The following is a 72,089-nucleotide window of genomic DNA, read 5'->3' on the forward strand; positions in this document are numbered from 1 at the left end:
TGTAGGATGGTTACATTTACCCTCTTGATTTTAGACTTCAATTTTGAGTGATTCGGGCTGTTACATTGGAGTGTAAGTTCCATAAATATGCCCTCACATGAAACAAGAAAAACACAAGGATTAGGCTGGAAGACATTCAGTGTGTCTCTTTAAAACATATCTCTTTAAAAATATTTTATTTTATGTGAGTGATGGAGGCATACACCTTTAATTACAGAACTTGTGAGGCAAAAGCAGGTGGATCTACAAGATTGAAGAAAACCTGGTCTACAGAGCAAGTTCCAAAACAGCCAGGGCTGCTCAGAGAAATCCTGTTTTGAAAACCAAACAAAAATTTTAGTTTTATTTATGTATAAATGTGTGTGTGAGTTTAGTTTTTCACATGAAAATGTAACATGTGAAATTTACCAATGAAGTGTACATTATATTTGACCCTCATGATGTTCATGTGTTGATATAGGGTTTTTATCTTTATTAAATTAATGTACAAACTTGAAGTGTATTTATTTAAGATATTTGTGCCAAATGACACCAAGAATGAGTTAAGTATGAAGGCTTGTTTTTAGAGCCTTATCATTTTTTTGGTTAACATGGCTATCTTATACTCAAATGCAATCTTTGCTTACATTTTGATTTTTTGTTTTCCTTGTTGGATGAAGGTTAACATTTTAATATTAAACTTGCACATTTCTTTCTGTCATAACATTTCTCACTCAAGGATTTTGGACACAGCTGTATGGAACATGGTATGACTTCCACTGTTGGCTGATTTGGAGCTGTGTAAAGCTATTAGTTGTGTATGCTCAAGCTATTCCCAGGGTGGGAGACAGTTTAATTCATGTTCTCTGCTGATCAGGATGATGAATTCTCAGCTTTTTATCCAGCACTATGTCTGACTACACACCTCCATGCTTCCCACCCTGATAAGAATGGACTAAACATCTGAAACTGTAAATGATTTCCTCCATAAAATTTGATATGGCTATGGTATCTCTTCACAGCAATAGAAACCATCACTAAGAGAGACGGTCTTTGGAAGTAATTTCAAGTATGTAAATGTAAGTTTTAAAGGTCTGAGGATGAGAATGCTTAAGTTGTGAGGGTCCAAAAAAGTGATTTAAGCAATGTGAAGGATAGTGAAAAATGAGAAATATTTTATATTTTTCTTTCTTTGTATGCTATTGTTTTACTAAGAGTTTAAATGTTAAGATGTTTAACATTAATTGATGGAGTTCTGATAAACTGTTAATCTCTCCCTGGTAAAGTACTGACTACTATCATCATAGTCACAAGCTCAAAATTTAAAATTCCTTTGGTTGTTTTCTAGGTATAGACTTAAAAATGCTTCTCATTGTGCTGAAAACATCTCATTCTAATCTTTATATATCTATCCCTCAGGACAGAAGAAAAAGTGTTCATGCTTTTAACCCAAAACCACAGCTTTGCTATGACTCTAAGGCATGAGTCTACTCTAGCTGTTTTACAGACACCTGTTAATTGCTTACTCAACAGTGAGAATTTCAGTACAGATTATAAGCAGTGGCAATGATAAAATATCAAAAACAACTTTTATCTCTTTTTGTAAACTTAAAAAATTCATGTAAGCTTCAATGAGTCATGACCTGGATCCTCCTCTCACAGGTCAAACAGACTCCAGGTTTGGACTCCTCTCAGTCAACAGCTTAAGTTTCCCCACTTGCCTACTGTCTATACTTAAGCATAGTCTCTCTCTCTGTCTTTCTTTCTCTCTGTCTCTCTGTCTCTCTGTCTCTCTGTCTCTCTCTCTCTCTCTCTCTCTCTCTCTCTCTCTCTCTCTCTCCCTGCTACTCCTACTCTTTGGACTATTTCCACATCTCAATACCAGGATCACAGGTCTAGAAGATTCAATGATACACCAAAGAAAAAGGTTTTTCCACTAAACTCCTTAACTTTATGTTATTTTGCTAGTCTATTCTTGTCCAATCAGATTTCTAATCACTTAAAGATTTCAAAGTGCTACAAACAAAAATCAGCTAGTCCTAGACTTACTGAAAACCAATGTAAACTAGATGTTTCTGATGGAATTTCAAACTGGGATGAGTCTCTGGCTTAATCAGAATTTTCAGACTTTTCCAAAGCTGCCTGTACTTTGCTAGCCCCAAATGGTCACATAGAACCTGGAATGCCTACATTCTCTCCTTCCTCCCAACCTTTGGTCAGCACTCCAAACTGTACAGGTCCGGACATTGTCCTAACTTTGGCTAAGAAGAAGTTACAAAATAGATTACATCATCATCAACAAACAGGCTGGAATGTCAGGCTGAAAAGAAACCCAGGACAAATGGCTAACTATGCTGCCTATTAGCATAATAAAGTGCATACTGTCCTCAAACTAGTCTGGGCAAGTATTTGTTACAGAATCCACTCAGATATCTGGAATCATGGCTCTTCTCAGCTCCTCTCACTCCATGCTCGACAATAATCTCCAGATCATGGGCTTGCCTTCCTCAGATTTTGATTCCTATATAACCCTGACATTTTGACTATGCATCTCTTGACTCTCTTGGTCTTCTCTCTCTCTCTCTCTCTCTCTCTCTCTCTCTCTCTCTCTCTCTCTCTCTCTCTCTCTCTCTCCTGGCTACTCTCTGTTGGTCTTCCTTTCTTGCTCCCTACCTCATGGCCTGGCCTATTCTGCTGGTCATGAACAGCCTACCTCTTTCTCTCCTTGCTCTGGAATATTCCAGATGCCCCTCTCTGTATTCTCCACCATGTCTATCAGAAGAACCTTCCCCTTAACCATAAAAGGAGAGAAAATAATGCATTCTTTTCACATCTGCACATCAGGATTTAAATATAAGTGTGTCTCTATGACACACAAGCAGAGTGGGCAATGTAGAAGCAGAACCTACTAACAGGAGCATAAGGACAGGACTGGGCAATAGAGGAGAAATACTGAATGAATTACAATGATATGCATGTCTGTATCAAAGTTTCATAATGTAACACAACATTTTAAACACCCATTAAAATTACAAAAAAAGAAAAAGTGAAATACAGATATAAAATTCTGAGCAGAAATATAAGTTATAAAGGTCTTATTACACCATAGACTGAATGAATTTTCAAAGTTTCTATAAACACATTTTTTTAATTTCTTTTGCACCAAAGTCACAGAGTAAAAATTACTTAAATTTTCTTGTAATTTTTTTTTATGTTTAAAATGTTACAAGGATTGTTTTAAGCTGGGATTCCCTGAAGCATATTGGAGTTAGCTGATAATGCATAACAAACTATAATAAAAGAAGCAAATATTTGATGACTCAAGACTCCAAGATTCAGAGTTGGAGAGATGATTGTGAGGTCAAGAGGACTGTACTGCCCTTGTAGAGGATCTGAGTTCAGTTCCAAGACACAAAGTAGTCCACTTATAGCAATATTTAACTGTAACTCCATGAGAACAAATGCACTCTTCTGACCTCTGAAAGAACTGTACACAGAAATACGGTAACACACACACACACACACACACACACACACACACACACGCATACACACTACAAATACCTCCACTACTATTGCCACTACTAATATTTCTATCAATTAATAATCTAAAAAGAAACCAACCCAAATCAGTATCAGGATTTATTCTGTGACAACATCCAGTTATTCACATATACAAGAACAGGAAAATAAACCCCAATCTCCATATATATATATATATATATATATATATATATATATATATATATATTCGGTTTTAAGAATTTATTCCCATGGAAACAGCCCTGGAGGGAAACCGGCCATTTTCTCCTGGAATACTTTATCAAAGGCTTCAGCTTGGGCTACTGTAAAGTAATTCTTCCAGTCCCCAGTCATGCCTAGAAAATGTGAAGCAGACACATAGATTATGTTAATGATGATCTCAACACTGCTCTCAGTCCCTCCTTCACATGCTCTTACCATCCATTTGACAAGGACCACATGGTTAATAAAGGGGAAGTACCAGTGACTTCCTAGAGAACACATCTTACACCTTGAAAAATTATACATCAGACTTCTACCTCTGTGGCAATAATGTCTTCCCTTCTCCTATCTCATCCTATCAGCTACACACTCTAATAGATTCCACACTAGCTCTACTTTTTAGATGTTCAGATTATTCCTGCTTCCCACTACACCTGCTTCCATCACACTGTCCAATCCAACAGAGTTTCTAATCTTAATTATCCAAAGAGGTTTCAATTCTTCTTTTTAAATTTTAGTGGTTACTTGTAAAAGTTCTGCAAAACATGCAAGCAACTTTTAAAAGATCTTTTAAAATTAAGTTTAATTATATGTGTGTCCACATGTAGGTCGACATGAATGCAGCTTCCTGCAGAGCTTTGAGGCATCAGATCCCCTTGAGCTAGAGATGCACACTGTTGTGAGGTGCAAGCCAACATCTTGATGCTTTCTTCAGGTGCATGAGATCCAGATATCTGCCAACTCAGAACATCCCAAGATTTCTCTTTTCAATCAACATGGTGTCTGGTGATGCATCAAGACCTACATGAACTTTTTAGCATATCTTTTTACCAGACTTTGGTTCTCATCACTCCATTCCTGTATGTCTTTAGGTTTGACATAAGAGATGGCAGAATGTGTAACTGCTTTTATTGAATTGTGTGTTCCTTCTTTCTAGATTGCTGATGTCTTCCATATACTCACTTTTTTCTTTTGTTTCCTAATTTATGCCCATGTGACCACCTTTTCCTATTTTCCTTCCATGTAGAACTCTGCACGCCACATCCTTGTTGTATTTTATTTCATAACAGTGACACATTGATGAATTTCCTTTTTGTAAAGATGCCTGAAATATGTATCTAATATATTTAAAAAGCAAAATGTTTCTTTCATCGGCAAAGGATTCCTTCATCAAATCATATCAGACACACAGAATATACTCAGTGTGGAATTTTTGAAAGCATTCATGAATGAGTGAGGAAAATACTGGCCTTGTTTCCATTTTGCTGATGAAAAAAAATTAGTCCTTGAGATGTTACCCAGCATGATAGTGATGTATGTACTCTTGATGCCAAAAAGACTGACTGTAGAAATCTTCTTTTCCTTATCACATTGTATACCTTATGTATCATATAAGTTAACCTTAAATTCCCTGTGGTATTACTAAATAAAATATATTCAGAATTAAGTTGTAATTATCAATACACCATATTCAAACAATAAGCCATTAATTGATACTACTATAATATTGTCATCTTTTAAGAAGGTAACTTGTAGGTATCCGTTGCTATTCTCAGCTTTCTTACATCTTCATTATTAGAACAAATTTCTCTATTGTTTCCCACAGTACATCTGTCTCTTGATAAGCCAGACTGGATGCTGAGCTAACAGAGTCTCAGTAAATTCAATATGGCTGCCCACTTGGGTTGAATCAGTCCAGATGAGAGAAGCATGACTTTGCAGGTACACACACATGAAGTTGTAAGTCAAATTCTGTCAAAATCCTGTGGCCCTTACAAGCATATATTTCTCTTCATTCATTCTTTCTAAAAATCTCCTCAAACTCTGGTGTATCAGAGGACAGGATAACTCTAAATCTTTGTGGCTTAACTCTTGTTGGAAAGGAACTTCCTAACAGTCCTGGAGGAGGCAGGTGTCACAAAAAGTTGTTGTCCAGACCTTACTTGGCTTTTTACTGGCCTGCAGATAGTGGGCTTCTCTCTAGGTCTTTTTCCCTCTTTGTTTCAGAGTAATGCCTTCTAAGTACTCCAGGGAAAATGATTCATGGCTCAAGCATTCTATTTAGGAAACATCCACTGTGAAGTACTTAGGTCCAAAACCTTTGAAGTTTGTCAGAAGACCTTTCCTTCCTCATGTCTTCATTGTGACAATGTCTTTATAAGAGTTCTGTCAACTAAACAGTGGATGCATGAGAATGACCATCTCTCTGATCTGTATTTCCTGCAGTATCTAAATATGGAATCATAATGATTAAAATTGTTTGTAAATAATTATTGCTTAAAGCTTAATACCAGATTCATTCCACCTTGCCAGATGATTGAGTCTCCCAGGTAAAAAGTAGCTCTTTACAGTAGTTCTCCAGAGGTAAAAAAAAAAAAAAAGGTATTTTTCTTGGGTCCTGAGAAGAGCAACTAAAGGCCAGTGAAAATAGTTCTAGAGAATTTTCCCTGCTTAAGACCAGTCTAACAGGTAGCAAAACTTTTCATGCATTATTAAGTTTAGTGTATTAAGTATCTACTGGTAAGTAATTAAATTTATTTTAGAATTAACCTTTGGTCTGCTTTTCCCTTCACGATTTTAAAGAAAAGGAACCAATATGATATAGGAATTGAAAAGACCAACATTATCCTCATGCATCAATTCTTTCAAAAGTGTTTCCCAGATATCTCTCCCAGCATCCTCTATGAAGAAGTCCTGAATCAGGGCTGGGCAGGTAATGACGTTGGTCTGCTCCTTCAAATGACCTGGTTTCCAGTGGACTCATCATTTATAATGAGTGTGATTAAAAGAGAAATAATACCCCAGAGTAAAAGTTATCTTTAAATGCAGAAGAAACAGATGTCATATATAATCACTATGATAAATTACAAAGGACTTATGGTGAAAGATCAAGTTTTATGACATATATATGATACAAGAAAAATACTATATTTCAGAGAAAATTAACTAAAATCCCACTGTGATCTCATCCTGGAAGGGTCTACATGGAAAAGAGGAAATGACAGTTGTTTTCATGGAATTTTCCTTAATTCTATTGCATCTGCTCTTTTGTGTTTCTGACAAAACTTTTACTTGTTAGTTTCCATAGCCTTCCCCTATTAAACAAGACATTTCATTCCTTTGGCATTTCATTGAAGCTACTTATGTATCCATACTGTTTTACCGCTACCAAATTCTGATTCATTACAGGAAATCCAAGAATGGGCCAATTCTCTTCTTATGTGGGACCATCACTTCTAGTGCAGACAACTTTGTCTGAGGTCATCTGTCAACAGCATTGGATTCTCTAGAGGTCTCAGTCCATAGTGTATAGACAATGATATTCTTGAAGTGACATGTATATGTGCTCAAATCTGAGCCCAAACTTCCACTTGTGAGGACACCAGGAGTATTGAATTAAATGCAATCTGCTAACCACTTTAACTTACATCTCTGTCTGTATACTCCTGATGTCTTTATGTTCTATGACCTGATTCTTACAATCTCAGGTGGAAGAGGGTTGGAGGTTATGTTTGAAGCATACAAATTATTGGAAGAAGAAAATTAAACCCATAACCAATAATTCTCCTTTGCTGAGTTTATATCCATTTTCTTTACTTATCCCCAAAGACCTGACATCTGATTCATTCCTTCTTCAATGCCAAGTCCCATCTCACCAATTATCTGCTAATAGGAAAAGGTGACATTCCAGGTCTGGTTCTTTTTGGTACAGTGGCTCCTCAACTTTACAGCTATGGAACCACACCCACAATCTGCTCCCAGCATAGAGAGGTAGCACAGACATAGAGAAGATGGATATTCCCATTCCTGGAGAGACATTCAGAACAAACTGAGTATCTCTGAGCCTGAAGCTATCCAAATTTAGGTTGGTAAATACCATCAGGTGTAACCCTGGTGAATAATTTGCTTAGTCTTTATGGGGTCTATTCTCAGCCTGGTGTGGGACAGCAATCTATGGCATGTTCAACATCTTTTTCAGCCATGAATGGAAGTGTTTTCTGTGATTATCATTGCGAATATATCTTTGGTCCCATGCACAATGTGTTTTATTTAGTTTTCTATGATATGGAGCCTTCCTAAGACTCATTGCAACACGTCTACCCTTTCATTTCCATTTAGGGTATTGGACACAAACATCTGCAATCCCAAGATCCTCTCCATGAAGAAATCACTTTTTTCAGAGCTACTGAAGCCCACATCATCACCATGGAATGACTCTTCTGTAAGGTCTGTGAGAAACTATGATATGATCAGCAATCACTTCTGAAACATTCCCAACTCTTTCTTAGACTCTCTCTGGAACAACATGCACTCCACATGTCCTGACATCATTTTAACTCAAAAGCTTCTTCACCTTTTCTCAAGAGAACCAAACCATTAGGAGCCACAACTTTTCTAATGAGACTCAAATTGGACATTTTATTTTCCTTCATGGCTTGGAAGGAACTGTACTTGAGGACCATATCCAGCTCATCTGGCTCTAATTTTTTTCCTAGGAAGTCACAAATCTTCTTTATGGTGCTCTTTGTGTCCTAAAAGAAGAAGAAACAAAAATGAAGGTTATCAAGAGAAAGCTCTGAGAGAGCAGTTGCAGAGATGGGAAATATGGATGGAGGATGAAAAGGGGATGTGAAGAAAGAAATGGGAACATGAAATGAGGAAGTAGTGAAAAGGGTTTAGGAAAGATACAGGAAATGTTGAGAGCACAGCATTTTTATCTTGGGTGGGCTTGCATTGTGACTGATCTATAGCCCTAAAAGTCACAGGCTGGAATTTCTTCTAAGGAAGAGGGGATATTAGAGACAAGGTCTCATATAAGCAATGCTGTTCTCAAACTTACTTCACAGTGGATGAATTCATTTAACAGCGGATCCTCTTGCTTCCATGTTTGCAGAGATGTGTTCACATGTGTGTGACAACCCACCTTCTAAATGTACTGGGATGTATTTCTTGAGAGGTGTTCAATATGGAGCCCTGTCTGGTGGGATGGGAGTTGCTCTGGAGACCAGACTGAGCTAAAGCTCAAAGAGGTCAGAGATTCACCTACATGCCTTTGCCACCAAAGTGCTGGCATTAAAGGTGTGCACCACCGTACCCAACATGCCCTGTGAAGTTCAAAGTGACTTAGAGAAGTAATTCTAGACAATTATCCACGGGAAAGAAGGGAATGTGCACAAAGAATTTAGAGAGGTTAAAATTTACACCATGTAAAACTGCACCCTATGGGTAAATGCGAATAATAGTTTTAAACTTTCATAAGACTGATCTCAATAATTATTACTTGGGGGTACTTCTGGGAGATACTAGTTTGTTTCGAGTTTTACCTCATGCTGTAACTCAGAAGGGCATCAAATTCACAGTCTTCCGGCTCCCGAAACCCATATTCTGGAATTAAAATTGTGAACTACCACAACTGTGTTAATACTAAGAAATAGTCACAAGAAGGCACAGTCTTGGATTTGGTTTGAATTCCAGCCCTTTTCTGCTGAGGACAATTGTAGGAGCCATGCCATATTGCCTGCCTGAGTTAACTTTCTGCTGTTCAGTATTGAGCCACTAACCAGAAACTTTTGACATGCTCAGACAAGTCCTGAGTTATTAGAAAATAACTTAACATTTCCTTATCTTTCTACTATAGTAAACATAAGTAACAAAGTTTTGTGGTTCGGTTGCTTGGTTGGGTGCTTGGCAACTCAACAGTCCCCTGAACTTTACCCAAAGAAAGTTTCCTGGTCTGCTTGCTATAAAGCCAACCTGAAAAAAATAAAATTTTGTTGCTTAATCAGAATACTGTCTTGCATGGAAACACATGATCTATGAATCAAAGACTGAGGGGCCCCCAACTGGATCAGGCCCTCGGAATAGGTGAGACAGTTGATTGGCTTGATCTGTTTTGGAGGCATGTAGTCAGTGGTACCAGGTCCTGTTCTCGCTGCATGAAATAGCTGTTTGAAACCTGGGACTTATACAGGGATACTTGGCTCAATCTGGGAGGAGGGGACTGGACCTGCCTGGACTGAGTCTATCAGGTCGATCCCGGTCCTCGGGGGTGGCCTTAATCTGGAGGTGGTGGGAATGGGTGGTGTACTGGGGGGGAAGATGAAGGGGTAGGAAGGGGGATAACAAGGGAATCTGTGGCTGTTATGTAGAACTGAATAGTATTGTAAAATAAAAGAAAAATAAAATAAAATAAAAAAGAATACTGTCTTGCTGTCAATTCTTTGTGTCTTTTTTCCCTTTCATTCGCCATTCAAACTTCTAGGGTCCCTGCCGAAGATCCAGCTGGCCAGGACTATTTTTCTGGGCTGGGACACGTTTACTGGGAGCCTAAGTGTATCACTGTCTCAAAACTTATATTATATATTTTATCACAGATTTAGTTAATATCTCATGGGAAGGTAAACAACCATGGCAATAACAAAAAAAAAGGTGTGGAATGGTTGGACAGAAAACTTATGGGAAACTGCACTGCCATTCAACAAAGACATCTTAGTAAGGAAACTTCCTGGGAAATATTGAATTTGACGAACAGAAAGTAAAAGATTTCACAAAAGACAAAAGAGTCTTTATATTGCTACTCATGTAGAAACTTTGTGTTCTTGGATGATACCATTAAGAGATCCAATTCCTTTTGAATAATCCAATTTCCTGTTTTTGATGCTCCTTAATATTGTACATTAAATATTATTTTTTTGACTCTTGCCAGGGAAGAATGTAGGCTGACTGCAGATTTTTACCTTTCACTGTGCTCCTCCAGATCCAATTCCCCATTCTCATGCCCAGTTATGCTACAGAAAATCACTAGCAACTCCCCACCCCAACATATAATGGATTCCACAGATCTTCTAACTTCCGTCCTGTAATTCATTGTACTATCCCAGCATCCATATCCAAGAGGACCTCATTGGGAAACCAAAGAACATTCTGGTCATGAAGAAATAAAGTAACTACACATCTTGACCTCCTCCTCATTCCTTTAAGTCCAACCACCCCAGGGTTACCCCTAGCTCTGTAGCAGAACACCTGCCTCAGCCAATCACATCTCTAGTGGATCTCCCCTCCTAACATCCCAACAACAATGCATTAATTTGCTCCACACTTCAACTCCATCATGCATTGCCCGGGAACCCATAGATCAAACTGGGCATGGAAGCAGTTAGGCTAAATACACATCTTCACATCTCTACTTGCTCCTTTAAGCCCAGGCTCCTAGTCTCCTTCCAAGCTCTGTGTAGGACATCTGCTACAGGCTCCCTCCACCAAATGCCATTGTTTCACATGGATAACACAAGTCTTATGCTCCAAAGTTTCCTCTCCATACTCTTTGTTTTGTCATAGCAAATCCTGACTTCCAGAAGACACTCCCTAAGCACTTACAGGCCACTCTAACCAGGAAAGCAAATAGGTTAACTGCAGAGCTTCATCTCTCCCTCCATTTTTTTAAATCTACTCCTTATTCTCATTCAAAGCTTTATATCGAACCTTCTCCTGTGGCCTAACCTCACTCAGTGGCCTCATTCTCGGGTAACTAACTAAGTAGCTCCTGTGGAAAATGTTTCTATCTTCCTTCCTGTGGACATTATTAGGACAACCTCCTAGACTATTCCCATTCCTAAGTTTCAGCTTTCTATATCTGGAAACATTTTACCTGGAACTCCCATTGGCCACGATTATCAGGATCCCAGAAGAATTTCCTACCAGACAACACACAGCCACTACACTCTCCTAAGTACCAGAAAGAGCAACAAAAATAAGGAAGGAAGCAGGAACCCAACAAAGGCAAGACCAGATATCAGCACGTAGAATTATAATTTTCCCAATCCTAGATGCCTAGATGCCAACCTGAAAGCATAGTCCATAACATCCAAGACAGGATGTTTTCACTAGAGCCCAGAAATCATACTAAAACAGGCCCTGAATATTCTATTATAGCTACAGAAGAAGAAAATGACCCTAAAATGGCATGTATGCAAATGATAGAGGAATAGAGTAAATCTCATAAAGAAATCTATGAAAACACAAACAGTGGAAAGAAATAAATAATCCATTCAAACCTGAAAGTAGAAATAAAATCAATCTAGGAAACTCATTTTAATGGAAATCTGCAAGAGAAAAACTTAGGAAATCAAACAGGAACCTCAGATGTGAGCTTCATGAAAACTGGAAACAAAGAGTTGATTCCTTAAGAAAATCAACAAGATATACAAGCCCTTATCCAAATTAACTAAAAGGCAGAAAGAGAGTATCCAAATTAACAAAACCAGAAATGAAAAGGGAGACCTAACAACAGACAATGAGGAAATCCAGAGAATCATCAGGTCATTCTTCAAAAACCTGTACTCCACCTGAAAGAAAATGGCAAATTTCTGGATAGGCAGCACATACCAAATTTAAATCAGGACCAGATAAACATTTTAAATAGACCAATAACCCCTAAGGAAATAGAACAGTCCTTCAATATTCTCTGCTTAACAGGAAAGTCTTTCAGATATGCTTAGCCTGTAGACCACCTTAGGATGCCCCAGTGTTACAGAGGAACTTTGGGTGACTGTCCAGGCAACCTGATGTCCCTGCCATTAGGTAACTTTTCACCCTTCTGGGGTTTTTGATGGAGTTGAAGACTAAATAATCATAATCATAGTTGTCCTTAGTTATAATAGAAAGTAAATTAGATTCAAAAATTTAGACAAACCAAGATAAGTTAGATAATTAAGTATTTTGTCCAATTTTGCCAAATGTAAATGGATCAGATACTATTACTGTAATTTTTATGTAATAACCATTTTAGTTGTATATGGTTGATTATATTAAGGTGAAAAACTTTCTTTTTTTTCTTTTATTTTACAATACTATTCAGTTCTACATAACAGCCACAGATTCCCTTGTTCTCCCCCTTCCTATCCCCTCTCCTACCCCCCAGTACACCACCCATTCCCACCACCTCCAGATCAAGGCCACCCCTGAGTACTGAGATCGACCTGATAGACTCAGTCCAGGCAGGTCCAGTCCCCTCCTCCCAGATTGAGCCAATCTTCCCTGTATAAATACCAGGTTTCATAGAGCTATCTCATGCAGCGAGACCAGGACCTGGTACCACTGCCTACATGCCTCCCAAACAGATCAAGCCAATCAACTGTCTCACCTATTTGGAGGGCCTGATCCAGTTGGGGACCCCTCAGCTTTTGGTTCATAGTTCATGTGTTTCCATTCGTTTGGCTATTTGTCCTTGTGCTTTATCCTACCTTGGTTTCAACAATTCTCTCTCATTTAAACCCTCCTCTTTCTCACTAATTAGACTCCCAGCTCTCCACCTGGAGCCTAGCCATGGATGTCTGCATCCAGATTCCTCAGTCTTTGAATGGGGTTTCTGGCACAACTACTAGGGTGTTTGGCTATCGCATCACCAGAGTAGGTGAGTCCCGGCTGTTTCTGGGCCATTGCCAGCAGTCTTTTGTGGGGGTATCTTTGTGGATTTCTGTAGGCCTCTTTAGCTCTTTGTTTCTTCCTTTTCTCATGTGGTCTTCATTTACCATGGTCTCCTATTCCTTGTTCTCCCTCTCTGTTCTTGATCCAGCTGGGATCTCCTGTTCTCTTTCCCTCGACCCTTGCCCTTCATTGCTCACACTCATGTCCAGGATGTTCATGTATATCTCATCCATTTCTCCATTATTGGGTGATCCCCGTGTCTTTCTTGGGGTCCTGTTTTACAGGTAGCCTCACTGGTAATGTGAGTAGCAGTCCAGTTATCCTTGTTCCACATCTAGTATCCTCCTATGAGTGAGTACATACCATATTTGTCTTTCTGAGTCTGGGTTACCTCACTCAGGATGATTTTTTTCTAGATCCATACATTTGCCTGCAAACCATATGATGTCATTGTTTTTCTCTGCTGAGTAGTATTCCATTGTGTATATGTGCCACAATTTATTTATCCATTCATCAGTTGAAGGGCATCTAGGTTGTTTCCAGGTTTTGGCTGTTACAAACAATGCTGATATGAGCATAGCTGAGCAAGTGCTCTTGTGGTATGACTGAGCATTTCTTGGGTATATGCCCAGGAGTGGTATAGCTGGATCTTGGGGGAGATTGATTCCCAATTTTCTAAGAAAGCGCCATATTGATTTCCAAAGTGGTTGTACAAGCTTGCATTCCCACCAGCAGAGGAGGAGAGTTCCACGAGTTCCACATCCTCTCCAGCATAAAGTGTCCTCAGTGTTTTTGATCTTAGCCATTCTGACAGGCATAAGGTATTATCTCAGAGTTGTTTTGATTTGCATTTCCCTGATGATTAGGGATGTTGAGCAATTCCTTAAATGTCTTTTAGCCATTTGAGTTTCCTCTTTTGAGAATTCTCTGTTTAGTTCTATAGCCCATTTCTTAATTGGACTGTTGGTCCTTTTGATGTCTAATTTCTTTTTTTTTTATTTTTTTTTATTTTTCGAGACAGGGTTTCTCTGTGTAGCTTTGTGCCTTTCCTGGAGCTCACTTGGTAGCCCAGGCTGGTCTCGAACTCACAGAGATCCGCCTGGCTCTGCCTCCCGAGTGCTGGGATTAAAGGCTTGCGCCACCAACGCCCGGCTATGGCTAATTTCTTGAGTTCCTTATATATTCTGGATATCAGTCCTCTGTAAGATGTGGGGTTGGGGAAGATCTTTTCCCATTCTGTAGGCTGTTGCTTTGCCTTGTTGACTGTATCCTTTGCTCTACAAAAGTTTCTCAGTTTCAAGAGGTCCCATTGATTGATTGTTTCTCTCAGTGCCTGTGCTACTGGTGTTATATTTAGGAAGTGATCTCCTATGCCAATGCATTCAAGACTTCTTCCTACTTTCTCTTCTAGCAGGTTCAGAGTAGCTGGATTTACGTTGAGGTCCTTGATCCACATGGACTTAAGTTTTGTGCATAGTGACAGATATGGATCTATTTGCAGGCTTCTACATGTTGATATCCAGTTATGCCAGCACCATTTGTTGAATATGCTTTCTTTTTTCCATTGTATACTTTTGGCTTCTTTGTCAAAAATTATGTTCATAGGTGTGCTGGTTAATATCAGGGTCTTCAATTCGATTCCATTGTTCCACATGTCGGTTTTTATGCCAATACCAAGCTGTTTTTATTACTGTAGCTCTATAGTAGAGCTTGAAGTCAGGGAATGTGATGCTTCCAGAGGTTGTTTTATTGTACAAAATTCTTTTGGCTATCCTGGGTTTTTTTTTTATTTTTCCATATGAAGTTGAGTATTATTCTTTTGAGGTCTGTGAAGAATTGTGTTGGGATTTTGATGGGGATTGCATTGAATCTGTAGATGCAAGTAAAACCAACAGAATGCAAGAAATGGAAGAGAGGATCTCTGGTGTTGAAGGTACAGTAGAAGAAATAGATTCATCAGTCAAAGAAAACACTAATGCCAACAAAGTCATGAACCAAAATGTCCAAGAAATTTGGGACAACATGAAAAGAGCAAACCTACAAATAATAGGGATAGAAGAAGGAGAAGAATACCAACTCAAAGGCACAGAAAATATATTCAAAAAATCATAGAAGGAAACTTTCCCAACTTAAAGAAAGAAATGCCTATGAAGATACAAGAAGTCTATAGAACAAGATAGAGACTAGACCCCCCCCCCAAATCCCCTCCCCACATAATAATTAAACAACTAAATGTACAGAATAAAGAAAGAATATTAAGAGCAGTAAGGAAAAAAAACAAGTGACCTATAAAGGTAAACCCATCAGAATAACACCCGATTTCTCAATGGAGACTTTGAAAGCCAGAAGGATCTGGACAGATGTAATGCAGACATTAAGAGACCATGGATGTCAGCCCAGGCTAATATACCTAGCAAAACTTTCAATCATTATAGATGGAATGAACAAGACATTCCAAGACAAAGCCAGATTCAAACAATACTTGTCCACAAACCCAGCCCTACAGAAAGCACTAGAAGGAAAATTCCAACCGAAAGGAAGACAGATACACACTGGAAAACACAGGCAATAGATAAAGCCACAACAGTAAACCCCAAAGAAGAAAAGTACACACATCCTACCACAAATATAACAGGGATGAACAATTACTGGTCATTAATATCCCTTAATATCAACGGACTTAATTCACCTATAAAAAGACATAGGCTTACAGAATGGATAGGAAAGCAGGACCAATCTTTCTGCTGCATAGAAGAAACACATCTCAAACTCAAAGACAGACACTACCTAAGAATGAAAGGCTGGGAAAAGACTTTCCAATCAAATCGTCTTAAGAAACAAGCGGGGGTAGCCATACTGATATCCAACAAAATAGACTTCAAACTAAAATCAATCAAAAGAGATCAAGAATGGCATTACATACTCATGACAGGAAAGATCCACCAATATGAAGTTTCAATTCTGAACATTTATGCCCCAAACACAAGGGCACCCACATATGTAAAAGAAACATTACTAAAGTTTAAACCACATATAAAACCACACACATTAATAGTGGGAGATCTCAACACCCCACTTTCACCACTGGACAGATCTCCCAAATCAAAACTTAACAGAGAAATAAAGGACTTAACCGATGTCATGACCCAAATGGATTTAATAGAAATCTACAGAACATTCCATCCTAACAAGCAAGAATATACCTTCTTCTCAGCACCCAATGGACCTTTCTCTAAATTTGACCACATACTTGGCCACAAAGCAAATCTCAACAGATACAAAACAATTGGAATAACCTCCTGTGTTCTATCAGACCACCATGATTTAAAGTTAGATTTCAACAACAACAAAAAACTAGAGAAAACCTACAATCTCATGAAAACTGAATAATGCTCAATTGAATAACCAATGGCTTAAGGAAGAAATAAAAAAAGAAATTAAAGACTTCCTAGAGATCAACGCAAATGAAGATACAACATACCCAAACTTATGGGACACTATGAAAGCAGTGCTAAGAGGGAAATTCATAGCACTAAATGCCCACATAAAGAAGTTGGAGAAATCTCACAGTAGTGACATAACAGCACACCTGAAAGCTCTAGAACAAGAAGAAGCAAAGTCTCCCAGGAAGAATAGACACCAGGAAATTATCAAGGTGAGAAGTGAAATTAATAAAATAGAAACTAAGAGAATAATACAAAAAATTAATGAAACAAAGAGTTGGTTCTTTGAGAAAATCAACAAGATAGACAAGCCCTCATCCAAACTAACCAAAAGACAGAGAAAGAATCCAAATCAACAAAATCAGAAATGAAATGGGGGACATAACAACAGACATTGTGGAAATCCAGAGAATTATTAGGTCATATTTCAAAAACCTCTACTCCACAAAACTGGAAAACCTAAAAGATATGGACAATTTTCTGGATAGGTACCACATACCTAAGTTAAATCAAGACCAGATGTACTGTTTAAATAGTCCTATAAGCCCTAAGGAAATAGAAATAGTCTTTAAAAGTCTCCCAACCAAAAAAAGCCGAGGACTAGATGGTTTCAGCACAGAATTCTACCAGATCTTCAAAGAAGAGTTAATACCAATATTCTGTAAATTGTTCCACATAATAGAAACTGAAGGGGCATTACCAAACTTCTTCTATGAGGCTATAATAACCCTGATTCCCAAACCAAACAAGGATACAACAAAGAAAGAGAACTACAGACCGATCTCCCTCATGAACATTGATGCAAAAATACTTAAAAAAATACTGGCAAACAGACTCCAAGAACACATCAGAACAACTATCCACCATGATCAAGTAGGCTTCATCCCAGGGATGCAAGGGTGGTTCAACATACGAAAGTCCATCAATGTAATACACCATATAAACAAACTCAAAGAAAAAAACCACATGATCATCTCACTAGATGCAGAAAAGGCATTTGACAAAATCCAACACCCCTTCATGATAAAAGTCTTGGAGCGATCAGGAATACAGGGAACATACCTAAACATAATAAAGGCAATTTCCAGCAAGCCAACAGCCAACATCAAATTAAATGGAGAGAAACTCAAAGCAATTCCACTAAAATCAGGAACGAGGCAAGGCTGTCCACTCTCCCCATACTTATTCAATATAGTACTTGAAGTTCTAGCCAGAGCAATAAGACATCATAAGGAAATTAAGGGGATACAAATTTGAAAGGAAGAAGTCAAGCTTTCCCTATTTGCAGATGACATGATAGTATACTTGAGTGACCCCAAAGATTCCACCCAGGAAGTGATAAAGCTTATAAACACCTTCAGCAACATAGTAGGATACAAGATCAACTCAAAAAAATCAGCAGCCCTCCTATGTACAATGGCCAAAAAGCTGAGAAGGAAATCAGAGATACATCACCCTTTACAATAGCCACAAATGACGTAAAATACCTTGGGGTAACACTAATTAAGCAAGTGAAGGATCTATATGACAAGAACTTTAAGTCCCTAAAAAAAGAAATTGAAGAAGATGTCAGAAAATTGGAAGATCTCCCATGCTCATGGATAGGCAGGGTTAACACAGTAAAAATGTAAATCTTACCAAAAGCAATCTACAGATTCAATGCAATCCCCATCAAAATACCAACACAATTCTTCACAGACCTGGAAAGGATAATACTCAACTTCATATGGAAAGACAAAAAACCCAGTATAGCCAAAAGAATCCTGTACAATAAAACAACCTCTGGAGGCATCACAATCCCTGACTTCAAGCTGTACTATAGAGCTACAGTAATAAAAACAGCTTGGTATTGGCATAATAACCAACATGTGGACCAATGGAATTGAATTGAAGACCCTGACGTTAACCCACACACTTATGAAAACCTTTCTTTTTAATTACACAAAAAGGTGAAAATTCTCGGTAACTATCCCTTCTACACTATCAATATGTATTACTCATATTGGTTAATAAAGAGCTGACAGACCAGTAGCTGTGCAGGAAGTTAGGCAGTAAAACCACATTGAGAATGATGGGAAGGAGAACAGATTCAGGAGTGCTACCAGCTGGCCGATTAGGAAGCAAGACATGTCAGACGACAGGCAAAGACATTAGACACTTGACAATACATAGATGAATAGAAATGGGTTAATTTAAAGGTAAGAATTATCTAGTAACAAGCCAGAGTTATCAGCTGTGAAATTATAGATCACATTCAGCCTCTGAGTTGGTTATATTTGACCAGGTAGTTGGGACAGGAAACTTCCAATTATATAGTCCTACCTGCAAGATATGCTAAGGCAATGATGCCACAAAGCCCAGGAGAGTAGCCAAGAAATGCTTGATTTTACTTAAGGCCTATTCTATGAGATGGAACACATAGCTGACACTGCTTTGTTGACCAGAGACTAGATAGCCTGGGGACCTAGGGTAAAACCAAATAATCTTGGTCTGAAACATTAGTGAAAAAGTGACTCCATGGTATTCTGCTGTGCTCAGATTAGTGCCTTGTACAGCCGTCATCAGAGAAGATTTCTCCCAAAGCATTTGGGAAGAAAAATAGAGAACCACAGACAAGAAATACATAGAGTTTGAGATACTTTTGAGCAATCAGCCCTAAGTGGTATGTCTCCACGAAATCTCTCACTTTGGAGCATAGACAACTCTTCAGAAGAAGAAGGAAAGGGGGATTAGAGCCAGAGAAGTGGGAGGAAACTAAGAAAACATGACCATCCACATCAACATAAGAAAAGCTCATATGGACCCACAGACAGGAGCAGCCTGGGAAGTGCCACACCAGTCTGCACCAATCTTCTCCTTATATGTTAGGGTCTACCATTGGGTGATTTTGTGGTCTTCCTTGATATTTGAGCATGTGGGTCTCTCCTTGTGCCTTCTCTTGTGCTGTTTTCATTCTGTTGGTTTATCTTGTCCAATTTTGAGGTAATAACATTATTTCATCAGATTGTACTTTATTTTGTAATATTTTTAAAAAGTGAATGAATGAAAATCTAGCCACTAGGTTAAAAGATAACAATGGAGCTGTCATTTATACCTGCTCCCAGAGGGAAAATCCACTGTCTCCTATGAAATGACACTGGATATATCAACCACTCCAGGAAAGTCTTCATGTGCAGGAGTAGTTGACCAACATGTAATGGACTCCACAGTTTTATTTCTCTGTGTGCGTGTGCGTGTGCATGTCCGTGTGCATGTGCGTGCATGCGTGCGTGCGTGCCTGTGTGTGTGTGTGTGTGTGTGTGTGTGTTTGTGTGTGTTTGTGTGTGTGCATGCATGTGTGCTTTTATTTGGTTGTATTTCGTTGCAGTTCAGTGTTTTTTTTCTTTCTGCTTATTGTTTTATTTTGTTTTCTTTGGGGGGAATTTTCTTTTATTTGGATTTTGTTTGTTTTTTTTTTTTCAGAAGGAATTTAAGGTTGTGTGGGTAAGGAGGAGGAGAAAACTTGGAAGAAATTTTGGGACAGAAGAATATGATTAAAATATGTTTAAATTTAAAACTTGTTTTAAATTATAAAAAATTTATGAGAAATAAAAATGAAAACAATGAAGTTAGAGTTTTCAGTGACATTCATCATCACCAGATTCTACTTCTGAAAGCCCAACAGAGGCTGTAAGACTGCTTCTTTTTCTCCTTAACTAAAATTTTTGAACTATTCAAAGGATGGGTAAGTGTTTTCTCTGACAGACTGCATTTATTTTTTCTTGTTCTTAAAAAGTACGATTGATATTTTTATTTATGATATATAAATGATGGTTATCTTTCACTGTTAGCTTCCAAACTACTAAAGCTTTTGAGTTGCTGAACAAATGTCAATATTTTTGGTCTTATATGCTTGGTGTCGTTATTATGTGTCCACCAGTAGAGGGAGAATTTTTTTAACTAAATGAAAATAAAATACACAAATGAACTTAAAATTATTTAAATTAATGATCTTTTGAATCAATGTGTCTTTTAGTCAAGGTTGACCTCAAACACACCATACAAACAAGGATAACCTAGAAACCCTGACTCTGACTCTCTCTCTCTCCCAGTGCTAGTTTTAGAGTCCTGTGATGCCTTGACAAGATATATTTTTTTATTTTCAAAATAATAGATATTTTAGACACATACACAGTACTTGAATATATTGCTACCTGTCTGTGGGGCCTTTCAATGAAATGAAACCTGCAATGATCTAATAAGGATATGGCCTATCAGTCTGTTTAGACATATCCCGTTACTTAATGTTGACACATTTTAGATATTCTCTACTAAGAGTTTTGAAATCTCCAGTGTATTCTAGCCCACCATGCAGAACCCCCTGTACTGCAGAGCACAGGACACAATCATCCCTGACTGGCTTCATCTTGTACATTCCTGGTCAGATGTGTGTATCACTCAGTTCATGTGACTTCAGCTCCTGTGCTCTCCCAGGATTCACAGATGGATTTCCTGCCTTTGTCCCTCCTCTTGTCATCAAGGGGGATGACATACATTTGGGCACAACAGGTGAATGGAATTGCTTTACCTATTTCCCAACAGACTACTGGGTTATAAGGTTATTAAATGTATTGCATAGACAGAATTACAAAACCTATAGCACAAGTATGAGATACCCCAACCTACTCCAGGGTTGATAAGGTAAAGATGTGGGTGATGGATAAGGTAACTACAGAGAAAATTCAGGTGCATGTCAATAAGGGACCGAGGACATAATTTCAATTTTATTGACTCTTTATGAATCTAAAACTGACATGGTGATACTGAGAAATATGGGGTGCTACATTGTATGAGTTTATGAGAGGCTCTGTGATTGCTGTAAGAATGACAATTACCTTTTTTATGTCTTCATAGCTCAATAGCAGGAAGTTGTCTCTTTTTCTCATGGATAGCCAGGCACGGGTGTGCTCAAACCATGATCCAAATGCCACTGTGGGAACGAAAGTGGAAAGCATTGCTTATAAAGAATGAAAGTCATATCTTCCTGATATTCTTCACCTTTTTGCAAATGGCAGACTGCTTTATTAAGAAAAATGAAACTAGTATTTGAAATATACTATGTAACATTGGACACATACACACAGATAATGAGCTGATTAAATCAAGTTTATTAGTAAACTCATTATGTTACAAATTTACCCCTGATTCCTCATGGAGACATCCTTCTGTTGGGCTTTAGCGATGGAGGCATATTTTGGGGAGAAGCCATCATACCAATACAGTAAGGCAGAGAGGTCTTTCCATGGCTACAGTTGGACTTTATATTGCTATCATGTCTAAAGAACTATCTTGGTCCTTTCTAAGGGAGATCTCCTCACCCTGGCATTGACCTCTAAGCTTCTACCACATCTCAATAGTGACTATTCAGTACCCTGACATCCTAAACACAGTCTACTAGAGACCTTCCAGGCATAGAATTCCACCTTCTCCCCTGTGGGATGACTCATCCCTAACAGGCTTGAGGGAAAAATGGGCCCAAATCAGTAAAAAAAAGATACTTTCTAAACGCCAACCTGGTCTGCTTAAGGGCCTTATCAAAAGCAACTGAGACATGATCTGGAGATCACCTGGACCAATGAGAGGCAGCCAAGTCACACCAGCAGATTCAAATTACTGTGACCTTCTCCCAGGCTGGGGTGGAACGTATGTAAGACTTGCCTCTTTATGAATAAACTGGGCTTGTTTTTTTCCCATTCTCCCAGAGGTATATCATTGACTCTGTGCCTACTTGCCCACATCCCCCAAGGGAGCAGCAGCATAGGACCCTGATACACACCCAAAAAATTCATTTACATTCCTAGGGCTATTGTGATGTTTTCTCAACAGTCACAGTGTCTTCATTGTTCTTGGTTTAGGAATTTGTTCCTTCATTGTTTCTCTCTCTGCATTTCTCAGCTGCCATTGCATATCTGCATTGTTCATGATTATCTGAAGAAGTATCTAAATCAAGTGAGGAGTGAAGTAAAGAGGTAAGCAGGGATCAGAGCAGTAGGATGCATGAATTCAAGGAATCTAAGATTTGATTGAAAGCTGGGGGTAAATGATCTACAGAGAAGTAGTAGAGAGAAATAAACTTCATAATACAACACAGAATTAGGCCACTTAAAGAGATGGAAAGCTGGGTTCAGGTGATGACTCAGAGGAAAGCATTTGCTGTGCATGTGTGAGGACCTGAGTTTGAATCCACAGGAACCATTCAAAGATGATAATTCAGTTTCTTTTTGTTACCCTAGTGCTCCTTCAATGACATGGAAGTTGGAGACAGGAGAATGTCCAGAAGATTGGGACCAGCTAAGCTGGCAAACACAGTGATGAACAAGAAGGAAGAGATTTTTTCTCAAACAGGGTAGAAATTAAGGCTCAACACCTGATGTTGGTGCTTGCCTGCCACATTCAAGTTTTGGCACAAAACTGCCACACTCACACATTTATAACCACTCTATTGTAAACACACATACCTATTCACATTCAAAGAAAACCTAAAAGCCAAGTCAATTATGGCATACACCTGCAATACTAAAACTCGGGATGTCAAGACAAGAGAAGACCAGAGGTTCAATGTCATATTCCAGTACATAAAGAATTTGTGACCAATCTGGCATACAACAGATCCTGTCTGAAACCAAGCAAAAAAGCCAAAACCATTTTAGGGAGAGCACTAAAAATAAACTAATGACTAGAAATTAACAATGATTCTGTCTTGGAAGTCATTTTAAAAGATAAGTGTTTAATTGGAAGCAGGTATTAAAAAGAATATCTCAACAAGGCTGACTCTGTCTTGGTATGTAGACAAGGATGGTCTTGAACTATTCACTTGAATCTGTCCCATGAATATTGTGATTGCAGGCTTGCACCATACTAATCAGCCTGGATATTTACCATTTTGTTTCATATCAATTGATATGTATCAAGAGATGTGACCTAGTGGCTGTATCCAAAACCAATCACAAGATCTGAGTGTTAGTGATGAGTAATATTCAATTAGTAGGCAAGTAAGTAACTGTCTCCTGGTCCTAGAAAGAGAGAAAGATTCAAAGACAGAGATGGGAATAATGGCATTTTGTATTACATGGCGGAGAATAATTCTCATCAATACAACAAGCAGTTGAGTGAAACCAAGTGAGTGAATCAAGGGTGTATGCCATCATTAATAACCACAATTAAAAGAATGAAGGGAATAAGTCATCAAGTAGAGAGAGAGGGGTGGGGAAAGGGTAGAGGGAGTAGAAAGGGGGAGGGAGAGGGAGGGAGTGAGGGAGGGAGAGAGAGACAGAGACATAGCGATAGATAGATAGATAGGTAGAGATAGAGATAGAGATAGATAGAGAGAGAGAGAGAGAGAGAGAGAGAGAGAGATATGAACATTCAGAGAATATGCAAGGCCCTAGAATCTTGTAGTTAATGATACAATTTTTGAAAGATTTATTTTATTTTTCTTTTTGTATATTAGTGTGTGTTTTTATATGAGTATGAGTCTGTGTGTTTGTGTGTCTGCAGAGATGAGAAGAGTTTCAGTTCCTCTGAAGTTGCAGTTATGGAAATCTGTGAGTCACTTGATGTGGATACTGGCGAACAAACTCCCCTCCCCTAAAAAGCATGAAGTTCTTTTGAGCACTAAAGCTCTCTTCATCCCCTAATGACATGATTTTGAAAAGTAAGTTATGAAAAAAACTTTATTGCAGAAGGAAGAGTAGAAATTAGCACAAGTGATCTACACAACAAATCAATAGTAATTGAAGGAAATAGAGATACAAAAGGGAATGGTGGTATTGTGAAATAATAATGGGTAAAAAAAGTGCTTATCATATAAACCTGATGATCAAACCGTTGCTGTGAGCCACATAAATTACAACTAGACAACTGACTCCACAAATTTGTTCTCAGGTTCTCACAAATGCTCTGTGAGATGTGTGTAACCACACAAATTCTCACAAATACATATATACCAGTTCACTATGAAGAAGGTATTTTAAAGGAAAAAAATATTAGTGTGAAGGTAAGATAGAGGACTGAGACAATCCAACAAGAGCAAAGATAATATAATAAGAAGGTAGGAGTGGGAATTCCAATATATCTTTCACTCTATTAAAACAGGAAATCTAAAGTTTATAGGTGTAGAAAACATTTATTAAGATCATTCCCTGTAGTTAGGAATACAGATGTTGTATTTAGAGGCTTTTATTGTTAACACAACCTATAACCACCTTGTAGGAGAATTTTAATGAGGAATAGTCTAGATTACATTGGCCTATGGGCATGTCTTTCAAAGGTTGTGCTGTTAATTCATTGATAATGTGGAAGGATAAAACACATTATGGGGAGCATCATTCACTACTGGAGGGACGCAGAAAAGCATAAGGAAATAGAAAGCTAGCTGTGGGCAAGAAAGCAAGGGTAAACATCTTTATTGTCTTTCTGCTCTTGACTATGAACATAGTGCTTTAACTTCCTGCCAAGTCTTCTCAATCAATCATAAACTGTAATATAGTGCTATAAGCAAAATAAATGCTTTTCTCTCTAATTTGCTTTTTGTTAGAACAGATGCTAATTCAGATACAGGCAGAATTTCGAATACCACAGAGACAAGAACAGAAAAGAACCTACCCTCATAATATTATAATTAAACAAACAAAGTACATTGAAATTCACAAGAGAGAAACACCAAGTCCAATGTAAAGGAAAGTCTGTCAGAATAACAGAATTTTTTAATGCTGATTTTTAAAATCCAAAAGGGACTGGAAAGCTATTCTTCAAATTTTAAAAGAAAATCAATAATAACTCTTGTACCCATCCAAGCTGCTTGTCATAACTCAAGGAGAAATAAAATTATACATGCTAAAATTATGCGAAATGAATTTATACCCATCAACACAGCTTTACAAAATAAATTTATAGGAGCCTTTTAGAACAAAGAGAAAAACAGATTCATCCATAAGACAGCAAAAGCATACGATTGCTTTACCAGTCAACTTGACACAAACCAGAATTATCTGAGAAAGTCTCAGTTAAGGTATTGTCCCTATCAGATTGGTCTGTGACCAAGGGTTTGAATTGTTGTCTTCATTGATGATTGATGTGTTAGGGCCCACAGCATAGGTAGCTGGTCCTGGGATGTATAAAGACTCTCACCTAGTCTGAAACATTGAATGAGTTAGCAGATTAGTAAAATAGTTTCTGCTTCAGTTCCTTCTGGAGATACCGCCCTGATGTCTCCCAGAGATAGATTGTGATGTGAAAGTAGAAATCAGATAAATACTTTCTTTCCCTACATTTTTCTGGCAAGAGCATTTTGTCACTGAAACTATAAAGCAAACTAGAACAACAGTCATACAAAAAAACAACTTGAGACCCTTGGAAAAACCATCAAAAGAACAGTAATCAATAGGCACCTTTCACTAGTAACTGAATATTAATGTCAATTCCCAATTAAAAAACACAGGCTAGGGGATTGGAGTAAAAAGTTTGAAGTATATGTTTGTTGCACGCCATTATAAAAGAGAGATATATTTTACAATGAAGTGATGAAAAAAGGTGTTCAAGGAAAATGTAGCTTGAAAAAACCAAGTGTTACTGACCTCATATGACAAAATAGACTTAAAGTAAATCTAGTGAGAATTGATAATTAATATTCCCTACTGATTGAGGCAACAGTTCATGAGAAATGAGAAGATCTTTACAATTCCATACACACGTGCACACAGTTCTGTACAGAAAATACTATTAGATATAAAACCACAGACTATCACCAGGTGTCATAGAGGTTTCACATCCAACAATTAATGCTTCATCCTAATATAGAGTAAACAGAATTAAATGACATCACAGGTAAAATTGCCTTAAAATATCTATACAATATTGTATCCAAATACTGCAGAATACTCCTTGTTCTGAGCAGTCCATGGAACTTTCTCTAAAATAGATCATATATTAGGATACAAAGAATGTCTGAGCAAATTTGGGGAAACTGAAATATTTCCTTACATTCTACCTGACAAAAATGAGATAACTACATACAAACAGGAGAGACGCCAGAAGGTAAACAAACTCATGGACATCGAACAACTCACAATGTAATTATGAATTATTTCTTGAAAAAAAAATCAAGAGCAGAAAGACTCCTTCAATAAAATTAAAATTAAAACGCAACATCGTTTAATCTGTGAGATGTGATGTAAACAGTCCTAAAAGAGATGTTTAAATGTCAGTGTTCCTATATTAAGAAATCAAAGAGATGCCCAATAATTTAGTTAATGATTCACCTTAGGGCTGTAGAAAAGGAACAGATCAAACACCAAAATCATTAGCTGGAAAGAAAATACAGACAGTAATGAAATTAGTGAAACAAAAGCAGCTCAACAACAAAAAATGAAACAGATTTGGTTCTTTCATAACATAAACAATATTGACAAACTTTAGATAAACTAACCAAAAGGAAGAGTGAATGCCAAAGCTCATACAGTAAGATGTGAAAATGGAGTCATTATGACAAGCTCCAATAAAATTCAGAAAATTATTAAGGTTTATCTTAAGAGCATTCTACTAAACTGGAAAATCTAAAACATATAGATGAATTTCTACATAGATTAAAAACTACCAAAATTAAACTAAGATGACATTTTGAACAAATAAACAAGTAGAAATGGGGAGAAGCACGTGCAGTTAAAAGCAGTCACTGTTCTTTTAGAGAAATAGGACTCAATTTCTTCTACCCATGGATATCACTGTGTATGCTGTGAATGTGTTTAAGCAAACTCTGATTGCTTAATAAATAAAGTGCTGATTGGCCAGTAGGCAGGCTGGAAGTATAGGTGGGACAAGTAGAGAACAGAATTCTGGGAAGAGTCAGGAGTTGCCAGCCACACACAGAGGAAGCAAGATGTGAAGGTAGAACTGAGAAAAGGTACCAAGCCAAACATAAATAAGAATTATGGGTTAATTTAAATGTAAGAGCTAGTCAATAATAAGCCTTAGCTAATGGATGAGTAATTTTAATTAATATAAGCTTCTGAGTGATTATTTTATAAGTGTGCTGTGGGACTGCAGGGGTTTGGCGGGACCCAGAGAGGAACTTTCCAGCTACATCCCACATGATAATCCCCAATGCCTTCTTCCAACCCCTCTGGGCACCAGATTCATATACAACAAACACAAACATATAAGAAAAATACTTCTACACATGAAATGAAGTGAACCTTAAAAATAGTCAGGACTAGTTGAGCAAATATCTATATTGTAGGATGGAACATTCTTTGGATATGTGCCCAGGAGTGGTATAGTTGGGTCTTGGGGTAGGTTGATTCCCAGTTTTCTGAGAAACCTCCACACTGTATTCAAAAGTGGCTGTACAAGTTTGCACTCCCACCAGGAATGGAGGAGTGTTCCCGTTACACTACCTCCTCTCCAGCATGAACTGTTACTTGTGTTTTTTATCATAGCCATTTTGACAGAATGAGGTGGAATCTGAGAGTCATTTTAATTTGCATTTCCCTAATGGCTAAGGATGTTGAACATTTTGCTAAGTGTTTCTTACCCATTTTGGTTTCCTCTGTGGGAAATTCTCTATTTAAATCTATTTTTAAATTGGATTGTTTAGTTTGATGGTGTCTAGTTTTTTGAGTTCTTTATATATTTTGAATATTGACCCTAAGCGAGATGTGGCATTTTTGAAAAACTTTTTCCAGTCTATAAGGTTGCAATTTTTATCCATATTGATGGTGTCCTTTGATTTACAGAAGATTTTCTATACAGCAAATATCTAGTTTATTAATTGTTTATCTTAGTGCCGGTGCTATCATTGTTCTCTTTAGGAAGAGTTGTCTCCTGTGCCAATGCATTCAAGACCATTCCCCATTTTGTCTTCTATCAGATTCAGTGCATCTGGATTTATTTCATGGTCTATGGATCCACTTGAACTTGAGTTTTGTTTGGGATGTTAGCTATGGTTCAATTTGCATTCTTCTACTTGCTGACTTCCAGTTAGGTCAGTACCATTTGTTAAAGATGCTTTCCTTTTTCCTTTGTATAATTTTTGGCCTCTTTGTTGAAGACTGGCTGTCCATCAGTGTGTGAAGTTCTGTCTAGGTATTTGGTTCAATTGCTCTGATCTGTCTTTCTGTTTTTAAGCAAATATATTTTTTACAACTAAAGCTGTGTAGTAGATCTTGAACTCAGGAGTGGTTATATCTCTGGGCATTCTTTTATTATACAGGATTGTTTTAGCTATCCTGGATTTTTTGTTTTTCCATATGAAATTGAGTATTGTTCTTTTAATTTTGTAAACAATTGTTTTGGGATTTTGATGGGAATTATGTTGAATCTGTAGCTTGCTTTTGGTAAGATGACCATTTTTACTATGTTTATCCTACAGATCCATGAGCATCCATCTTTCCTTTTTCTGATATCTTATTCAGTAAAGAACAATGCTCAACTTTTCTTTTCTTTAAAAAAATTGTTGGTTTTCTTTTGGGGGGAAGTTACAGGGGTAGATAACAGGTATGGAAGACCTAGAAAATGAGTGGGAATGGGACACATGATGGTAAATTCCCAAAGAATGAATGAAAATTTTGTTATACAAATACTCAGGCCTGTAACAAGCAATGAAGATGGAGAAGTACTTAAAACAATCTCTAAATTAAAAAAATCAGGTCCAGATACATTTTCTCAGACGTTCAGCCTTCAGGGAACTTGACCAAAATTTGTTGAACTGTTCCATAAATGAAGGAAAAGAGAGCACACTACCGAAAGTACTTTTATATCATCTTGATACTAAAAGCAGACAAATATTCAACAAAAAGAAAGGTACAGACCAAGATCCATGGTGAACATTGATGCAAAACTTCTCAAGAAGATATTTTATTTCTTTTTTTTTTTTGGCTTTTTCGAGGCAAGGTTTCTCTGTGTAGCTTTGTGCTTTTCCTGGAACTCACTATAGACCAGGCTGGCCTCAAACTCAGAGAGATCCACCTGGCTCTGCCTTCCAAGTGCTGGGATTAAAGGTGTGCGCCACCACTGCCCAGCTAAGATATTTTCTAACTAATATCAGGAATATATTTAAGAGTAGTTAACTGGCTCAACAGGTAAGGTCATTTTCCTCCAAACCTCATGACCTAAATCCACATGATGAAAAGAAAGAACACATTCCTGTAAGTTGTTCTTTACTCTCCAATTACACACTTGGTTTTACATGTACCCACACAATATGTGTGTGTGTGTGTGTATGTGTATGTGTGTGTGTGTGTGTGTGTGTGTGTGTGTGTGTGTGTGTGTGTTTAAACAAACATTTACCATAATCAAGTTGAATTTATTCCAGAGAGGCAGTTTAGGTCTGGTTAAATATACAGATATCAATAAATGTAAATTAAATAGCATAAATGGACTCAAGAACAGGAAACACACTGGAATCTGTGTGGACACAGAATTTTTTGTATAAATTTCATAATCTTCAGGACTAAAGTCCTGAAGAATTTGGAATAGAAGAAATATATTTCAAAATAATATTTGCCTTATGTTAGAAAATATAGCTAATGTTCCACTAAGAAGGGGGAAATTCAATGCATTTCATATAAAACCTGAAAGAATACAAGCATATATACTTCCTCCATTCTTTTTCAATGTAACACTAAAGTCTATGTTAGAAGAAAAAGACCAAAGTCACAAACAAAAGGTATAAAAATAAGAAAAGAAGAAGTCAAAGTACCTATATTTTCAGATGATCCAATTCTATAAATAAGAGAGCTTAAAGTGTTTACCATGAAACATTTAGATATCATAAAGGCTTTTATAAAAGTGACTGGGTACAAAATTGTCATACAAACATCAAAACTTTTCCTATATACCAATGACAAATAAACTGAGAACTAAATCATAGGAATAAGTCTGTTTACTATTGCCTCAAGAAAATACACCAGAATAAATCTAATCACGAGTGCTGGCTTGAAAAGTATGTCCCCTCTAACTTTTAGGCATTTGAATACTTATTTCCCTTTGCTTGATATTTTGGGAGGACTAGGAGGTATGAACTTGCTGGAGGAAATAAATTTTCAAAAGAGTGGCACCATTTCAAGTGTTCTATGCTTCCTTTTTGTGGATTGAGGTGTGGGATCTCAGGTGCTACTGCACTGCCATGCCTTTCCTTCTGATGCCATGCTTCCTGTCATAGTGATGATGGACTCTTACCTCTCTAGAACATTAAGTTCCAAAGAAGCCATTCATTCAATAAGTTTCCTAGTTAATGATATTTTATCACAGCAATAGAAAAGTAATGAATGCACCAAGTATTTATAGTTCTCTTTAAGGGAAACCTCTTCACACTAAAGACAGAAACTGATGTAGATATTAGGACATGGAAAATGTACCTAGAAGTATTAATGGTATCTAAATGACCAACCTACCAATTGCAATGTCCAGATTCAACCCAAGTTCAATCATGAATTTAGAGTCAATATACACAAAAATAGGAAAAAATTTAAAATTCATATGAATGTTTGGATGCTCACTCCTAAATGGAACATTATGCAATTACCTCTAAGGCTTAGGGACCTCTGCAGAAGAGGGAGCAGAAAGAACTTAGTAGGTGGAAAGAGAAACAGAAGAGCTGTAAAATGTTGACTTGTGGGCATGACACAGCAAGCATAGCAAGAACTCCATGGTACTGAGGCTGCTTGCAATGGGCCTGCACAAGACTGGCCTATCGATGATGCATGATTGGTGGGGAGGACACTCATGGGACACTACTGCTCTCTGCTGAAGTCCTGGATACTGAAGGATTGTGGGTGATGGGAAGTCAGTGTCTTCAGTTGTGTCCCAGTGCTGTACCAACTAGGTTTCAAATGGTAGTCCCACAGATGATCCTCAGCATGACCAAACTTATTGAGTCACAAATAAAAAGACATAAACTTTTCAAAGAGAACTGTAAGGAATGAGGATTTGTACAGATGAGAGGGTGATTAGAAAGGGTGAAGTGTTTCAATAATCAGGAAATATTTTATACAAGGTATGAAATTTCCGAAGAACAAATTCAATTACAAATTCATATGAAAGCACAACCTCCCCCAGATAATCAAACCAATCTTTGAAAAACAGTACCCTGTTGCAAGTTATACTATAGCGATACAGTATTAAAGAACACTGTGCTGATATAAAACAGACATGTAGATTAATGGAATACAAAACCAAGACATAAGTTCACATAACTACAGGCAACTGATTTTTTTTTTAAATTTTATTTTACAATACTATTCAGTTCTACATAATAGCCACAGATTCCCTTGCTCTCCCCCTTCCTGCCCCCTCCCCTTCCCCCCAGCCCACCCCCCATTCCTACCTCCTCCAGATCAAGGTCTCCCCCAAGGACCGGGATCGACCTGATAGACTCAGTCCAGGCAGGTCCAGTCCCCTCCTCCCAGATTGAGCCAAGCGTCCCTGCATAAGTCCCAGGTTTCAAACAGCTAACTCATGCAACCAGCCCAGGACCTGGTACCACTGCCTAGATGCCTCCCAAACAGATCAAGTCAATCAACTGTCTCACCTATTCAGAAGGCCTGATCCAGTTGGGGGCCCCTCAGCCTTTGGTTCATAGTTCATGTGTTTCCATTTGTTTGGTTATTTGTCCCTGTGCTTTTATCCAACCTTGGTTTCAACAATTCTTGCTCATATAAACCCTCCTCTTTCTCACTAATTAGTCTCCCAGCGCTCCACCCGGGACTTGCCATGGATGTCTGCATCCAGATTCCTCAGTCCTTGGATGGAGTTTCTGGCCCAACTATTAGGGTGTTTAGGAGACCATTGTAAATGAAGACCACATGAGAAAAGGGAGAAACAAAGAGCTAAAGAGACCCACAAAAATCCACAAAGATACCCCCACAAAAGACTGCTGGAAATGGTCGAGAGACAGCCGGGACTAAACTACTCTGGTGATGGGATGGCCAGGCAACTGATTTTTGACAAAATATCAAAGTATTCATTGGAATAAAGACATGATCTTTAGTAAACAGTGCTTTGAAGACTGTATTTGTTGGCAAAAGAAGCTGGCTAAAGAAATCCAAACCTAACCCTGATTGATTCTACCCCCAAGAAATTCTGTGTAAACAACCCTTTCTAGTCATTTAGGAAAAAGACTTTTCTCTCATCCCTGGAAGAAATAGCTATTCTCCTGTACTCCTCCTTCCAAAATAAATCTCTTTCTCAAAAAGTTTTGGGAGTAAAGATCTTCATTCATTGGCACAGAGAAGATCCTTGCTGAGACATCCCCACAGTGGACACAACAAGGGAGAGCTGAAAGAGTAGAGAAAGGAGGAGCTGAACCAAAGATCTTTGCTGAGAAGTCCCTCAGTGTACAGAGCAAGAGAGAGAGAGCTGAAAAGTAACAGTTTTCTCTAGAGCTGGAGGAGATTGCTACATTTCTGCAGGGGTTTCCTTTTTTTGCAGAGTGAAACAAAAGAAGCAACATCTTAGGCTGGAAATGCAGGGCTCTGCTAGGAAGCTCCCTTAAGTGGGGGCTGAGCAAAGCTCAGCTGTAGTGGCTCTTCAGGAGAGGAGAAGGATCGATATATCCTGTGGGGAGTCCATCCCACATCACACCAGGTATACCTTGACTTTCCCAAACAGTCAGAATATGTATCCCTGCTGAATTGGTTCCAGGTTTGGCTTTCCCAAGAAGTCAGAAAAATTTCCATTGTAGGGTTTGGCTGCTCCTTTGCAGTTCCTGCTGTCAGAGCTGTGCTAGACAGCTCCAGGTGTCCTGGACACCTTGAGGACAGAGCTGTTTTCTGAGCAGCTTTGAGGTGTCTGGGTAACTTTTCCTCCAGGGCTAAACTGTCTCCTTGCAGTTTCAGCTATCAGAGCTATGCTAAACAGGCCAGGTATCTGGGATACCTTTAGGACAGAGCTGTTGTTCTGAGTACCTTGATGTATCCAGATACCTTGCCTTCCAGTGTTGAACTGTCTTCTTGAAGCTTCAGCCATCATAGCTGTCCTAAGCAGCTCAAGGTGTTGCCTGGCCCTAAGGTAGTCAGGACACGTTTCCCCAGAGTTGTTGCAACAAATTTACTCACAACATTGGAGCTGAAACCAATGCCCAAATGCACAGATTTGCAACCAATTTGCTTACAGGAATACTATGTGCAGAAGAGTTTATTTATATCTTAATCTTTCTTAACACACACACACACACACACACACACACACACACACACACACGTGCATTCACCACAATTCCAAATGGATCAAGAACCTCAACAGCAGATCCTTAACTCTGAAGCTGGTAGAGAAAAAGATTGGAAGTACTCTTTGAAATGGAACCACAGTCAAGGACTTTCTAAATATTACTCATCTCACTCAGAAAATATGGCAGATAAACAAATGCGACCTCATGAAATTAAAAATCTTCTATCTACCAAGGAAATCATTAATCACGTGAATATACAACCTACAAAATTGAAGAAAATCTTTGTCAGCTACTTGCTCTCAGACAATGTATATATAGTATCTATGAAGAAATCAAAACTAAACAAAAACAAACCCTCAACATTATGGAAATATACCTGGAGCAAAACTTGGGCCCTGGAACTCAACAGTGTTATCAAAAGAGAAAAACCATGCCCTGTGTGCATTTTTAACATGTTAAATATTCAACATCATTAGCCGGCAGGAATATGCAAATAAAACTAATTAGAGAGTTTATCTTACCCCAGTCAGAATGGCTATTGTCAAGAAAAGAAATGATGCTACAAAGTTACACAGAGAAACACTATTTTGAAAACAGAAAGAAAAGAAAAGAAGGTAGAGAAAGAGGTCAGATGACAACAAATGTTTGGAATGTGGGGCAAAGAGAAGAAAATCCAAATATAAGGAGGTGAGAAAGGAGTAGCTGCAGATAAAGGATGAGAGTGTTGAAAGAGAATACAAGGCTACTGTGTTCTAGTTATAAATTTGTCATGGATTTTTGGTTTTGATGATGGAAAATTGAATGCAATATAAGTGATATTGAAAGTGAAACATTTAATCTGACTCTTAGTAGCTTCTCTTTTGAGTATCAAAACTAACTGTATTTTATATACAATTTATATTCATTAAGTTTATAGGCTTAGAGTCTCATTAATTCAGATTTATCTTGTTTTTACTTATTTACAAGTTTCCTTATAATAAAATGTAGGTTTTTTTAAAAAAATTTAAAGAAGAAAATGTGGGGAAAGAGAAATACTGGTGGGAGTACAAACTGACCCAACCCTTACTGAAAATACTGTTTTCAGTTTACTATAAAGTTGAAAAGAGAACATCCATATGACCCAGCTATCAATTCTTAGGAATATACTCAAACTATTTAGGTATAATCTACTATATACTATAAACTATATATAAATATACTATATAAAATTTAGGTACAACTATACAGGTATTTGAACATCTGTGTTCATTGCAACTCCACTCACAATAGCTAGGAAACAGGTTCACCCTACATGCCATCAACTGAAAAGTAGATAATGAAATTATAATGTGTATACACAATTAAGTTTCACTCACCTATACATATGAAATTAGGTAATTTTCAGTAAAATACACGGAACTGGAAAATATACCTAATGAGGTAACTCCAGCACAGATAGACAACCATTGCATGTGCTGTCTCATATAAAGACCCTAGACAAATTCTTAGTGTGTTTAACTTGAAGTGTATATTAAGTACAAGAAACTGGAAATGGGGCATTAGGAGTGGAACATGAAAAAAAGAGACCTTAAAGAGAGAGAACTTCCAGAATAACTCTGGTATGAATGTGAATGGAGGGAACATGAGACTGAGTAGGTTAATGTGAAGATGGCATGAGAGGATGAGGGGTAAAATTAACCAAAACCACTGGGCAGTGGTGGTGCACTCCTTTTATCCCAGCACTTGGGAGGCAGAGGCAGGTGGATCTCTGTGAGTTCAAGGCCAGTCTGGGCTACAAAGTGAGTTCCAGGAATGGTGCACATCTACACAGAGAAACCCCGCCTCAAAAAACCAAAACCAACCAACAAACCAACCAACCAACAATCGAAACCCCCCAAAACCAAGAATATATGACAATTCCTTATGGAAACTCATTAGTTTTAAGCTCATTAAAACATGAAAGTCAAGGTACAATACCGCTTCCAGGAGTCATAGGTTATTAAGTGAAAACTCCATTGCTAGTGTTGGGATACCTCCCTTGGATTTGTTGCCTAGTAAGGAATGAGGACACAAATAAAATAGGCAATTGTCACTGTTGTCAGTGCTCCCTAAAACTAGCTAGTAAGACCCTATTTATAAACACATCCTCATATTCTTATCACAGTATATAAAGAAAGCAAGCTGGGAATGCGCTGAAATATGCCTTCCTGTGTAATAGCTCCCATAGTATTGTGCAGTCTGATAGTAGGAGACCCTTGTCAACAGTCATATTCAGCTGTGTACACTGTGATCTATACTTCAAACAGCCTTACAAGATATGTCCACTAACTTGTGTAATAATGGGAATTGTGGTTTCAGGGTAACCAATCATTTTCTGATTGAGAAGAGTTCAAATGTGGTATAGTAAATGTGGTTGAATATCTATGCTGGGGAGGGCATAGGTCCCCATCCTTTTATGGTGTAAGGCAGTTAGTGGTTGCTGGTGGAGGGAGAGGTATTTTTTTCAGTATAGGAGCTACTGGTGAGAAACCCATGTTCCTATAAATGACTTCTTCCCTGTGCTCCAGTAATAGTGTTGAAGATATCACTGTTGTTCTGCTAAATGTACTTGATATGCACATTAAATTCTCTTCTAAATAGCTATGTTTCTCCTTATATATCACTACTGTTAGCTGGGTTTAAAAAAGATTCTTCTCGTAGTGCATTGTTAGTTTTGGAGACTCAAATTTGGTCAAAATGCTGAAGTGTCTTTTTCAGTGCTCACCAAATGATATGATCTAGATGCCCTCCCATGTAGCCTTTAGAAAAACAGAGGAAGAAGGTATGGAAATGATGCAAAAGCTTAAATATGAAGTAGAATGCTGTGGAATATTGTCTTCTAGACATGATTTGGCCATATGACATTTTAACTCTTAGCATCTGGGATTACTGCACAAGACCTGCATAAGACTGGGCCCTAAAATACTCTATCAAGGGAAGAGAAAGTACTCCAAAGTATCCACTACTTTCCTGTGGATTTATGAGCATTCAAGTGTAATTATGGGACAGGGCTCATGACATCCTTTTCCTTCCACAGTCTATAGGCAGTTAGTGGTAGCTGGTGGAGGGAGAGGTATTTTTTTCAGTATAGGAGCTACTAGTGAGATACCCATGTTCCTATAAATGACTCATTCCCTGTGTTCCATTAAGCAACCCCAATGGACTTCACTAGGTCACAAACAGAATCATGAAGAAAAAGGACATGGAAGTAGGGCCTCTACACATGTGCGACATTTGTTTAGCTTGATCTGCTTGTAGAACTCCTAGTGATGAAAGCAGGGTCCATCCCTGTTTCTTTGGCTGACTTTTATGAACCTATTCCTCATAGTGGTTTACCTTGTCCAGCCTAAATACAAGGAGTTTAGCTCTACCTGAACTTGATATGCCATGCTTTGTTAACACCCATGCTGAGGCTTGCCCCTTTCTAAACAGAAACAGAGGAGGAGTGGATTGGGATGTGGGGTGGGGAAAGTGGTTCGTGGAGGGGATTGGAGGAAAGGAGGGAGGAGAAACTGGTCAGGATACAGAATACATGAATAAATGTAATTAAAAAAAGAATTTACAACCTCTCAAAGCCCACACTCAGGGATGTACCTCCTGCAAGGTTGTGCCTCATGAATCTTCTGAAACAGTGCCATCAAGTGGGAAACAGGTGTTTATATGTCAAGGTCTATTTGAGGCATTTCTTATTCAATACCACAAATTATAACAACTACCTTAATACTGGAAAGATCAGATACTGCAAAAGTTGTTGGGATGATGTGTTATGGGCAAGCTGTGGCTGTGTCCTGTTGTGTAGTGGCATGTGAAAACAGGAATACTTCACAATTAGGTTCAAAATGGTGATGAGACTTGGAAGCACATATTGGTTGAATACAGACAGATAAGAGGTAGCCAAGTGAAGACTACAGAATATACTAAAGGCTCGGGATGTAACCAAGTTAAATAATATACATGATCATGAGAGTGAGTGCCAGCATTAAATTGATGGAACATGGTAGTAGGTGCTTTAGTCTTAGAACTCAAGAAGTGGATGCCTGAGGTACAGAGCTTCAACATTGTCCCTGGCTATATAGAATTCAAGACAAACCTGAGCTATATATCACCTTATCATTAAAATGTCTCTGAGCCTCCCCCAAGTCCTATATTTAACAGGACACTCACCATTTCCTTTGATGAACCATTCAAAATAAGTTGTCAATGACTCTGGAATCTTAACCAATGTTGTCTTACTCCAGAAAAAATAACCAGACACAAGAACATCTCTGGGATTTCTGATGACATAGATTATCTTAAATAGAAAAACATGTACACGATGGTCAACATAGCCATTCCAAACCTTTTAACTTGCACAATTTATATGAAATGTCAGTCAAATCTCCATGAGGTTTCTCAAAACTTTATTTTTATTTGGACAAAATTTTACATAAGTGCAAATATCTACAGTGAGAATCCTCTTTTATAAATTTATTTCATTTACAAACATGTAACTGCACAATTACTCAGGTCACTAAGACATTAAAAAATAAAACAACTATAACAAAAATCCAAGGCTGATCCTATGTTTATAAAGATCAATGTCTTACAGTGTGAAAAACCATCCATCCATTGTGAAAGAACATCTTATATACACAGAGATGAGTACTGTGCTAAATACATCTGCAATATGCAAACCTAATTGTTGTCCACAACCATAACTGCCAAATAAAACTTTCCAAAGAACCATGGTGCAAATCTCAAGGCCAGTGTGTCATTGCACAATAGTGAACACAAAGACTTACAGGCAACTCAGAAATGCAGAGAGTCGGAGAAACAGACTTTCCCTGGGAAAAGCATAACAATTCGTTATGCAATTCCAAATGCTCAGCCCTGAAAACATACAAAGAAGTAACATTTTATAGACTGAGCAGGTTGCCTTTAAATATTGAGAAAAAAGTAGATACATATATAGATATAACAACAATTAATGAAAAAAGACTTCAAATTTGAAAGAGAGAATGGAGTAAACCTTGGAGAGAGGAAGAAGGGGGATGATGTATGTATTTATGTTATGATCACAAACAATAAAAGAAACTAATTAAAAATAAACAATAATTTTAGTAAAAGGAAATTCATATTTTGTACCAATGATCTGTGTAACATTATTCTAGAATTCAACTTTTTAGACTTCAATTTATCCAGCCAAGAGTTTGCCAAAACCACATAAACACACACACACACACACACACACACACACACACACACACACACACACACACACATATAGATAAAATGTCACAACTTCATCGTGATATTGTCAAGAGAGATAATAGTTCTACATTTGTCTTTGTATTTTAAGTAGAAAATATTTTTAAGTTCATGGTGCAGAAACTTCCATAAAGCTTTCTTACAAACTAGAAACTATGATAGGTCAGAACCTGCATATCTCTGTTCCCCTCTGAAAATCCTCTATCAGTGGTGTGGGGGATTCCTGTGGCTACTGATCTCAATGGACAGCTAGATACAACAACACACAGTGGGTACAACTGAGCCATGACTGCTGAACAATCTCCATGATTAGAGCACTGATACCTAGTCAGGCTGCTTCACCTATGAGTAACTCTGTCTGGAGTGGTTGACACACTGCTCATGGGATTTATGTACAATCAAGATTAGCTAATTGACTTTGATGATGACAAAACAGTAATGTCCACTGTTCACTAGAGTTTGAACTCTGCTTGACCTGTATGTGTAGTTCCTGAATGCTCTAGTTGATATTTCATGTTCTTTCATATATCTCCCAAGGATCACTGTGTGGTACTTGACATTCTGGTACTCTGATGTAGTCTGAGGAGGAGACACATCTGCATCACTTAGTGCATGTGAATCTCATGTTCTCACCCACAGCCTACACAATCTGAGTGCATTTCATCAAGAGCTCCAGGGCCCACCAAGGTTGATAAAGTTCAAAGAACATTTGGTCAAAGATTTTTCAACCACTGGATACTGACCTTGGCCTTGGAACTGAAGAAAGACTTGGGGAAAAAATGGAAGGGAAGGTGCGAGTTGATGAGGCGTGGTCCTTCCTTACTGATTAATTTTTGATATCCTCTTTTACTCTCTATCCAGAGTGAGCGCTCCCAGATAGGCACAGATTGGATCCAAGTGGGATCCCCCTTGCTCTGAATCAAGCAGACAATCTCAATCAGCCAGTTAGTTCCTGAAGAAGGAAAATATAATGGTCACTCATTTCAACAGTACTTGTTAAAAAGCCTCAAGTAGAACATTGTACACCTGCACAATTTACAGTGAAGCTGTTTCCAAGCACACAGACCTGTGGTGTTCACAATGTCCACATGCTCTAAGTATAAATTATATTCATCTAGCACATTGCCAGTGCTTAACATGGAGAAACTGAGACTCTACTCAATTAACTCCACCTGAAAGTTCCCTCAAGTCCTGGGCCATCATTATTCTACATTCTGGTGCTGTGAGTTCGACTTTCCCAGATACTTCACAGGGATGTAATTGTGGACTCTGTCCTTGAGACTAGCTCCTTTCCTTTAATGCAAAGCAATTGATATGCTTCCATGCTGCAGTATATCTATCAGTACTGCTTCTCATTAGGTGAATAAATCCCCTTCTGTCAGTTTTCCACACACACTTTTATTTAAGTTTACTTGTCCCTGGGTATTTCTCTAGCTTTCTTCTCTGGGTCATTGTATGAATCTTCTTCATGCATTCTACCGCCCATGGCTTTTCCATGTTCTTTCACTGTCAATGTCAACAACCCAAAACTTACATATGTTCAGTGCTTCTGCCACCCAGCAAACAACCCTTCCCCAAAGCCCACACTGTTTCTTTTTGGTTCCTTGAGTTTTGAGACTGTTTTCACTCATTGGACAAGCTCCACGATAATTCTTCTGCCTGACATTGTCCTCTCCTCCACATATCCTTACATCCATGACTTTTACCTTGGTGCTGTTTCTTCAGTTTATTTCCCTCATTTCCCCCTCACATTTTCTTCCACACAGAGACAGAACAATGCCAGAGTCTGCCTTAGGACCCACTGGCATTGCTCTGAATGGCCTAGATGAGCCTCTCCCCACACAGACCAGGCTGGAGTTCTTTCTCTGAGTAAAATGCACTCACAAACAGCAATCCATGCCACAAAACTTTTTCAACATCAGATATATAGAGAACGCCACTCATCACACAAATGAATGAGGATAAAAGCCTTATCCTTCCTCATACACTTTAAGAGCACTCTCACTAACAGTTCTTACCTGATTTAGGGTAAGTCAGTATGACTGTGTCTTCATCTCTGATCACAAACACATTGCGAATTTCTTCAATTCTTTCTTCTTCATTCACTGAAGGGAAAGGTATCCCTTCAAACCAAAGGTAGTCTGACATGGCAAAGAGTTCTTTGTGGGTGCTGTTATGATACAGCTCTAGCCACCTTTTCAGCTTCTGGCATATGTTGAGAGATAATATTTATAGTGTAGGTAAAGAAATTATTAACACTCCACAGTTCCTTGTAAATCCAGCTACTTGCAGGAAGAAATGATGTAGTAACCAGTCAAAGGTTGTTGTGTTAAGCAATTGTAAACACATTCAGAGATGATTCTGCAATATTTATGAACCCAAACCAGAAACTCAATAACAAGTACTAGGACATAAAAATGGGGTTTAATTTGAAATGTTTTCTAATACAATTCAGCTTTCAGAATGGTTTCAAATGTGCATAAAAGTTACAGAGGTCATACAAAATGTAACCACATCAAAGTCTTTTTTTTAAAGTAGTGGTTATTTTTGAGAAACTCAAGCCCTTAGTTGTGCTATATGGCTCCCACCTTCTCTCTCCCCCTCCAATGCCTCATTCCCTTCCCGTATTTATGATTTCTTCTTTACTTTTCACTTTATGTATATGTATATTTATATTGTTTATATGTATATGATCACATGTACATATAACCTACTGAGTCCTGTTATTTCTGTTTGTATGTGAATGTACTCTGAGTGGAGCACTTGTGATTGGAAAACCAATATGGGATTTCCCTACTGAGGCAGATCATTCTCTCTCAGCAGCCATTGACCTCACCTATAGGTAAGACCATGTAGAATTTTTCCTGCCTTTATTTCTATACCAACTGTTGTGATTATGATAGCATATTTGACTACATATACTATTGAGAGTTCATAGGTGGGTGTATTTTCCTGTCATGTCTAGGGTATATGTACCATCATTTAGGATCCTTAGCTGCAGGGGTATTTCTGTTCCCTCTTCTGTGTTTTTTCCAACCTTTCAGTTAAATGAACTCAGATTCATCAGTTGTGGTTGGGCACCTTGCAGTCAATTATTCTTTGCATTTTGACCAGTTGTGGGAATTGTAATAGTCTCCATATGTTGCAAAAAGAAGCTTCTTTGATGAGGTTGGGAATTATATTTATCTGTGTGTAAGAGATAGGTATTAAGAAAACACATAGAGCTGGGCAGTGGTGGTGCACACCTTTAATCCCAGCACTTGGGAGGCAGAGGCAGGCGGATCTCTGAGTTGGAGGCCAGCCTGAGCTACCAAGTGAGTTCCAGGAAAGGCGCAAAGCTACACAGATAAACCCTGTCTCGAAAAAAAAAAAAAAAAACAAAACAAAACAAAAAAGAAAAAGAAAACAGATAGAAAGTATACTGGATTCTGATACTTGTAGTAGCAGGTTCACCTCTTAGATCTATGTGATTCCAGGCACAAGTGGTTGTCTATGTGTACAGTGCCAGACATGGCTTCCCACTTGTTGAGTGTGCCTTAAGTTCAATTAGACAACCCTTGAAACCCCAAAGATGAAAGCTCCACTATTGCATCATCATGGATATCTTGCCAGTCAAGTTATTGTTGTGGTTCACAGATATCACACCTGGATAAGCCAAGTGATTGCTCTTCTCCCTCTGCAGCTTTTCACTTTATGAAAGCCACTTGACATATAAGAGGTTCCAGGTCAATTTCAGTTAAATTCTTCCGAATTCTGTGTCTAAAGAGTATTGTGACTTTGACAACAGAGTTGTAATCTAAGTTCTGTGTGCCAATCAATCAAGGGCAAAAATATTTGGTATTGTTTTGAAGGTCACTTGGAGTACCCTGAACAACTAGAGAGGGAGTTTCTCATGCATGGTGCTGGAGTTTTCCCTTACAGTCCATGGCACTTGGAGGGAGTATTATCATTATAAATTTCATAACATCTTTAAAATACATGTTAATACATGCACATTGTATATGACTTTAGATAAATATGAGATAATAAACTTCCCTGGGTCTCTCCAAACATCCTTGGTAGTATTTATCTCTCCTTCCTTTCTGTCACTATGTATTCTCTCTGTACCCATATCAGTTCAATTCCCTGAATTTCTTCTATTTCTCCCTTTGTAGCACCTGCATGCTATTCCAGTATCTGGAGCTTTTTCATTAATTGCTCCAGTTTTTCTTTCTTAGTTCTATAGTTATTCCAGGTTATGAATGCATAACCACACCTGTTTAGACAGGAAGCACAAAGAAGGAGGAACATTTAGCATTTGTTTTTCATGTATGGTTTGCCTCTCTCATTATAATACTACTTTTTAGTTTCACCCAGTTATCTGAAAATTTTCATGGCTTCATTTTTCTCCACAGCTGAGTAGAATTGTATGTATGTATCACATTTGCTTTTGTCATTCTTTTGTTGAAGGATTGACCTCACTATCAGTGTTAGTTATGGGTTTGATCTGATGATTTTGGATTTAAATTCAATAAAAGTTGTTGACTTCTCCCACAAAGTTTGTGCCATTATTGCACCAGTATATCTTGAAGATAGCTCACTTTTGTAGATGTGTCATACTGGTGATTGATTTTCTTGTCCTGCAGTGTGCACAGTATCTTCCAGGACTATTAATCATAATTATCCTCGATGATGCTTCCTGATGTATACCAGATCCTTTTCTCCATAATCAATGATAGAAGTTAAGTTCTGTCTTCAGGAATAAGTCCTAACTATCAAGTTGTGGAAGGTAATAATTAACACTGACAATAGCCTATGCTGTTGGGGGGTTGGACTGTAGGAACCCTTTGATCAAGTACTGAAAAGATGTAACTAATTCCTGTTACTTGACATTTTACTTGGTAGCATATGATTTCTGTAGGGAAAAAGGGCTGGCTAAAGAAAACCACCCTGATCATGGAGCCCAGAAGTAGGGAATGATGTCTCAGATCAGGGCAGAAAGCAACAGTTTGGATCAGGCAGATCAAAGTCATTTCTGCCCCTGGCCAAGTGACTTGTGAAACCAAGCAATCACAGGGCAGGACAGTAGAACCTTGGGCTCCAAGTCAACCCCTAGTTGACTACACCCCCAATATATCCTGTGTAAACCACTCTGTCTAGTCCATTAAAAAATGCTGTTCTCTTCACCCTGTAAGAGGTAGCTACTCTCCTGGACTCCTCCTTCCCAAATAAATCTCTTTCTCAAAAGATTTTTGGGTGTGAATATCTTCATTCACTGGCATGGAGAAGATCTTTGCTGAGAAGTCCCTCAGTGGACAAAACAAGGGAGAGTTGAAAGAGCAGAGCAAGGTGGAACTTAATAGAAGATCTTTCCTGAGAGGTCCCTCAATGATGAGGGCAAGAGAGAGCCGAAAAGGTACCACTTTTCCCCAGAGACGGAAAGGATTGCTACATTTCTGCAGGGGTTTTTCCCTTTTGCAGAGTGAAGCAAAAGAAGCAACATCTTAGGCTGGAGAAGCAAAGCTCTGATAGGAAGCCCCCTTAGGTGGGGGTTGAGCAAAACTCAGCTATAGTGGCTCCTCAGGAGCTGAACAGGATTAATATATCCTGTGGGGAGACCATCCTGTATCACACCAGGTAGGTATACCTTGACTTTCCCGAACAGTCACTATACCTTTCCCTGTTGAAGCAGTTCTAGGCCTGACTTTCCCGAAAAGTCAGAAAAATTTCCCTTCCAGGGTTGGGCTTCTTCATTGCAGTTCCAGCCATCAGAGCTGCACTAAACAGCTCCAGGTGTCCAGGACACCTTCAGGGCAGAGCTATTTTTCTGAGCAGCTTGAGGTGTCTGTTTATGGCTGAACTGTCCCCTGGCAGTTCCAGCTGTCAGAGCTGTCTTAAGCAGCTCAAGGTGTTGCCTGCCTCTCCTCATAGTGAGGACACCTTTCCCCAGTGTTGTTGCAACAAATTTACTTACATTGTTGGTGCTGAAACCCAGGACCAAACCCAGAGTTGTTGCAACCAATTTACTTAAAATTTCTAGTTGGAGCATTATCTCCTCTATATAGCATAATGAAATTTAAATTATCTTATTTACTTTAGGGAGTTTCTACAATAGTAATTTTCCATATGACTTTCCAAAAGGTCTTTATTATTAATTATATTAATCACTATATATATATATATATATATATTTCATATAAAATTATATATCTATGTAAGATTATATATATATATATATATAGTTTTAATTGTTTGTGGATAAAAATTTGATCTAGCCTATTATTTTGATATTGCACAAGATTGTGGAAATAATGGAAACTATCAGTACAGAATAATTCCAGTAAAAATAGAATATTATATTTTTTTGTATCATGCTTTCTTTTGGTCCACCCTTCAGCTACCAAATCATGACACAGAGACTCATTATTATTTATGAATGCTTGGCTTTACCTATGAGTGTCTCACTAGCTCTTATAATTTAAATTAAACTGTTTCTCTTATTTAAATTTTTTCTCAGTATTTTTACCTTTCTTTCTTTCTGTATGTCCTGCTTGACCTGCTTGTCTCTCTGTCTTGTCCTGGGTACCTGTCTCTCTTTCTTCCTCATTCTCTCACTCTACTTTTCCTTTTAGATTCCTCCTCCTATTTATTCTATCTTCCCACCATCCCACCTATACCTCTCCTGCATAGCTACTGGCTGTTTGGCTTTTTTTTGGACCAATGAGGTGCCTTAGGGAGGCAAGGAACAACAAATAAACACATCTCTAGATATTTAAACAAATGCAGCATAAACAAATGTAACACACATTTACATAGATAAAGTAATATTCTGCAACATAAACAAATGTAACACATCTTCACATAGTTAAAGTAATATTTCACAAAACATTTTGAATTCATCTGATAAACCAAATTTTGGTCATTAGAATGAAAATGGCCCCCCAAAGGAAGTGGCAATATTAGCAGATGTGGCTTTGTTTGAGTATTTGTGACCTCATTGGAGGAAGTATTTCATTGTGGGTGGGCTCTGAGTTCTCCTATATGCTTAAGCCATTTCCAGTGACTCAGCCCATTCCCTATTACCTTTGGATCAAGATACAAAGACTCTTAGCTTCAGCTCCACATCTGCCTGTTTGTTGCCTTGTTTCCCACCATGAAAATAATTACTCAACCTCTGAAATGTAAGTGAGCTACCCCATTAAATGTTTTCTAAGAGTTGCCATGGCCATGGTATCTCTTCAAAGGAATAGAAAAACTAAGACACAAATCTTGTTTGTGATGGGACATAAGAGATTAGATCTGTGAGATGTCAGGATTCCATAGATTTTGTGGAAAACCATATTCCTTATTTATAATCAGACCATAAAATGGGAGCGGCACAATATAGTTCTGTGATTTTACGAACACTTGTTGTTGCTCTTCCAGAGGACCCAGATCCCTTTCTTGTCACCCGTATATTATTTTCATCTATCTGTAAGTGTAGTTCCAAGGAATCCAGTGATCTCTCCTGGCTTCAACAGACACAAGGGATACATGAGTTGCACAGATATTCATGGAAGTAAAACACTCAAATTTTACATTAAAATAAACTTAAAACATATCCAAAAAGGGAATTCAATTAAATTTGGACACAATTGCAGTGCAAATTTCCTGTGGTAATTTAGCCATTTTCATATCATTAAATTTGCCCATTTGTGAAGAGAGCATTGTGGGGTGGGAGGAGTGTGGCTCATCCCAGTTTGTGTTGTCCTTTTCAGGTGCTTTCTTTGGTTTCTCATTCTTTGCTGTGATTGACTTTCACTTTCTTTTTAAGAATTAGTCTAACAAGAGCTATTGGGGTCCAGACCCAAATAACTCTCTCCCAGGGTCAGTGAAAGAATCGAACAACCAGCTGGGAATTCAATCTGAGTGAAATGAAAACAATCTATGCACACTGAGCTCTTCCAGTCCATTCTGTTCATTGTCCTAAGACTGCTCTACCTGTACAGACTCTTTTCAGTGCTCATACTTCGCTTCTGTCTTGCCTGATTCTCTGTATCCCTTTCTACAGTTCTCTCTTTGTTCTACTTTAGTTCTCTTTAAGTTTTCAGTTTTATACACACAAAACCAGCAATCAGTATCTCTTTATGACTCAAAGGGGGGATGGCTTGTAAACTCAGTGAACTCTTAAAGGAAATGGGGTCAAATGAGAGGTAGAGAGATCTTAAATCAATTATGGGAATATAAGAAGGGAAAAAGAGGAATCTGTGTGTAATACTGCATTCCTAATTGTGATTAGATAACAAGCTGTTTTGTAAACCAAGGTGAAAGTAATAGGAGTTAAGAATTTGTTAATTCGAGGTTAGCATGGGGCAGCACTTTCCTATCTGCAGATTGGGTGAGCCCAGGGCACAGTTGCTCCCTCTCTATCTAAAGGCTGTGAGTCAACAAATTCAAACATGATGGAATGCTCTGTCCTTGGGTTTCTGCAAATGTCTCAAATGAGATACTTTTGCCTGGACACTTAACACTGCCCAAATGTCTGCCAATGACGAAAACTGCAAGAAGGCAGATGTCTAAGTTTATATTGGAGAAAGGAGCAAAGACATGCTTGTGGGAAACATATATTTACTGTGTGACTTGTAGGGAAAAGAGGCTGGCCAAAGAAACCCACCCTGACCCTGGAGCCCACAACTAGGGAAGGATGGCTCAGATAATTCCAGTGAGAGAAACATAGTTTAGCTCAGTTCAGAGCCATCCATCTCTGCCCTGTCCAACTGACTTGTGAAATCAACCAATCACAGGTCAGAATATTAGAACCCTGGGCTAGGGGTTGACTCCACCCCCTGGGCTTCCTGTAAAAAGACCTCCCTGTCTAGTCAGTCAGAAAAGGAAGACTGTTCTTTCCACCCTGGTAGAGGCAGCTATAGATGTAACCAACCGTCTTATTAAATAAGAAACACAGAAATAATGCAAAAGTGAAAGCTGAGAGGTCAGAGCACAGAGCTAAAATCTCACCCTTCCGCCTGCGGTGTCCCAGCTTCCCGAAGGAGACTCTATTTCCTGTCAGTTCGTCTATTTAAAGTATTTTGTTCTGCCTTCTCATTGGTTGCAAACCCAAACACGTGACTGCCTCGTCACTGTCTGAATGTACAGCCCCCTAGGTCTTAAAGGCATATGTCTCCAATGCTGGCTATATCCCTGAACACACAGATATCTATGGGATTAAAGGCGTGTACCACCACCGCCACACTCTTGCTATGGCTCTAATAGCTCTGACCCCCGGGCAACTTTATTTATTAACATACAATCAAAATCACATTTCAGTACAATTAGATTACCACCACAGGCAGCTACTCTCCTGGACTCCTCCTTCCCAAATAAACCTTTACCTCAAAAGAGTTTTTTGGGTGTGAAAATCTTCATTCACTGGCATAGAGAAGATCCTTGCTGAGATGTCCCCAGTGGACAAAACAAGAGAGAGAGAGAGAGAGAGAGAGAGAGAGAGAGAGAGAGAGAGAGAGAGCTGAAAGAGCAGGGCAAGGAGGAGCTGAAGAGAAGATCTTTGCTAAGACGTCCCCCAGTGGACAGAGAGAACTGTAAGTAACACTTTTCTTAGGAGCCGGGGGAGATTGCCAAATTTCTGCAGTGCTTTCCCCTTTTCACAGAGTGAAGCAAAAGAAGCAACATCTTAGGCAGGAGAAGCAGAGCTCTGCTAGCAAGCCCCCTTAAGTGGGGGCTGAGCAAAGCTAAGCTGTAGAGACTCTCCAGGAGAGGAGCAGGATTGATATATCTGCCGGGGAGATCATCTCCCATCACACCAGGTATACCTTGACTTTCTGGAACAGTCAGGATACCCTTTCCTACTGAAGCAGTTGCAGGCCTGACACTCCCCAGAAGTAAGAATAATTTCATTTCCAGGGTTGGGCAGTTTCTTTGCAGTCCCAGCTGCCAGGGCTGTGACAAACAGCTCTAGGTGCCTGGGACACCTTCAGAGCACAGCTCTTGTTCTGAGTAGCTCGAGATGTCCAGGATACCTCACCCACCAGGGTTGAACTGTCTCTTTGCAGTTTCAGCCATCACGGCTGTGCTACACAGCTCCAGGTGTCCGGGACAGTTGCAGGGCACAGCTCTTGTTCTGAGTAGCATGAGTTCTCCAGGATACCTTGACTTTCAGGGTTGAACTGTCTCCTTGCAGTTTCAGCCATCAATTTACTAACATTTTGGTCCCATACCCGGGACACCAAACCCAGAGTTTTTGCAGTTTTCTAACATGACTCTTTGTATACATAGCTGGGGATGTTATCCAAATACCTCAAATGTATAGGGGAAGTTGTGCCCAATAAATGATCAATCACACTGTTAGAAATGTTTGGGGAAAGAATCAGATGGGAAGGCTACAATAGCACACAAGAAATTTACTTCAGGAAACAGCTGATACATTCAAAAGTCAATATCACCAAAACTCTGTAAGTTTTGGCTTTAACCAGGGGCTTTGCTGGGTTAGCCTTGTCAGTGCCAGCTGAGTAATTACTTCCTCTTTCTGTGGCTTGAAGCTTTAGTCCCATTATATTTTAAGCTATTGTGAACAGCATTTTTTTCTTATTTCTTTTTCAACATGTTCATTGTTGTTATTTGAAAGTGCTGCTTTGGAGAAAGTACTTATGAAGTCTAAGTGTTTTCTTGGAGGAGTCTTTAGGATTTGTGACATGTGGGGCAATATCATCTGCGAGGGGGCATCATCTGACTATTTTCCTACTCATATCCAATTTCTATATTTATCTTCTTTCAGTCAAGACCTTGAGGAGTGTGTATAATCAAGCATGATAAATGAGGTATGAATACATGTACATATATGCACACATATAGATGCAGTCATGCACATTCACTCATTCATGCATATATGCATGCACACATACTCTCACATAAATAATCAAGTATTGTTAAATAAGAGGCCAAAAATAATCCTGGAGCAAAACAATAAAGTGCAGCAATTCAACTTGGCAGATGAAAGGTCCTAGTACAGGGAAAGTCTCTGAGTGAAATAGCTAGGCAGCTGCTCAGGACCTTCCCATCTCTTATCTCCAAGCCCACACCCAGGAATCACCAGTGCTGGTGACAGTCACTGCTCTCTTTCATGTCTCAGCACAAAGTGTGAAAGCCATGCCATGTGTGTGGCCAGTCCATGTAACCTATGTAGTCCCTGAACACAAACTGTGTACAAGCAGGAACTTGAACAGAAGCTTTCCATCACACAGTATTCGGAGAAACATTATTCTGAAAAGACAACAGGTTAAAGCCCTAAATCCTGTCTTTCATCTCATCTCCACCCAGCTAATATTCTGGATCAGAGGAGGAACAGCAGCATACAGCCATTTCACAGATCAGGTTCTCTCCCCTGTCAGTACATTTCTGATGTCTGTGTTCCTGTTTATCATCACAAGCATTCTTCCCTTTTTTCTGAGTGTCTGAGCTGAGGCCATTTTTAAAGTGCTCATTTTTAGTAGCTGGTGTCTGGCAGCATCAGTCTTATATTCCTCCAGTTCCTGTGGGAAGAGGAATTAACTCAGATCAAGCAACCTGCCTCAGTTTCATTTCCTGTGTTGTGATAATTCACCATGAGAAAAGGAACCTGAAGGAAAAAGAGATGGGTTGGCTCATAGATCCAGGACACAGCATATCATTGTGGGGAAGTCAAGGCATAGGACCTTGAAGTAACTAATCACATCACAGCAGACACATAGGCTACTGTGGAAAATATAGTAGAACCATTGTACCTCACATAAACTCAAGAGTGATGGCACAACTAGTTTTTGAAATAATCATTTGCATTAAGCAGTGATTGTTATCTGAGATTGATGGAGTTGCTTTTTGTGTAGGATCTTAGATTCTTTGCATGAATTCAGTCACAAAATATTCATGGCAAGCCAGAAAGTCTTATAATGGCTGAGAATGGCTTGTGTAATATGTTCCTCTGATTATTATGTTATTTAGCCTCTAGGTCTGTGTATTGTAGCATTATTGTCCTTCACATGTAACATATACTTATAAGTGAGTACAAACCATGTTTGTCTTTCTGGATCTCCGTTATCTCAATCAGGATGATTGTTTTTCTATTTCCATCCACTTGTTTTCAAACTTCATAATGTCATTATTTTTTAACAGCTGAGTAACGGTCCATTGTGTGAATGTAGTACAATTTCTCTGTCCCTGCTTTGCTTGATGGATATCTAGGTTGTTTCTACGTTTTGACTATTATGAATAAAGCTGCTCTGAACATTCATGCCATCATGATCAGTCACTTAAGGTTTATTTTTAATATAAAATGTATTTGTTTTTCTAAACAGAGTTTCTCTGTAGACTTCACTGTCTGAAACCTTGCTCTGGCGACCAGGCTGGCATTGAACTTACAAAGATGTACCTGTCTTTGCTTTTCTAGTGCTTGAACTAAAGACACATGCCACCACCACCCAGCTATCATTTTATTTTTGACATTATGTTAAATAGACCAGGCTAGACAATTCATAGGGATCCACCTTCCTCTGCCTCCTGGGTCCTGGGGTTAAAGGTAGATCATATGCCAAATTAATTAAAATACATTTAATACACTTTTCTCCTAAAAAGACAGCAATTAGTTCAGATTCCACCAATATGGCTCACCTGGAAAAAGTATTTGCCAAAAAGAGATTCCTGAAACTTGTCCACTGACCTCCCCATGTGACTCCACAACCTTTACACTACATAAAATGTAATCTTTAAAACTAATTTAAAGACTTAAAAAAAATCTTCCTGGAATGGGTGTGTCATTGTGTCTTAAGTGCTGGCATAGGGGCAAAGCTGAGATTGGAATGTCCATTTCAAGCCACCTAAAACATTCCATCTCATTTGCCTCTTGCCATGCCTTCCTCACAAAATTTAATTATACCTTCTCTTTTCTCTTCCTGCTTTTCCTGATCTTCTAAAGACTGGAGATTGAATCAGGGTCCTAATATATAGTAAACACGAAAAAAGGCATCTGCCTCATTCACATAAATTTCCTATGTTCATACCATTTTTTTTCCAAATGAAAAGTTCAATCCATATATGCCTGGTTTACCTCAAATTCACTCTGTAGCTCAGGCTGTCCTTGAAAGACCAGTTCTCCTGGTGCAGCTTCCAAAGTAGCTGGGATTACAGGTCTATGCTCCCAGATTTTGCTCTATGTAGCCCTTGATAACACTAAGAATGTGGAATTTTTCTTCTCATTTGAAATCCTAGAGATTCATGAAGAGATTGTGTCTGTTGTTGCTTGATGGATTTTTTCTATTGAGACAGAATCTCCTATAGCCCAGGCAAGATTTGAATAACGATGTAGTTAGTCTAGGCTGGCCTACAACTCCTGATCTTTCTTTCTCCATCTCAAATACAAACATACTTGTTTTCCCATCAGGGCCTGTAGAAGCAATAAATAATTCTAACCTCCAATACTTTTCCACGATCTGGTGTTATGGTAAAGGCTGCCAAATAGGGCAACATTGGAGCACAAATTCATTCTGGACGTTAGAACCAAGGTGGCATGGCCAATATTCTGTTAGTTTCCATTTTCCATACAATGCTGTCACTCCATAATCATTTGGAAAAGAATGATTAAAACTTACAGGGTCCTGGTTATCCACACCTTTAATGCTAGCTTTCTGGAGCATGAAGAAAGGCTATATATATATATATATATATATATATATATATATATATATATATATATATATAAGTTTGAGGCCATGCTGGTCAACATTGTGAATGATAGAATACACTAGGCTAATAGAAAGACCCTGACATAAAAAAGTAGATTGATTCAGTAAGATTAAGATTCCTGGAGCGGGGCTCATACTGAGGGGCATAAAAGGGTGGGTGTGAGTAATGGATTAGAGAGTCTACATGGTAGGAGGAGACAAAAAGCATAAAAGGATGAGTGTGAGTAATGGATTAGAGAGTCTGCATGGTAGGAGGAGACAAAACATGGGTGAAGCTCTTTGAAATTTCAAATTGGGGAAGGTATTTAAGCCCTGGCTCCTGGAATAGTGTTCAAACACTGAGAGGAACCTGACCAAGTTGCAGCAACCTACTGATAGATTGATTCAGTAAGATTAAGATTCCTGGAACAGGGCTCATACTGAGGGGCATAAAAGGGTGGGTGTGAGTAATGGATTAGAGAGTCTACATGGTAGGAGGAGACAAAACATGGGTGAATCTCTTTGAAATTTCAAATTGGGGAAGGTATTTAAGCCCTGGCTCCTGGAATAGTGTTCAAACACTGAGAGGGACCTGAGCAAGTTGCAGCAACCTACGGATTTCCTGGTGAGGTGAGGCCTCAAGCTAGGTTGGGGGACTACCTTGATGGGGGAGAGGAAGGTATTGAAGCTCCTTTGGTAGCACTGTGTAGCTGGTATGTGTGTTTGGAGCTTGTATGAAGTTCTCCACAAGCCTAGAGCAGATGATGGCAAAGAATTAGTGTAGGAGTTAGTGACTGTGGGGCTTCTCTGATATCTGTTTTTAATCCCAGGTTCTCCAATGCAAGAAGATCTTACAATGGGATCAAATTCTCCTGTAATCACCAGATCTCAGGTCCACTAAGAATTCCCCCTTGCCTCCTGGAATGAATGGATGGCCCATTGTACTTCCAAGCAACAAATCCTGTAGTTCTCCAGTGACCGAAGATCCCCAAGGTTCCACATGTCCCTCAGGTCCACCATGTCTACAAGTCCCTCCAAGGTCACAAGATTCACCCAGTGAAGCAGGGAAGCAGCAGAGGAAACATAGTGTTCACCCAGGAATAAAAGCTTGTCTTCCAGGTACATTTTGAAAAGTGAATTTACCTGAGCCAGGAGCAATGCATGGCACTTGCAGAAAGGTTTTGCTTGAATGATTACACTATCAAGGTATGTTCCCCTCATGTCTCTCTCTCTCTTTTATTCAGATAGCCTGTCCACCAGCAGCCACCCCCACATCCCTGACTCCTCTATTTCTAGTTGCCCTGAATTATTGGAATTACTTGGCCCAACAGTTTTATTAGGGTATGATGCTGTATCTCAGGTTGCAGTTAAATGTCCCTTAGCCATTAGTGCAGACTCATGATGTGATGCAGAGGGTAATGATCCTCCAAATTGTCTTAGTGGACTAGATATCATGGCTCCTCTGCAAACTCCTAGATTCTGGTAGAAGCTTCCTTAGTCTGTGTGTTTCAGGTCCAGCTAAACCTGTCTTCCTTCTCCTTCTTGTGTCTAGGAACCTGAGAGTTCTATAATAGGTGGTGGATATAGACCAATATTCAGGCTTTTCATCCAACATCTTCATATTTGGAACATAAATTGGCCACCTGGTCTCTCCTGATCTCCTCTCTCCTTTTCCTCTCCAGATCTAGTCCAAGAACAGAGAAGCTTGGGAGAAACAGAAGGTGGCTCAGGATGTTCCTGGGAAGCCTGGCTGTGGCTCTCATGATAGGTGGACCTGCAGGAAGGTTCTGTCCCTCTTGTCACCTCTGCCCATGCAGATTCCTTGTGCCAGAGACCTGAACATCAAAAACATCCATCCTCTATAAGCAAACTTAGTTTCCAAATGTTTCAAAATCCCCTAATTCCTCTAGGAATGCTAATGCAATCAAGTCTCCAATGGCACTGAGAGCCTCCCAAGCACCCTACCTCTTTCTATTCCCATGATGTCCTCATCTATGGTGGTATCTTCCTCCCTGTCCTCCCACTCTGTCCATGTTCTAGCTTGACCCTCCCATTTCCCTATGTTCTCATCCCCCACTCTTTGCCCTCTGCCACCCCCCCCACCCAGTCCATTCATGTAGATCTCATCCACTTCTCCTTCAAAGGGTCATCCATGTGTCCCTCCTAGGGTCTTTTCCTGTTAGCTAGCCTCTCTGGATTTGTAGGTACCAGTCTAGCCATCCCTTCCCTCACATTTAGTATCCACTTATGAGTGAGTACATACTATATTTGTCCTTCTGCTTCTGGGTTACCTCAAGATGATATTTTCTAGATCCATCCATTTGCCTGCAACCTTCATGATATCATTGTTTTTTTACTTCTGAGTAGTATTCCATTGTGCATATGTGCCATATATTCTTTATCCATTCTTCAGTTGAGGGGCATCTAGGTTGTTTCCATGTTCTTGCTATTACAAATAATGCTGATATGAACATAGTTGAGCATATGTCCTTGTGGTAAGATTGAGCATTCCTTGGGTATATGCCCAAGAATGGTATAACTGGGTCTTGAGGAAGATTTATTCCCAATTTTCTGAGAAACCACCATACTGATTTCCAGAGTGGCTGTATAAGTTTGCATTGCCACCAAAAGTGTAGGAGTGTTCCCCTTGCTCCACATTCTCTACAACATAAGCTGTCTTCAGGGTTTTGATCTTAGCCATTCTGAACGGTATAAGATGGTATCTCAGAGTTGTTTTGATTTGCATTTCCCTGATGAATAAGGATGTTGAGCAATTACTTAAATGTCTTTCAGCCATTTGAGATTCTTCTGTTGAGAATTCTCTGTTAAGCTCTGCAGCCCATTTTTTAGTTGTATTGTTGATGTCTAACTTTTTGAGTTCTTTATATATTTTGGAGATTATCCCTCTGTCAGATGTGGGGTTGGTGAAGATCTTTTCCCATTCTGTTGGTTGTCGTTTGGTCTTATAGACCATGTCCTTTGCTGTACAAAAGCTTCTCAGTTTCAGGAGGTCCCAGGAGAGCAACATTTATTAATTGTTGCTCTCAGTGTGTGTGCTACTGGTGTTATATTTAGGAAGTGGTCTCCTGTGGCAATTAACTCCAGACTACTTCCTACTTTCTCTTCTTTCAAGTTCAGTGTAACTGGAATTATGTTGAGGTCTTTGATCCATCTGGACTTGGGTTTGATGCATGGGGACAGATATGAATCTATTTTCAATCTTCTGCATGTTGACATCCAGTTATGCCAGCACCATTTGTTGAAGATGCTTGCTTTTTGCCATGCTGCAGTTTTGACTTCTTTGTCGAAAATCATATGTTCATAGGTGTGTGGATTAATGTCAGGGACTTCAATTCCATTCCATTGGTCCACATGTTGGTTTTTATGCCAGTACCAAACTGTTTTTTATTACTATAGCTCTATAGTAGGCCTTGAGGTTGGGGATAATGATGCCTCCAGAGGTTGCTTTATTATAGAGGATTCTTTTAGCTATCCTGTTTTTTTTTGTTTTTCCATATAAAGTTAAGTATTTTTCTTTCCAAGTCTGAAAAATTGTGTTGGTATTTTGATGGGGCTTGCATTGAATCTGTAGATTGCTTTTGGTAAGATTGCTATTTTTGCAATGTTGATTCTACCTATCCATAAGCATGGGAGAGCTTTCATTTTCTGATATATTCTTCAATTTCTTTCTTCAGAGACTTAAAGTTTTTATCATACAGGTCTTTCACTTGCTTAGTTAGATTTACCCCAAGGTATTTTATATTATTTGTGGCTATTGTAAAGGGTGATGTTTCTATGATTTCTTTTTCAGCCCTTTTTCATTTCTGTATAGGATGGCTACTGATTTTTTTTGACTTAATCTTGTATCCTGCTACTTTACTGAAGGAGTTTATCAGATGTAAGAGTTCCCTGATAGAATTTTTGGGGTCACTTATGTATACTATCATATCATCTGCAAATAATGAAAGTTTGGCTTCTTCCTTTCCAATTTGTATCCCCTTGATCTCCTTATGTTGTCTTTTTGCTGTAGCTGGAACTTCAAGTACTGTATTGAATAAGTATGTGGACTTACTTGTTTTAAGTGGAGAGTGGACAGCCTTATTTTATTCCTGATTTTAGTGGAATTGCTTTGAGTTTCTCTCCATTTAATTTGATGTTGGCTGTTGGCTTGCTGGAAATTGCCTTTATTATGTTTAGGTATGTCCCTTGTATTCCTGATGTCTCTAAGACCTTTATCATGAAGGGGTGTTGTATTTTGTAAAAGTTTCTTTCAGCATCCAATGAGATGATCATGTGGTTTTTTTTCTTTCAGTTTGTTTATATGGTGTATTACATTGACACATTTTTGTACGTTGAACTATCCTTGCATCCCTGGGATGAAGCCTACTTGGTATTGGTGGATAAATTTCCTGGACATTTTGGGTCATAACTTTGTCTGCTTTAGTGTTTTCTTTGACTGATGAATCTATTTCTTCGACTATACCTTCAACACCAGAGATCCACTCTTCCATCTCTTGCATTTTGTTGGTTCTAATTGTGTCTGTAGTTCCTGTTCATTTATTCAGATTTTCCACATCCAGCATTACCTCTGTTTGTGTCTTCTTTATTGACTCCATTTCAGTTTTCAAATCTTGAACTGTTTCCCTCATTTGTTTAATTGCTTTCTCTTGGCTTTCAAGGGATTTACTGATTTCTTCCAATTTTATGTTTAACTTTCCCTCGATTTCTTTAAGGGAATTTTCCATTTCTTCTTTTAAGATCTCTAATATCTTCTTAACATCATTTTTAAGGTCTGTTTCTTCCGTTTTGGGATGTTCAGACCTTGCTGATGTAGGATCTGATGGAGTCATATTGGTTTTTATGTTGTTGACTGTATTTTTGCACTGGCGTCTACCCATCTCCTTCTCCACTTGGTGCAAGTGGTGTCTGTGTCTGAGGGAGCCTCTCTTGGTCTAACTGATACTCTTGATCCAGTGGGAGCTCATGGTCTAGTTGATGCTGATGGACTTTTTGTCTTAGGGATAAGCTCTTAGTCCAACTAGAGCTAGTGGACTCTGTCTCAGGGAGCAGCTGCAGTTTTACGATGTGGTAGATGGTGGTAGTCTGGCCTGTCTGCAGGATGTCTGCCTGCCAACAGGCCTCTTAGTCCAGTTGGCCTACCCATTCTCATAGTCACTTATCTGTACTTGCCTCTGTCAATGTAGAGTCCATGTCTCTAGGAACATCTACTGTGGGCTCCATTCCCAAACACAACCACAGCCTGGAAGCTTTTGCCCATGAAGACTAGGACATGCAAGATGCTGTGTGTTGTCCCTAAGAGTACCTGCTTGATGGTCAAGCCATGGCTGTAGCTCCCAACCCCAGTCAACCTACAGTAGTTGAAGCCCAGACTGATCCAGCAATGACTGAAGTCCAGCCTCAGGGGAAGCTCCAGTTCCCACCATAGCTGCAGCCAGAGGACCTGAAGGTGCTCATTACTTATATCCACCTTCTGAGTCCTCTGGCAATGCATGGAAGACTCTGAGACTCTGGACACATGGAAGGACCTGTAGACTTGGACTTACATCCTGTCTATATACGATAACTCTCACATGGAGCATTCCATGGGAAGAAATCTTTATAGAAAGAAAGAGGTGTGGTGGTTCATGCCCTCAATATCAGGATTTGGGAGACTGATGCAGGCTCATCTGTAGTAGTTTCAGGCCAGTGTGGTCCATACACTGAGATTAAAAAACATTTTAAAATTCATTAAATATTGTTGTCTTACATGTTAAATAAAATTAGACTATATTTTTTCAAACTTTTTTTAACATTTGTTCTCAACAGAATTAATGATTGTATGATTTTGTTTTTTCCAAACTGGCATACACTCAAATCTATTTTAAAGAAGGCTTGTATATCCTTCTGTGGTGTGGTGTTCTGCCTGAGTTATGAGTCCCCAGAGACCATCAGATAGATCAGATACAAAAGCAAAGAGCCTTTATTGCAAGCTTGAGTTTGGACTTCCCATCCATTTCTCTACAGCAGTGGAATCAAAGAGAACATTGAGTGCAATTGAGGCAGAGTTTTTAAGGAATAAAGGATGAGAGGTAGAAGAATTCCGGGTTCAGATAGGGTTGAACGCATGATTGGGCAGGAATGAAGTAGCAGAAATTTTGTCAAATAGCGATTGATACTGGCATTGCTGCAAGGAAATTGGCAATTTATATACAAGTGATGTAAGGAATCCTTTATATTCTATAACATCTAGTACTTGTTTTTTTCAATTCTGATTGGTCTCGCATAGCTTACAGTTTGTGGCTTTTCCTGGTTATTGTAATGGTGAGGGTTAGTCCTAGTATTGTTAGTCTGCAGCCTGTCATGCTTACACTAATGTTAAGCTAGGCCTCCTCATTTCCTACTCTACAAGTAAATAGATAAGACCAATCATGGGTCCTGTGCTTTAAGGGGGTCTAGGGAATGATACTGAGCCCAGAGGACCCTAATATATTATCCCTTTGCTGCATTTAGAACCATACCATGAATGTACGGGGTTAAGCCTGTGTTGTAGGCCCATTGTCCAAATGGGGCAGCATAATGAGTTTCATTCTGTATGGTCAGGGTTTTTGTTTTCATTGAACTAGCTCAGAATGATTGACATGCAAGCCATGGGTTTACCCTGAAAGGAATTTGCCTTTAACTTAGCTTTTTCAGCCTGTTAGGGGACGGACATGATGTATTCTTTTCTGTAGCAGCTTCCAGCTGAAATTAGGTTGTCAGTTGTTAAGGCCTAGGAAAGTTGAAAGGATGGTCAAGACTGGACAACGGGATACTTATCAGGAACATCTGATTAGTTGTTTCAGGTGGAGGAACAGGGAGAAATCACATTGTGTGGACTGGTTGACATCAGCTTTCAACAAGTCCAGAGTTCAGCAGTTTACAGTCCATAGGTGTTTCATGGATGGAGTCTGTTAAATCTGCTGAGATAAATATATAGATGAAGAACAAAAGTTAAAGTTTATGACGTTTAAAGAAAACTTTATATTTGGATTTTTTTATCTTTAAATTTATAAATAAAATTTAAAATCTGAAGCTCATGACTGAAAAGTGAGTATTCAGTGCTCTATCAGTTTATTGGAATTCCATTTTTAGTTTTAAAACTCTAAACCTCTGAAATCTCAGTTTAACCATGTACTTTTAGCTGAGTATGCAAGTCATACAGAGTGTATAAGATTGATGTCCAAGACTAATTATCATGTCAGGCTTTTATTTATTTATTTTGATTATTAAGGGAATATATAGAGAAGTATAAATAGAAAAACCTATGATATACATGTTGTTGTCTAGTTAACAAAGCCACAATCAGCTTAGCCATCAATTTCAGGGATCTGAGAAGGATTAATCAAGATGATAGAGTTGAGTTTATAGCCTTACTAGACAGATTTCTTGGGCTCCCATGTAGTACATGCTTCCCAAGGGCTAGGACTAAAGGTGATTGCCACCACCACCCAGCTGAAGGTATAGTCTTTTGTTTTTGGATGGCATGTACTATAGTTGTCTGTTAATCACATTTGAGTCATAACATATGTGAGTTCCCTTATTTCTGTGTTAAGTGTCAGTCTGGCAGACCTGTCCACTGGTGAGATCGGGGTGTTGAAGTCTCCCACTATTAGTCTGTAGGCTTTGATGTGTGAATTAAGCTTTAGTGATGTTTTTTTTACAAATGTGGGGGCCTTGTATTTGGGGGCATAAACTGAGACTTCATCCTGCAATGGATTTTTCCTGTAATGAATACAAAGTGTCCTATTAATTTCTTTTGATTAATTTTAGTTTGACGTCTACTTTGCTTAGACACTAGGATAGCTACAACAGCTTGCTTCTTAAGTCCATTTGATTGGAAGGTCTTTTCCCAACCATTTACTCTGGGGCAGTGTCTGAGATCAGATGTCTAAGATGAGATAATAAAAAGGATAGTCTGGAGAGAATATTACAAAGTTAATAAAAAGGATAGTGTGGAGAGAATATTCACTGGTTGAGAGAACTTGCTGCTCTTCCAGAGGACCTGGCTTCAGTTCTCAGCATGCATATGATGTCTCACAATCATTCAGTTCCAGGGACTGAATGTTCTCTTCTGTCATTGGTGGACTCCAGGCACACAAATGGCACTCAGACAGACATGCAGGCAAAACAGTTATACACATGAAGTAAATAAATCTTGAAAAAATAATACTCTTGTAGAAGACACAGGTTGGATTCCCAGTTCCATTATGGTGGCTCAAAACCATGGGTAATTCCAGTTACACATGATCAACAGGTCTGATGCTCTGTTCTAGTTTTTGAGGACACTAGTCACACACATATATGCCCACATTATTATTCATTTTTAATATTTACTTATCATTAAACAGTTCATTTAACCTCTGCTGGATTTATTTGTTTTGTGTGTGTGTGTGTGGTATTGGATAAGTCCACAGAAGTGCAGGAGTCCTCCAACGTGATGAGGGTATTGGATTGTAGGGATGGAGAGTTACAGGCGGTTGTTAACCACCTGACAAGGGAACTAGAAAAAAGAACTCGGGTTCTTTGCAGTCCCCGATGACTGGTTATTCTTTTCACTTTGTGGTCCAGGAGTTTCAGTTTGAAAAACAAACCTACTCATGTGCCTGAGCAGAAGGGAAGCTTTAGGCATTCATAGCTGTTTTGGTGCTAATAGCCACTAGGAGGCAGCAACACACACACACACACACACACACACACACACACACACACACACACACATCCCAGCCCCAGTGTGCACCTCCAATATGGGTGCTTGGTCTTGTGATTCCTAATTACCACCCAGGTTTTTTTTTTATCTACATGGCTTCAGATGTGGGAAAATAAGGAAAAACCCACTTTTAAGTGAGAGGAAAATAGGGAAAAGCTGCAGAGGTGTGCAATTTGAGCAAAATCAGAAAACATGAATTTGGTGATGGTTTATAAAGATTGACATAGGAACAAATACTGTGGGGTGAGTTTGGCAGCCTAAACTAAACTTATAGCAGGCATTGTCTTTGTTTTTTTTTCTCTTAGCTTTCTAGCTGCAAGAGATTGAACCAAGGTCTCATTAATGCTATGCTAGTGGAAAATGGCTGAGACATGCCACCAATCCCTCCCCTGCAGATTCCAGGCAGGTGTGCTGCCACTAAGGCACATCCCCAGTTCTTTACTTGAACAATTCTAGATCTGTATTCTACTGCTGAGCAACAACACTCACCTCCTCAGCATGAGTAGATTCTAGGCAAGTGTTTTAGTCTCTAGACCGTTACATCCACCAATCATAACATGCACATTTATTTGTTAGTTTTGGATAATTTCTATTAAAATTCTTTTAGTATTTGAAATAAAATTATGCCACTTTCTTTTCTCTTTCCTCCGTCCAAACCCTCTCATGTATTCTACCTTGCCCTCTTTCAAATTCATGGCCTCATTTCCTTTCACTGTTCATATGAATATATTATTCCTAAATATATAAGTATAACCTACTCAGTCTGTACATTTTTTTCTTGTATTTACATTTTTTCAAGATTTACAATTTTGTATTAGTTAACCAACTGTTCTCTTCTCCTGGAGAAAACTGTTTTTTCCATTTTCAGAATTCTTTACTTGCCTGGATTTCTTCATCTATGGTTGAGAGCTCTTGAGATTTCTGCTCTACACACTACCATATCCACTGGTGTTGCACTTGTTCAGGTCATCCTAAGACAGCCATGTTAGCAAGATTTGACATCATTGGTGAAGCAATTCTAACATTTCTAGCTGATACAATCTGATGGCAAACCTACCAGTCCTCTAGTTTTTCCACCTTTTCCTCTCCCTCTTGGACAATAATTCCTGACTTTAGGTGCAGGAGTTATTTTGTGGGTGTATCAGTTGGGACTGGGATCCACAACTCTACATTTTCTTCAGTTGTGGTGTGCAATGACTGTTACATTTAGTGTAACTGTCTCAGTCTGTTGTAAAGAGAAGTTTCATTAATGAAGGGTAAGTGTTAAATTTACCTGTATGCATACGGACAAACAGTAATGGTGTAGTTGGGATTTATGCTGGTTTAGTAAACTGGTGGTTGTAGGTTTTTTCTCCATGGTTTATGACATCATAGGCCCGTGTAGGTGGCTAGTTTCTAGTACCTAGCATGATTTCCCACTTTTGTTGGTCATAAGATAAATTAGAGAGCTGTTGGTTAACATCAGTGTATGCATGCAACTGCTCTTTTAAAGTTAGGTCATGCCATTGTTGTGGTATATAGGTTTTAAGGTGGGTAGAACTATTGGCTACTTCCCTTCATTTGAAGCTTGTATGGCTTCTTCTGGTACAATGAAAGCTATTACTAAAGAGCAACAACTAATAAATGCGACCTCCTAGAACTGAGATGATTTGTAGGGCAAAAGACATGGTCCATAAGACAAAATGACAGCCCAAATAATGGGAAAAGGTCTTCACCAACCCCCCAACTGGAAGAGGGTTTATCTCTGTAATATATAATGAATTCAAGAAAATAGACGTCAAAGTACCAAACAATCCAATTAAAAAATGGGCTACAGATTTAAACAGAGATTTCTCAACAGAAGAATCTCAAATGGCTGAAAGACATTGAAGGAATTGCTCAACATCTTTAGTCATAAAGGAAATGCAAATCAAAACAACTCTGAGATACCATCTTATAGCTGTCAGAATGGCTATGATAAATATGGTTATGTTAGAGAGGATATGGAACAAAGAGAACACTCCTCGACTGTTGGTGATTATGCAAACTTATAAAGCTACTTTGGAATTCAGTATGGTGGTTTCACAGAAAATTGGGAGTCAATGTACTTCAAGACTCAGTTATACCACTCTTGGCATATACCCAAGGTCACATGCTCAACTATGTTGATAGTAGCATTCATAATAGCCAGAACCTGGAAACAACCTAAATGCTCCTCAACTGGAGAATGGATACAGAAATTGTGGCAAATATACACAATGGAGTACTACTCAGCAGTAAAATAATTATATTATGAAATTTCCAGGCAAATGGGTGGAACTAGAAAATATCATCCTGAGTGAGGTAATCCAGATTCAGAAGGACAAACATGGTATGTACTCAGTCATAAGTGGATACTAGATATAAAGGAAAGAATAACCAGACTAAAACCCACTGCTCCAGAAAAGATAGCTAATGTAGAGGATCCAAAGAGGGACATATACATAGCCTTGTGAAGGAAAAAATAGACTGATCTACATGAACAAACTGGGGATGGGAAAGTAATGGAGGGCAAGGGATGGGGTATGAGAACAAGGAAATGGGAGGTTCAAGCTGGAACAGGGACAGAGTGGAAGAACAAGGAGATACCATGATAAATGTAGACATCATGGGAACAGGGAGAAACCAGTTGCTAGGAAAGTTCCCAGGAATCCATAAGAATGACCCCACATTAAGCTACTAGCAATAGTCAAGAGGGTTCATGAATTGGTGTACTCCAGTAACCAGATTAGTGAACACCCTAGTTGTCATCATAGTGCCATCATCCAAGATTGATGGTAGTGATGCAGAGATTTGTAGTTGGGCACTAGGCTGAACTCTGGGAACCCAACCAATGACAGAGAGGAGAGATTCTGTGGCCAGGGATGTTGAAATCATAAACGGGAAAATGTGACAAGATGACCAGCTACACTAGTGGAAACCCATAAACTGTGGAAAAACAGCTATGAAGCCCCCATAGGACTAGACCAGGCCCTCTGGTTACAGGAGACAGTTGTTTAGCTCCAACTGTTTGGCATGCCCCCAGGGCAGGGGGATTGGGATCTGTACCTGGTGCATGTGCGGGTGTTTTGGAATCCAGTGTCTGCCTAGGTTGTGACACCTTGCACAGCTTTGGGAAATAGGGGAGGGGCTTGGATCTGCATCAGCTAAGTGTGCCAGGCTCTGAGACTCCCCAAGGGGGACTTTGATTTGGAAAATGTGGGGATGGCTGTGGTTTGGGTGAGAAGGCTGGGAGGTGGGAAGAGAGAAGAGGGTCGATCTGTGGTTGTTATGTAAAATGAATAGATAATTTCTTAATAAAAAATGAAAAAAAACCCTATTAACACATGACCTTTGACAAAGAAGTCAAAATGACTCTGAGATACCACCTTATGCCTGTCAGAATGGATAAGATACAAAACACTGAAGACACCTTATATTGGAGAGGATGTGGAGCAAGGGGAACACTCCTACACTGTTGATGGGAATTCAAATTGGTACAGCCACTTTGGAAATCCATGTGGCGATTTCTCAGAAAATTGGGAATCAATACCCCTCAAGACCCAGCTATACCACTCTTGGGCATATACCCAAGGAATGCTCAATCATACCACAAGGACACATGCTCACCTATGTTCATAACAGGGTTATTTGTAATATTCCAAACCTGGAAACAACCTAGGTGCCCTTCAACTGAAGAATGGATAAAGAAAATGTGGTACATACACACAATGGAGTATTACTCAGCAGAGAAGAACAATGACATCATGAGGCTTGCAGGCAAATGGATGGAACTAGAAAATATCATCCTGAGTGAGGTAACCCAGACTTAGAAGTTCAAACATGGTATGTAATCACTCATAAGCTGATACTAGATATAAAGCAAAGGATAACCAGACTGCCACTCACAGCTCCAGGGAGGCAGGCTAGTAAGGAGGATCCTAGGAACGGTGCGTGGGTCACCCAGCAATGGAGAAATCGATGAGATCTACATGAACAAACTGAGGGTAGGGGAGTAATGGAGAGCCATGGACAGGGGATGGGAGAGGTTCGAGCTAGAATGGGAACAAAGTGGGAAAGCAAGGAAATCGATTCTATGATAAATGAAGACAACATGGGAATAGGGAGAAGCATAGTGCTAGGGAGGTTCCCAGGAATCCACAAGGATGCCTCCACCATAGACTACTGGCAGTAGTTGAGAGGGTGCCTCTCAACTCTGGTGATCAGATGGCTGAATACCCTAATAGTCATCATAGAACCCTCATCCAGTGACTGATGGAAGATGATACAGGGATCCATGGCTGGGTCCCAGATGGAGCTCCAGGAGTCCAATTGATGAGAGAGAGGAGGGAGTCTATGAGCAAGGGATATTGAGACCATGATAGATAGAAACAATAGAAACAACTAGACAAACTAGTGGAAATCTATGAACTGTGTACCAATAGCTGAGGAGACCCCATGATACTGGACTAGACACTCTGGATAAGTGAGACAGTTGTTTAGTTTGAACTGTATAAGGGGCCCCTAGGCAGTGGGATTGGAACCGGTTCCTAGTGTATGAGCTGTTTTTTTGGGAGCCTAGTACCTATGGTAAGACATTTTGCAGAGCCTTGGTGCCAGGAAGAGGGGTTTGGAGAAGCCTCAACTGAATGTACCAGGCACCGCTGACTCCACAGGAGACCTTGACTTGGAGGAAGTGGGAATAGGGGATGGGTTTGGGGAAGGCTGTGGGGCAGGAGGAGGGATGACAGGAGAATCTGAGGTTGATATGTAAAATGAATAGAAAAAAAATCTCTTAATTAAAAAAAAAACCCTTCGAGACTGCAGCTGTTCCCTGAGACAGAGCCTGCCAGCACCCAGTTGGACTAAGAGGTGAGTCTTTATCCTCATACTGGGACAACCCAGCACCTAGGCTTGGGCCCAGGGGCACAACCCTGTGTCCCTTCACCACCACCCATTGCATTCCCAGTTTCAGGCCAGTTGGCAGGCAGACCTACTGCAGTGGGATAATCCAACCACCATCCCCCACCAGACTGTGTAACCCACAAGCCCAACTCCTCCCAACCCATCCATGTGCCAAGACTGCAGCTACTCCCTAAGAGAGAGCCTGCCAGCACCAGATTGGACTAAGAGCTGCTCCCTGAGAAAAAGCCCATCAGCACTGACTAGACCAAGAGCTCCCACTGGACTAAGACTATTGGTCACACCAAGAAAGGCTCCCTCAGACACGGATACTACTTACACCAAGTGGAGAAAGAGATGGGTAGATGCCAGTGCAGAGATACAGTCAGCAACATAAAAACAAATATGGCTCCATCAGAACCTACATCAGCAAGACCTGAACATCCCAAAACAGAAGAATCAGAATAAATTGACCTTAAAAATGACCTTAAGAAGATGATTGAGATCTTTAAAGAGGAAATGAAAAATTCCCTTAAAGAAGTCAAGGAAAAGTCAAACATAAAATTGGAAGAAATCAGTAAATCCATTAAAACCAAGAGAAAGCAATTAAACAAGTGAGGGAAACAGTTCAAGATTTGAAAACTGAAATCAAGACAATAAAGAAGACACAAACTGAAGGAATGCTGAAAGTGGAAAATCTGAGTAAATGAACAGGAACTACAGATGCAAGCAGAACCAACAGAATGCAAGAGATGGAAGATCAGATCTCTGGTATTGAAGATATGGTAGAGGAATAGATTCATCAGTCAAAGAAAACACTAAAGCCAACAAAGTCATTACTCAAAATGTCCAGGAAATTTGGGAAACCATGAAAAGACCAAATGTAAGAATAATAGGGATAGAAGAAGGAGAAGAAAATCAACTCAAAGACACAGAAAATATATTCAACAAAATCATAGAAGAAAACTTTCCCGATCTAAAGAAGGAAATGCCTATGAAGATACAAGAAGCTTACAGAACACCAAATAGACTGGATCCAAGAAAAGTCCCCTAACCACATAACAATCAAACCGCTAAACATACAGAATAAAGAAAAAATATTAGAGATGCAAAGCAAAAAGGCCAAGTAACATATAAAGGCAGACCTATAAGAAAAACATACCTGATTCTCAATGGAGAATCTAAAAGCCAGAAGGTCCTGGACAGGTGTTATGCGGACACTAAGAGACCATGGATGCCAACCCAGATTATTACACCCGGAAAAATTTTAAATCAACATAGACAGAGTAAACAAAATATTCCATGATAAAACCTGATTTAAATAATATCTCTTCACAAATCCAGCCCTACAGAAAGCACTTGAAGGAAAAATCCAACCTAAGGAAGTTAGATACACCCATGAAAATACAGGCAATAGTTAATACCACACCCACATATACCAAAGAAGGGAAACATTCAACACTACCACCAAAAATAATAGGAATTAACAATCACTGGTCATTAATATCCATTAATATCAATGGTCTCAATTCACCTATAAAAAGATACAGGCTAACAGAATGGATCCATATTTGTCGCCATGCACAAAACTCAAGTCCATGTGGATCAAAGACCTCAACATAAATCCAGTTACAGTGAACTTGATAGAAGAGAAAGTAGGAGGTAGTCTTGAACACATTGGCATAGGAGACCATTTCCTAAATGCACAGTCCCTGAGAGCAACAATTAAGTGGGACCTCTTTCAACTGAGAAGCTTTTGTAGCACAAATGATACCATCAATAAGACAAAATGACATCCTACAGAGTGGGAAAAGATCCTCATCATCCCCACATCTGAGCAAGGGATGATCTCCAATATGTATGAAGAATTCAAGAAAGTAGACATCAAAATACCAAACGATCCAATTAAAAAATGGACTAAAAGTTAAACAGAGAATTCTCAACCGAAGTTTCTCAAATGGCTGAAAGACATTTAATGAATTGCTCAACATACTTAGTCATTAGGAAAATGCAAATCAAAACGACTCTGAGATGACATCCTGTACGTGTCATAATGGCTATGATAAAAAAAACCACTGATGATAGCCTATGTTGGAGAGGATGTGGAGCAAGGAGAACATTCCTCCACTGTTGGGGGGAATGCAAAAGTTTACAGCCACTTTGGAAATCCGTACAGCTGTTTCTCAGAAAATTGGGAAGCAACCTTTCTCAAGCAGCATTATTCATAATGGTCAGCACCAGGAAGCAATCTAGATGCCCCTCAACCAAAGAACAGATGGATAAAGAAAATGTGGCACATATACATAATGGAGTAGTAGTCAGCATAGAAAAACACTAACATCATGATATTTGCAGGCAAATGGATGGAACTAGACAATATCATCCTGAGTGAGGTCACCCCTACTCAGAAGGAAAAACATGGTATGTATTCCTTTACTCATAAATGGAGACTAGATGTAAAGCAAACGATAACCACACTACAACTCACAGCTCCAAAGAAGTTAGCAAACAAGGACGACCCTAAGAGGTATGGATGGATTGTCCTGTGAATGAGAAATAGATGAAATCTGCATGAGCAAACTGGGGCTGGAGGGAGGTAAGGGAGAGTAGGGGATGGGGCATGAGAACATAAGAGAAAGAATAGGCAAGCTTGCTCAGAGACAGATTGGGAGAGCAAGGAAAAAGATATCATGATAGATGGAGAAACCATGGGAATTTGGAGAAATAGGTTGCTATGAATTTATCAGGAATCCACATGGATGACTCCACCTTAGACTACTAGCAGTAGTGGAGAGGATACCTTATTTGGCCTACTCCAGTAATCAGATTGGGAATACCCTAGCAGTGATCATGGAGCCTTCATCCAGGAACTTATGGAAGCAGTTGCAGATATCCACAGCCAAGCACCAGGTTGAACGCCAGGAGTCCAGTCAATGAGAGAGAAGAGGAATTCTGTGAGCAAAGGATGTCAAGGTTATGATGGGGAAACCTAAAGAGACAACAAAACCTAACTAGTGGGAACTCATGAACTGTGGACCAATAGCTTTGGAGCCCCCATTGGACTGGACTGTATAGTCAAGACAGTGGTTTTGTTTGAACTGTTCATGGGGCCTCCTTACAGCAGGATCAGGATCCATCCCTGGTGAATGAGTGGGCTTTTTAAAACCCAGTACCTAAGGTTGGACACCTTACACAGCGTTGGTGCAGGGGGAAGGGCTTGAACTTGACTCAACTGAATGTACCAGGCTCTGCTGACTCTCCATGGGCGGCCTTGCCCTGGAGGAGGTGGGGATGGAGGGTGGGTTTGGAGAATGCTTGATGGGAAGGGGAGAGAAGGTGATCTGTGGTTGGCATGTAAAATGAATTGAAAATTTCTAAATAATAAAAAAGAAAAAAAAGAAACTAAAAACCAACTGCATTATTTTCATACACATCTTAACATATTTTTATGCCTTTGATGGTGAGTGGAGGACAAGGTGATTGTCATAGATTCTAATGGCTTTAAAATTACTAATTCTTTAGAATTTTACCTTTATATTCCCCAACTCAACTTCAGATGAAGCCCATTTTAATCCATAAAATGAATATTGGCTGTGATTATTTTATTGATATTTGATTTTCAAACCTACCCCTCAAATGTGGGAAGAATTTCTATTTTGTAAATATGTTAGATTTACTAAATCTGAAACTGGAAATTCTACATTTTATACCAGGTGATCCTTCATATGAAGATGATAAATCCAATGGCTTTGTAATCCCCTGAAATAAGCCCGCATTAACCTATGGATATTTAATGAGCTATTTTACACTCATTATGATATTTGATGAAATTTTACAAAAAATAAAATGTAAAATTTTAACACATTTAAAAAAAGAAATTTTCATAGAAATTATATGCTTATCTGTCATATGTTAATTTCTTTATAGTATGATTCCTTATGATATTTTATACATACATTTGATTTGTCATTTTTTTCTTTACCTGTATGTATCTACATTCCCTCTCTAGTTAGTACACATCCCTGGTTTCCCTTCAGATTACTTGTAACACGGTATTTATATTAATTTTAATTTAAAAGAATTGTGTTTATTCATCAAATTCCGATACATTTAAGAATATTACCAATATGGAAAAAAAGTTTCCCAGTATTTTCAAATTCCTCTTCTTGGATATTATGTCAAGATTTCTACGGATTCTCAGAAACACAGAATTTTGGATCATTTTAAACATATTTCTAACAGACTTCACACTCTATTGTTTCAATAGATAAAATTGTTTAAAGAGTTAGAAAATATACTGAGACTGGATATATGACTAAGAGGTTAAAATTGCTTGCTGCTCTTCCAGTGTTCCAGAGTTCAATATCTAGATCCAGGTTGGGGAGCTCACAACCTTCTACAAAAACAGCTTGAGCATATATGACGGCTTCTGGTCTCCTGTGCAAATGTACTCATGCGCAAAAACCTTCCTCCAAAACCTCCTCAATCACGTAGCTATAACTTAAAAATAGCCAGGCATGGTTGACCAGTACCTAGAATGTTGAGGCAGGAGAATCTCTATGAGTTCAAGGGCAGCCTGCTCTTAATTGAGGTTTGACAACCAGACAGGGCTATATAGTTTGTCCCTGTCTCAAAAAACATTTAACAAAAAAAATCCCTAGTTGATGTAATGAAGAGAATATATCAAATTATAATATATAAAATTAAAAGGAACTACTAGACTAAGCATGATGGAAAGATCAGACCTAAGTTTAGAGTTCTGTATAAAGAGAATATTTATATTATGGATGTTTAGTAAGAAATGGGTTAAGGTCAGAGGTTATAGGGAAACCAAGAAGAAACCATTTGTTGAACAATTAATTTCCAAAAGTGCTCATAGTATATCTTAATGTGTTCATCATGATGCAGCAAATATGAAATCACAGTAGCTGTGGACACCTGCAGGGGTTCAAGCAGCAGAAGTCTGTCATCGATGGGGCACATGATCTCTAGGACAAGTCCCATATTGAAGCGCTCTAACTGCTTGGGAGAGAGAATTGTTCCCTTTTGGGGTTGTGACATCTATTAGGACTTCCATGCTACAGTGTATGGCCCCCCATGCTATTTCACAGGCAACATCACTCAGCTGGTAAAGGCGGTTGTGGCCAATTGTGAGGATCAGAGTTTGATCCCCTGAACCTATGTGGAAGGAGAGAACTGATCCTGCAAACTGTCTTCAGACTTTTACTCATGCACCAAGGTTTATACTCACACTCAGATATGCAAATGAAAGCAACTCAGTGTAAATAAAACATTTTAAAATCTGAAGGATCCCTCTTACTTCTTTACATTATATATCACATTTCATATTTAATTTTTTTGTGTGTAGGTGTGTGTGTGTGTGCATGTGTGCAGTTCACAAGGAGCAAAGAAGAGGTTGATTGATCTCTTAGAGTTGTATGGTAGTTATGAGCCACCTGAAATGGGTGATAGGAATGGAAATTAGGTCCTCTGCAAAGCAGGACCCCTCTGTAAACAATGAGCCATTTCTCCAGCTCTTTTATGAAATTCTTAACATATCCTGTGAAAAAGGATTTCTTACATATGCTCTAGAGTTATGATATAATCTTTCATTCTATAATGGTAACAATTCCCCTCTTGATTTTCAACTTCAACCTGGAGTGATTTGGGATGCTACATTGAATTTGGAGTGTAAGTTCCCTAAGTATGCCCTCACA

General features: G+C 38.9%; 1 protein-coding gene across 1 annotated transcript; it reads right to left on the bottom strand.

Annotated features, from left to right (window-relative positions):
* Positions 1-3,608: 3,608 nt before the first annotated feature.
* On the bottom strand, positions 3,609-41,346 carry LOC114687331 (bile salt sulfotransferase 1-like). Its single transcript, XM_028861999.2, has 6 exons — positions 41,079-41,346; positions 39,804-40,012; positions 37,978-38,104; positions 21,467-21,561; positions 8,078-8,255; positions 3,609-3,857 (listed from the first exon to the last, which is right to left on the bottom strand). Exons 1-6 carry the CDS (start codon positions 41,206-41,208, stop codon positions 3,745-3,747), a joined length of 852 nt encoding a protein of 283 aa, XP_028717832.1. The 5' UTR covers positions 41,209-41,346; the 3' UTR covers positions 3,609-3,744.
* Between the last annotated feature and the right edge of the window lie 30,743 nt (positions 41,347-72,089).

This window comes from Peromyscus leucopus, chromosome 1 (genome assembly GCF_004664715.2).
Source record: "Peromyscus leucopus breed LL Stock chromosome 1, UCI_PerLeu_2.1, whole genome shotgun sequence".
NCBI lineage: Eukaryota > Metazoa > Chordata > Mammalia > Rodentia > Cricetidae > Peromyscus > Peromyscus leucopus.

Coding starts and splice junctions, on each gene's coding strand:
- LOC114687331 (XM_028861999.2), bottom strand. CDS start 41,208: ATGTCAGACTACCTTTGGTTTGAAGGGATACCTTTCCCTTCAGTGAAT. Junction 40,013..41,078: donor ACTGACTTACCCTAAATCAG/GTAAGAACTGTT, acceptor TTCCTTCTTCAG/GAACTAACTGGCTGATTGAG. Junction 38,105..39,803: donor TCTTCAGTTCCAAGGCCAAG/GTCAGTATCCAG, acceptor TTTCTATTTAAG/ATAATCTATGTCATCAGAAA.